Source organism: Serinus canaria, chromosome 1 (assembly GCF_022539315.1).
Source record: "Serinus canaria isolate serCan28SL12 chromosome 1, serCan2020, whole genome shotgun sequence".
NCBI lineage: Eukaryota > Metazoa > Chordata > Aves > Passeriformes > Fringillidae > Serinus > Serinus canaria.
Genome location: NC_066313.1, coordinates 91,531,065 through 91,603,153, shown reverse-complemented (window position 1 = coordinate 91,603,153; position 72,089 = coordinate 91,531,065). Strand labels below are relative to the sequence as shown.

General features: G+C 35.9%; 1 protein-coding gene across 2 annotated transcripts; it reads left to right on the top strand.

The window, feature by feature from the left end:
• The first annotated feature begins 16,372 nt into the window (after positions 1-16,372).
• On the top strand, positions 16,373-69,968 carry PRKX (protein kinase cAMP-dependent X-linked catalytic subunit). 2 transcript variants are annotated; one of them, XM_009085739.4, is made up of 9 exons: positions 16,374-16,777; positions 41,031-41,199; positions 45,250-45,513; positions 52,208-52,327; positions 58,129-58,224; positions 61,722-61,779; positions 63,844-63,921; positions 66,730-66,878; positions 67,274-69,968. In XM_009085739.4, the coding sequence occupies exons 1-8, from the start codon at positions 16,594-16,596 to the stop codon at positions 66,853-66,855; spliced, it is 1,095 nt and encodes a 364-aa protein (XP_009083987.1). In that variant the 5' UTR covers positions 16,374-16,593; the 3' UTR covers positions 66,856-66,878; positions 67,274-69,968. The 2 variants fall into 2 exon arrangements, with proteins under 2 accessions (XP_050825887.1, XP_009083987.1); XM_050969930.1 differs by lacking the exon at positions 67,274-69,968 and having other exon boundaries at positions 16,373-16,777.
• The last annotated feature ends 2,121 nt before the right edge of the window (positions 69,969-72,089 follow it).

Below are 72,089 nucleotides of genomic sequence, written 5' to 3'. Positions count from 1 at the left end.
GGTCACATCCTTAAAAATTTAAGCCCAATGTGAATTTTTTCTGAAAATACAAAAATAAAATGCATGAGATTTTCTAATTTAATCAAATCTAAAACTGGCCTCCAATGTCCACATAGGAACAATATTAATATGATTTTCTAGTGTTATGCAGTATACAGCAACTGTCTTGGGTGAAACTGACAGATACTGAGCATTAATAAAACTCAGACCTTAATTTAGGAGCCCAAAGTGTACTTTCAGTCTTAACTATAGCCGCCTTGAAATCAATCCTCATAAGAAATTACCTTAAAGTACTTTTTTAGTATGATTATTTTAAAACAAGGATAACTAATTTCCTGGAAAAAACAGAAGAGTAGATAATGTCTAGGCATTAGAGGAAAATATTTGTCCAGCAACTGTCACAGCCACTCCATTTATCAATGTCTGCTTCCTACTGCAATCCAAAGCAGGAACAATGATCTTAAAAATCAATTAAGACTCTGTAACAAGTGTGAAAACAGAACAAAAGAGGGAATAGGACACAGTGTTCATTCAGCATAATTTAATCAGAAGAACATAAAAGTTAAATGTTAGTAAAAAAAAAAATCAGGTCTGGGGGAAAGAACACCTAATTAGAAATAATATTAAAAAAGTCTAGAACACTCTAGCAGATGCCTAAACCAGCTTCACTTTTAAGTTCTAGGTATAAATGCTAAACAAGATCAAAAGAATTGTTCTCAAGCAAACAGTTTGACAGAGGATTCATTCTTTTATTAATAAGGACCTGGGAATCTGCTAGACAATGTTAAACTGTTCAGTGCTGCTAAGCCCTACAGAATATGTGTAAGAAATTAATTGTACCTGAATTCTGCTTTTCAATTAGCATTTCTCAAAAACTGTGAAGAGCACTGACAGAACCAGGAAATATATAATTTGATCTGTAAATCTTCCATTACTCCAGGCAAGAATTATTTTTGAAACTCTACAACTTCTTGATTTCTTTTGGGAGTTAACTTGGGAGGAGACCTGGCATGTACATTTCTACCTCTGTGCAGAGCACAATACTGGCTTTGTTGTTCCTCTGACATCATCCAGCCTCTTTAATTTGGTACAAAAATGTCATAGTCAGAGGAATCCCACAGAAAAGAAGAAATAATTATTGAGTAGTCCGTTTTCTAGCACTAGTGATGCAGGGATCAAAAACCAGGCTTGTTCTCAACATAAAAAGAAGATTAGGATGCCTGAAGCTCTTTCTCTAAATTTTTCATATCTTCTGTGCAGGGCTTTTCTTCAGGGTCTTTTGCCAGACAAAGCTTAGTAATGAGGTGACTCCAGTCTTGTGAAGAACACAGTGAGGCCAGAGGGGGAAATGGATACCTTGAGCTGCAACATGCACTTAAAGCAGCTGACTTTATAATAACTTACATAGCTTATAGCATACTATGTCAGCATATTCCTACTCTTCAGCTGAATTTTTAATTAATATAGTTTTAATTAAATAATGATTAAATTCACCTGTTGAAACACAGAAGCAGCATTGCTGCACTATCCATCATTGCACCACACTTTAAAAAGATCTGTCAGTTGGGTATTTGCATGCCTTCATTGTTTCCAAATTCTTGGTTAAGGATAAGTATAGATTCTCTTTCATACTTCACAGTGCAAAAAAAAATTAAAACTTTTTCTATATTTTTTATACTTTCTAGGAAGACTCAGCTGTACTGTATGCTCATTTATCATCAATCATAGCAATAATTAATCAACCCACTAATCATGCAAAGAGAATTTTGCCAAACACATTTTGAAAAAAAATAAGGTTTCAGTTGATAATATACTCATATGTGAAATGGATGAGGACAGAAGAGGACGGGGGCATAGAACTTCTGTTAAATATTTATATTCTTGCAAAATAACTGAAATATTGAATTATCATTATGCCAACACCTTTTAAATACACATATGCATTACAAAAACTGGTACAAATGTGACTACAGAAGGTGAAATAAATCTAAATCAGTAGTAGGAAAAACAGTTGTGAGTGGGAATGAATGAAATATGCCAGAAATTGTAAGGGTTTACAGAACTGAAAAATAGCTGGAATGCAGGGTAAGTAAGTTTTTAGGCTACTAAAAACAAATAGTGACAGGTCTGCAACAAAATATTTATATTACAGAATAATTAAATAGATGAAAGTTAAGGAGAAATATAGAGAAATATAAATGCTAAATATGTCCTGAGGAAGAACATAACCTAACACAGTTAAGTTCAGATACCACAGGCTTTAGGCTTCAAACCAACAATCATAGATAGATTTCATATGTTATGTTATGTTATATTATGTTATTATAAATAGTGACATGCAATTGCAGAAGAAAATAGGATGCTAAATAAAGAAAAAACAGATATTAAATAATGGAAGAAGATTGAAAAATTTCAAAAAACCCACAGGAAGTATAATAGCACCTTGATAATGACTGTTGAGAAATTCATATGGATATCTGTCCAATATTTGTAACAATGTGTTTCAAAGGAAGTTAGTAAAGAACTATAATTAATAAAAAGGAGTCAAGATTAGCAAGATCTTGAGTTAAATTTAAAATACTGCTGTAATTGGACTCCAACAAAATAAATGGATGTGAAAATGTGAGGTTTCTTTTTCAATGGCATGAAGACAGGCTCTTTGCAGATACTTTCAACAATAAGGCTAAAATAATAAGAAAAAAAAATAAAACACCATGTCTATGTTGCAAATGTGAATGTGGATAATGTACCAGAGTAATGCAAAAGAAAATACAATACAGGTGAAATCACTTGGAATGAAATAATGGAGTTTATTGTCAAAGACTACAGTTTACAATTCAACTGTGAATGCAGTCCTAAGAATGCTAGAAATCACTAAAACCAGGTTTCACTACCTTTGTGTCTTTTCTGACTATTCTTATTAATTTTGATGAATTGGTACAACAACCAATTTTGTAACCACTGTCAATAAGCAAACATAAGGTGTTCTGTTTTTAAGAACACTGGATTTTAAAATCAGCTTTGGATTACATCTAGACTTAGAACACAAGTGTTCTGACTCCACTGTATCCCGTAGCGAGGCAACAGCAAGACATATTTTGACAAAAATTGTCTGTTAGGTCATTATCTTATGTGGGTTTCTTCAGCTGCAGCATTGTCACATGTGGTTAACCTACCTCCTCTTTTCCTGATCACCTCTTCCATTTTTCTAGGAGAGTTATTATTGTAAAAGTGTGGTGTCCCAAACCACGGAACTGGTGAGGCTGGAAAAAGCTTTCCCTTTCTATGGCATCACTTCTCAGTCTGATGGCTTTGCCAGGACTCTTCACTCTGTGGTTGCACAGCTGAGGAGAAAAGTGGAAGGGGCTGAAGGGAAAAAAAACAATTAGCTGATGACTGCTTAACTTGGCTTGAATCTCATTTTACCCCAAAGGCTGAGATGGCAAGGGACCTGCATTTCCATCTTGACTTTGTATACTAATAATTCGCCAATCAAATGTAAATTCTTAGCCTTGTCCACACCACATTTGTCCTTACCTTCTCTGACATGTACTCCCTCATAGATGACTACTAGTTCCTTGCTCAGTGCACTGAGGTCTGCAACTCTGCTTTCAGTAAAATGTTAGTGTAGTTAGCAGTGATAACTCTTTCTTCTTTTTATGCCACAGAAATAATCATGTTCTTCAGGGAGAAACAGAGAATTTTACAGAGGAAAACAAGAAAACAGGTAATTCACTTGCACTCACAAAGTTGGGTTTTTTTCAGAAAAATGTTTTCTATATGAAATAAATGTGCCTGTTTTAAAAACCCTGCGAAAAAATTCAATTTTTATGAGATTTCTAAAAGATAAACAAAAATACATCATGGCATTTTAGATCATAATTATATACTTTTTATAAGTGGAAAGCATAACTCAAAGAGACACTCAAGTAACTAATATGTCTTCAGAAGGAAAATTTTATACCCTAATAAGTGTTTGGTTTAAATTTGAAACATTTTGTTTCAAACTGCAACATGACAATATAAATTGTGATTCTAATCTAGTTTTAAAGTTGCCTGGGTTGGGTAAATGAACTACTTAGAAAATGTCTTATTTTCATTAGCTCACACAGAGATAAAACCAGGAAAACTGAATTAGAATAAAATTATTGCTAAACTATTTTATGTTGGTGTTTACATATTACAAAAGTAAAAATCTAAGAATAAAATCATGAGTTAATAATTTGAGTTATTTTTTGGAGGAATGTATACGATTCTCATAAAAGCTATGATATGAACACTTCTTTACTGTAATGATATACAGCTTTGCTAAATAAAGACAAACAGAAATTAGTAGAAATCTTTCTGTGGTATATAGTAAGAGGTTTTGAAAGACTCCAGAGGTCATAGTTTTCCCCATCTTGAAATAATTCTATACTAAGGATTTATGAGGCTTTACCACAGAGTAGATATTCTCATGGTCTTGACGGATTGTCACAGCTTCAGCAGAAACACTGAGAAGTCTCAGAATTAAGGCAGACCTCCATCTCATGCAAAGAATTTTTTTGGGATATTTTTATCACTGCTGTTTTATTCTGAGATGTTCTGATGCATAGTAACTTCTAGCGACAAATTACATTTTATATGTAATAAGAGGGAACCCTGTTCTTTTAGCCTTTATTGATGTGTGAACTAATAGAAAATATTTGGGAGGCCTTAACACAGAGATCTACATGTGCCAGTGACGCATCATTTGCCAGCGTTTTATTTCTGCATTGCACTGTACAGTTCATTTGGCAAGACATTTATTCCTATTTTCAGCAAATCTATAAACCCACAAAAATATGAATTTCTAATATCATATTTGCTTTGCATCAATAGTTTTACAATTTTTTATTGCTTTGTAAAATCAAGATTTAGAAAATAATAAATTTGGGATGTGCAAAGGGAATTTTTTAGTTTGAAGCAATCCTGTGTCATGAAAACACCTTTTCCCTTTCCTTAATCGTTACTTACTGTCAGAAACCATCAGTGTGGCACTTTATTTGTCTGAGATATTCCTTGCTCAATGCTTTTTTCATGCTTTTTGGATTAGCAAAAAACAATTTCACACCCAGTGAAATTAGTGCTACATGTAATTAGAATCTGCAGTTTGAAGCTTCATTCTGCTGAATTGGCCTGATTTGGTACAACAGGTTCCTAGAGAGCCATATCTCTTTTTTTAATGGTTCAGTGAGATCAAAGGTAACCTTTTTTTCGTCTTTCACTCTACTCTCATCACAACTGGAAAAAACATTAGAGGAGTTTTATTGTGGTCTGGTTGACCTGATTGAGGAGCAGGGTTTACCCTGATTCACGGTTGGCAGCTTCATTGCAGTCTGGTGATAATGCTGGATCACCGGCTTGAGCAAGAGGAGTGTTGCCGGGGGTCTGCTGCGGCTACCGGTGAAGTGGAAGGAGGGGGTACTACTGCAGTTGCCCGAAAGGTAATTTATTAAGGAGGATAACCAACCAGAAGCCGAACACAGGAGCCCTAGGAGCTAACACCTTGGGGGGGGCAGCCAACAGAAGACCAATATTACAGGGAACAGAACATTATACAACCTTGGTAACAGATTGAAGAACCTATGAACAACAGCGTGACTATATACAGAAAACCAACTACCAATCATTAACATGTAACCTTACATAGAGACTATGACTTAACTTATATTAATGTTACCCATAATTCTAGGCTTCTACCATAACATATCTAGATGTGTTCTTTCTTAGCATTCTGCTTCTTAAGGCCTTAAGTTGATGCCTTCTGCATGGTCAGCCAGAGCTAATTCACTGCTGACTTCTGCCTGAACCACTCCCACAGAGTTTCAGTTTAGTAAAGCACTTACTGTTAAGTATGTGCTTAACCTTTTGTTAGTTAACAAAGCGCTTTAACTTTTAACTGACTCCAAATCATACAGGAGCTTAAAAAGAAAATGCAAATAATTGATTTCAGAAAACAAGACCAAACTGTGAAACACATTTTAAATGGACTTATCCAAGAAAAGCTGTGATCTGACTCCATTACAATTCATTAAAGATTTTTCCTTCTTAAAGTCCCTGGGTGTGGCTGGGGAAATTTAATTTTCAACCTTTCAACCTGATCTAAAGTTAAAACCTTTCTCTTAAAAAGCTTTGAACAAGTATCAAAGTTTTCATGCTACATTCAGCAAATAACTACTGATTTTAAGAAATAAAGATCCTCTCTGAAATGAGATTAAGATATGCACTATTTGTAATATTGCCAAATAAATGCTATCTGTGCTCTCCATCTAATGAAAACCAATTCTCATCGAATCTTGAAAATAATATCATTGAATATTTTCACATTTCTTCTCAAATGTGCAAGTCATCTTTGGGTTTTTTTTCACAATCAAACACTAAAACCAAAACAATTTTAATAGAACAGCCCACTACACTAGTAAATATCTTGAATGAAAGATAATGAATGAAAAAGGTACCAGCAGTAATGTAACTTTCACTCCATCCCAAATAACAGAGTAGAAGAGTACTGAGTAAACCTGCAGAAACATTTGATGTCTCCATGGTCCAACTTAGCCTTGTTACTCCACTATCTCTAACACTGCCACAATATGATTCTCACATTTTCAGCTTTTAAATTCCCAACTTCTGAAAACCTCATACACGCCCCTTCATTAAATTCCTCACTCTTCCTACGTAAGTAGGAAGTCCCTGGAGGCACAGGTTGGGGCAGTCAAATACTACTAGTGATAGAAAAATGAGGTGATCAGCTGTGCAGACTAAAGAGCATAAGCTCATTCAGAAACACCTCGCCAGTGTTACAGTCATCTGTACCCTAAAACTCGTACCTTGGAATTTTTAGGGAAGCACTTTAATCTCTTCATTATTTCTTTGTGAAATCCCTATATCACCTTACCCACAATTCTTTCTGAATTACAGTAATTTTATTCCTTTCAATATTCCCCAAGTTGCAGCTGTTCAAATGCAGATATTAAAAACAGCTGATGAAGCTATGAAGCTAGCTATATCATTGCTAAAGAACTTTGCATTTTTCCCATTAGATTTAGAAACAGATTTATATAGTCATGCCCTACCACACCTGCATTTATTACCCATATCTCCTAAGGGATTGGAAAAGGACAGAGCTACCCAGGAAAGTCATGGCACAAGCCATGGTATGATCAAATACAGTTTCTGTCTTCAGTGGTTTCTATAGACTGGTTTCTCAGTCCCCAGTGAAAGGTAAATCTGCTGTTCCCCCAACTAGAAGTTCAGAAGGAAGCTGAAAAAGGAAACTCTACAAACTCTCTCCTTCAAAAGGCTTTCCCCAAGGCTCAGAAACCCTCAGCAGACTTACTCCTTAGCCATGACACCTGGAAGTGCTGCCCCAACCCCCACTATCCTTCCTACCCCACATGGCACTCACTTTTCCAACAGAAAACTTTCTTTCTCCTTGGCCTATATGTCTGCTATTACTTATTATTTACATATTTCATTTTTCACATATTTTTTTTTCCTATAATGAATTTTGGAACCATTTGTAATTGAGAATATGAGAAAGGTGAAGACATCTGGCAGAGTTTTCTATTAATTTTTGAGTAGTAACCTTTGCAACTGTACAGGTGTCATTGAGAGATTTGAACTCGTTGAAAGCAATGAGACTGCTTGGCTGCCTGATGAAAACATTTCTAAAAACAGAAACCGACCAGAAACCCACAATATATAAACATGACTCTTATACTCATGAAAGCAGCACTGCTGATAAAATAGTTAAGGGAGTAAAGTATCTGAATAATAACAGTCATAAAAAAGGAGTAACAAAATAAAGGAGTAACAAAACAAAACAAAGGAGTAACAAAACAAAACCCTACCCCCTCTTACAGGACCTACCAAGTAGTCAAATGCAGCCCAAGTCAAAAACTGAGTTATTTTTCTTTTTAATAAAATATATATAGCCAGAGATATTTTAGTAAATAAATTGTATACATCTGACTCTCTTTCATAGAGAGAGAAAGAAAAACTAGAACTGGAGGGAAATACCAAAAAAGATCCTTTTCCTGTAATCTGAAACTGCCCAAAATTATATATTCTTCGACAAAATTAATACATGTTTTTGATATATTAGCCACTAATCTCAGACATCAGTAAGTGCATGATTCCTGTTAATTTCTACTAGGCTGGAATCAGTATCTAAGCAACCATTTTCCCAATACTACAAGTGTGTCACTGTTAACTTATCACAGCAAACAAACAAATGAACAAACCAATCCCAAGTGTATGTAGATTATATCTGATGCAAAGCCTCTGTCATCACAGAAACATTCCTGTGACTATGAGAAGTAGATGAATGGATGACGAAAAATAATCATTGCAAAAACAGAAAAACACATTGAGAAATTTTGCAAGACACTGGGTATAAACTTCAATAAAGTGAATTTATTAATGATGAGACATGATTTCTAGATATACTAAAAACAAAGCTGGAAAAGAATGCTTGCAATTATTTTAAGATTACGTAAAGCATCTTTTCTTCCTAAATCAGTATTTCCTCTGATTCAAGACACTTGGAGGGTACTATACTGACACTGTATCAATTGATGCAATAACCTGTCCCCTGAAATACTATTGGTTTGAATTTGAATTCTTGGATTTTACATTTAATTAAATAGTTCTAATTTCATCTGTATAAAACTTGTAAAATTACTTAAGTCTGAAACCTGAAAAGAAGAATGTCTGTGTGCCAAATCATGGCTTTAGAAAAGTTTTCATCCTTAATAAAACAATGAATGAGTCATCTATTCCAGCTATCTAAAGAAATTATCCATTTCCTCCCAACACACACATAGTTGACTCAAAGGCCAGAGATCAGCTGCTAAGTATAGTAGGAAAGTTATGTAATTAGTTGTTTTGCAAGATCAATGAACAATTGGATTCCTCATATGCTCCTGAACTCAGCTACATTCATATTCTGTATTGCCCAGTATTTATAATTTTTAGTATTTATGTTGACTACTGTGCAGATTTTATACTACATTAAAGTAATACACAACGAAAAAAAATTAAATGTACCATAAAGGAGGAAAAAAAGTGAGACCATTAAATGAATTCACATGTTATTTGATGATAAATTGCCCTCCTTCTTCAGGAGTTATTGTGACCAGCTATGTAGTATATATGCCTGGGCATATTCTGGAGTTTGCACAGATCTATAATGATCCTATATTAAATCAATATTTGACTCTTCCTAAATGCCACAATGCTTTTATTTTTTTTGGCAGAAGTTCATACTTAAATCAGCATGATGCCTAAGAAATTTCATTTTATTCTATTTTCATTTTATATTTGAAATATGATTCCCTCTCAGCTTCAGTGCTTGAGCAGTTTCATGTTTTGGTTTATGCTCCCATTCATAGAGTACATAAGTGTATGCATGACTTTAACCATGCATGTAACTCAACAGCAGTTATTGAATCACGGCACCTTATGACTAATTCTATTGGCTTTAAGAGAATCTAGGCACTTGCATAAAACTAACAGAAATTAAGTAGGTGCTTAAGTACTTTGCTTAATGAGTCTGCAATGACTCTCATGTACTGAACAGTTCATGAACTGAACTGTAAGCAGATGAATGAATCACAGGTAATATCACTTTGTAATTGTTCAGGAAAACATACTTGCTTAGCAGAAAAAGAGTTTGAATACAATCCATAATTTTTTTTTTCATACGTAAGTGTACAAAAATTAATTCTAAGAAATCTAAAATCTATTTCTTCAGCTATGGTAGTAATCAGATTGTAAGAGTATCAGTAGAAATACTTGAAAGGCTTTTCTATCTGCTTTAGCCCATATTTCTGTGAGGATATTAATTGACAATAAAAGTATAAATTAGGCAAGCTTGAAGTGTTAAAGTGGTAAGCATGACCATACAGAATGAATTTATCCTTTATAGTATTTTAATTACATGAAGGGCAGATTAAGAATATATTACTTCACAGCAGAAGATATCAGTTACAAATAATAAACATATAATTCATACTGTTGTATTTAAAAGATAATGATCTTCTTTTTTGTTATTCAATTCTGATTTTAAAGATGCAGCTATCATGCATTCAAGCATTTTCCCTTCAATGAAAAAAATAACAAGAATTGCTTACATTTTACCCATGAATATAAATATTTATAGAACATTTTTGTATACAATTTGTAAAAGTTTGGGGGCTCTGATTTCATCTTTTGTTTTAGAGAGAAACTGCAAAGGTCTGAAAAGATTTGTCTAAGCTGGAAGAAAATAAATTTTGGAAGTAAATAGATTTTGCTTAGCTGATTTTAAGTGCTACAGACGTAAAAGAGAATGACAGTCTCATCTGGAATCCATGTGATTTAAATCTAACTGCTTTTTTTCTGACAGAGCTACTCAAAGAAAGGAATCCAGAATACCACCTACCATCTGACAATCTAAATGAGGTGCCCATCTCTTTCCTCTGATTTTAAGGCCAGTTTCAACACCACTGAGAAGTGATTTTGTCATGCAGAGCATAAAATCGTTTAGGTTACAAAAGATTTATGAACGAAGGTATCTTTAAAAACTATTAATGGGAACCTCAGCTGCAGCCATGTATATCTATGAAGTATTCAGAGCTGATTTTTTTTCCAAGGGTCAGTGTGCGAAACAGTAAAGGCAGAAGCAAAAGAAAGTGTTGTATAAAGCTGAACCAGCTTGATAGAAATGCAGTCTGGCTCAGAATTACCCACAGTTGTAAATGTCCTAAAACCTTGAGCATGGCAAGGATTTGGGGAAGTGATTTGGCTAGAAACCCCAATAACTTTATTTAATAAATGATTACCTGAATGAATTCCTGAACTGGCTCACCAGGAAGCTACCAGAGTGTCAAAAGCAAAAGCAAGGGTGTGGGTGCTGATGCGAGAGAGGGAGGAGAACAACAGAGTTGTGGCAGCCTGGATTTGGATCAGGTTGAAATGAACCACACCTGAAACCCACATAAATTGTGACATGGGGAAAATTTGATGCTAAATCAATGCAGATACGATGCACTCTGAGGCCTGACAACATTCTCACCTTGATGCCCATGACAGGAAGATTTTAGCTGTTTCTTTTTTCTCACCAAATCCTTAGTCTTGTACATGAAGACATCAATATGAAACCAAATAAAATTTAAAAAAAATGTTGAATTAAAAGTTTTATTCTGTTCATGCATTGGATAAACCTGCCTTAAAAAAGCCATATGCAATTTCACTTTAAAAGGCTTTTAATTATGTAAATACAGGGGAAAAATATTTTGTCACAGAAATTTTACATTTATCTAAATGAGAACTCCTTGTTGAGCTAGCTGAATTCCCTGAAGCTGGTAGCAACAGATAGAGTTTATTATTCTGTCTGACTACCCTGAAAACAATAAAATTCACGTTACAAGTCTTGCTAGGGAAAAAAAAAAAAGCTCAAAAGCTCAAACCAATTTACTTGCTTGTAGAATTTATTTTACTAATTTTACTAATTTTTGCAGAAATGTGGTAAAATTTGTAAAAATACACTACAGCTACATACTATAAATTGTATAAATAAATGTGAATGGAATTATATTTGATTTATACAGCTTTTGCAGAATTCCACACAGCAATGTAGCAAACACATCCTTTCACTGACACAGTAAATATGGAGTATTTGTGAAATAGCAATGCACAGTATGGGAGAATACCTCCAACAATTGCATTCAGTAGCTTAAAGAAGGGAGGCTAGAATGAGAGCTCTTCTCACACAATTAAGATCAACAATACTGTATATCCCATTTTCTGGGTGACTGCTTTTAGCAGCATACTATCCTGAATATTCAAAAAGAGATATGCCAATGTCAATGGACATAACTAAAAAAGAATGAACAAAAAGATGTCCTAGTGCATTGGTACTTTATTCTATCTTTGAACTGAAGCAAATATCACCACTTGACTTCAAAGAGCATGTCCAGCATGCTGGCTCTTCAGGATCTTCTATCAGCTAAGACAATGTTCTTATAACATTTTATTTTTGTATAAAAATTGGCCACATCTTACTTTTGTGAGGGTAGCAGTTTTGCATGTATGTGAGATATACCTTCAGAATGTTTAACAGAACAAGTTCCTCAGCAAACTTAGGCAAAGCAACATCTTGTTTCCAGATCTCAATCTAGTTTTGGCAGAAGCTAGACACAAACTTGCTCAGACTGGGCAGAAAGTCTAGACAACCTAGTAACAGCATTTCCATGTTTGAACTGGCTACATCAATGCATTTTTGAAGCAAGGAATAAACTCAAGATTATCAGAAACACGGTTCTGGATGTAGGCAACGATGTTAAATTCTTTGTGCTTAAATTCTCATTTGGATACTGCCACTACACTCATCATAATTTAAATGCTTTAAAAAAATGTTAAACATAATCATATTCAAATAAAAGTGTGATAGTTGCTTTATGAAGGTGTAGATACATTCACATGCTGCGTGATTGCTCATTATACAGATAGGCTTATTTCCATACTATGAAGGAACTGCTTCAGATGGGTGGAATAATTTCCCCCTTCCTTTGTCACAGGCCGGGATTTTTTTGCACGAAAGGGTGCTGGTTTACATCATAGGACTTGCCTGATCATGAACTTCTTTAGCAAAACAAAACAAATGAAAAACACATACCAGTACTAATTATCCTTATTAGTTATTCTTCCTCCTCAGAGCAGTCCCACGTTTTTAGGCATCGTATGTAATGTGACTAAAGGAGATGATACGGAGCTATTTATTAGTAATAACCACCACTGAAGGACTTCTCCATTTCCTCCCTACAGGTTTGAACAGGTTCTCCTGCAAACTTGTTGTAGTAGTTTTACTGTGATGGTGATGGTAAATATATGCCTTAACAAGATTTGTAAGGAAAATTATATATTTGCAGGGAAGAAAGAAGCAGGCTTTCAGGAAGACAAACGCAAACCTCCTCAGACTACAGGAAAGACACTTTTGTCTGCAGCCATGGAGACATTTAAATGACTGATTCCTTTCCCAGAGAGTTAGATGCTTAAATCATACTCCATTTGCACAGAATGTGTACCACAATGTCCCCCAAAAATGACAGAAAAATGATCTGCTATATCAACTCATTGATAGGAAGAAGGTTTTGGTATCCTTTACATTGGTTTAATATTGTTAACCAAAGGTTTCCTGGGGAAAAATAAAAAAGCCTACAAACAAAAAGGAAGGAATGGGAGGAAAGTTAGTAATTTAGGACCCAAATAAACATTTAACTACCAGTGTGGCTTTATGTGCTGAAGTTTGGCAAATGCACATTTATGAAAGGCCACAGGGATCAACCAAATTGACACCTAAAACCCTTCTAGTCTCTGAAAATTCTGAGCTTTTAAAGGAATATAAGTACAGAGAAAACTTTTTGCAACTGAAATAGAAGAATAAGACCTCACGAAAATAATGAACTGAGAAAACCATTTATACTACTGTTCTCAGGTTTTTGGGGGGCTTTCTGTACATAAAATCTCTTTTAAAAAGGTCTTAACTCTCTTTGGAAAGATTCATCTCTAACATCTGGTACTTTTAAGAGACAACTATCTCTTGTGTAAGCACCTGTAAGGTAAAGGACTAGAAACAGAAAGGGGGTAAATTGTTTTAAGGTAAAGGAACCTGCCTGTAGGCACCTAATGCCTGTGTGGGGAAAGTGAAAAACTGAGAACTATGAATTATCAAGAGCAAGGGAAAAGCCAAGATTATTCAAAAAGTAGCTGTGACAAAAAGGTAACATTTCAAGTTAAAATAAAGGCAAAGAGGAAAGAAAATAGGAATATAGGGCTGCAGGCATGCCTATGAATTGTGCCCAAATTGGGCAAGAAACCATGTTTCATATCCATTATTGCAATCTAGTGGCCAGCTCTACTTCCAATTGCAGTTTATGAATTCAGAAGCTTTAATTCTCAACCTCATTGTATGTAGAAAGAATGAAATTTTCTTTCCCTGAAGTATTGTGGATAATAATCAGCATCTGCAAGATAAATTCCGAGATGGTTATAGAGAGGTGGCAAAACACACTAATAATATGTTGACATTCTAAATATAAACATTGCAATTATGTTGTTACAACTACAACTAGGAAATGCCTTGCATGCAAAGGAAGGAAGCAAACTTAAATCTTAAGAACAGACACTACATTAAATGGAAGTAACCCTGTGTTTAGCAGCCTTGCTGAATCACAGCTCTTTTGAATGGGTGCTGACATACAGGCCACCAACTGTTGAAGCATGGCAGTAGAAGGCTCTTTAAAATAAAGTTTTATGGTCCTGAATGAAAGTCATTTAAACATTAGGTCAAATTTGCAGCATAAATGGAAATATCAGTTGAAAATAATCAATACCTTAAGCAAAATACTTTATGCCCTTTTTAACACCTGAGAAGTGAATGATTCCTTAGTTTTAATCAAAAAGAAAAGGTTTCAGGAAGAATTTTCTTGGCTAGACTGAAGTTAAGGTACTCTCTTGAAAATAATTAGCACAATCAGCTTATATCTTTTTACTCAATTTGCAATTATTTGGCTAGAAAAACAAAATTAGATTTTTAGACACACTAAGATTTTTTAAGATGTTTTGATGTGTATTTTTCAAATTGCTACCTTAAAAAAAATTTCAGTTATTGTTAAAAGAGCTTTGTTGGCTTGCTTACCTTTTGACCAAACAAATTAAATCTACAGCTTGCCAGAACATTCACAATTTGCAGTTTAAGGAATCTTCAAAATGTATCATTCAAGGCTTAAACCATGGTAAATCTGGTATAGAATGTACAGAACATAGTCACAGACTGGGTAAGGTGGGAAAGGACCACAGTGGGTCACCTGGTTCAACTTCCCTGCTCAAGCAGAGTAATCCCAGAGCACATGGCACAGCATTGCATCCAGATGGTTTCTGAACATCTCCAGGGAGGGGAGATTCCACAACCTCTCTGGTTGACCTGTTCTAGTGCTCAGTCAACCTCGCAGTAAAGAAGCAGGAAGGAAAGTAAAGAAGTAAAGTAGTAAAGCAAAATAGAAGGCCAAAACTTGCATTCCAAAGAGTTAACATATGAAATCTGAAATTTTGGAGCAAAAGTGATGTCATCCTCCTTGACTGGTGACTTTTCAAAGGCTGACAGGAAGCAGACATGACCTAATGATTTTTTGAGTTAGTCATAGCCCTTCATGTAAACAAACTACAAGATAAAAATACATTTTACATCCTATGATATTATGACTAAAAACTGGACTCTAAGGATACCTTAAAATTCAGGATAAATGTACATATCTTTGTAATTCTTATTAATAATTTATATATTTGTACTCATTTTTCTAAATGTACACAATTATTTCTCAATATTATTGAACCTACTGCACACAGAAACTAATAAGCCTTAAATTCTCATTATATCCCTTTTAATAAAAAGGAGATGCCAAATGCCACCCCTGTGACTTCATTTACACATCAGTTTTGCAGATACCCTGATCACAGGAGCATAGGGTAGTAACTGGGAATAGGGTAAAACTGGGCCAGAACAAGGCATGGAAAACATTAGGATTTCCTTCCCAGTTTTGATGTGTACGCTTTACAGTGACTTGATCCACACACCAATTTGCCTTGTCTTTCAGCATAATCATCAACAGCTTCTTGGCTGCTCGGGAAGGAGCTATGTTGGGTACTCCCCTGCTGCTGCTGCATGAGGTGGGTGTCCGCTCGCCTCGGCCGAGCGCAGCCCAGCACTACCCCCAGCCATCCCCAGCCACACGAACACTCTGCAGGCTGCAGCAGGGGACGCAGACGGGCTGTGACCGGTGCGGAATTCACACCTGCTTGGAAACGGGGAGAAAAATAAGGCGTGACAAATCCTTTGGGACGTGCGGGGGGAGCTACTCGAACGCGCTCCCACACGTAGGGAAACACCAGCTCCTCCCAGGCTGTTACGGTGCAGCCGAGGGGGCCCCACCGCTCATTTTTAACTTTCTGCGGGGAGCGCACGGGACCGGCCCAAGTGTCCCTGCAACACTGAAGGAGCGCGGGGCAGGCGCGGCAGCCGCCGGCAATCCCCTCCACCCCGTTCCCCGCCGCCGAGCCGCGCAGCCCCTCGGGCGGGACGCAGGGTGGGGAAGGACAAGCAGAGAGCACCGGGGCTGTCACACGGATCCGGGCCGTGCCCGCGGCGAGGAGCGAGGGCCGCGCTCGGGCTGTGCGGCGGGGCCGTGCTTCCCCCGGCCCCTCCCCGCCCCGCCAGCCCTCAGCGGGACGGTGCCGCAGCGGCAGCGGCAAACCCCGCCCTCCGCCCCGCGTGTGCCGCGGCTGGGCGCACCCTCGCCATTGTCTGCTCGGCGGTCCTTGCCTGCTGCGGGCACCGGCGGGCGGCGCGGCGCTTGTGGCCGCGATGCTGAAGGGCTGCGCGCCCCCTCACACGCGGCAGCAGGCTCCAGCCCTGGGGAGCAGCCACCCCGCCTGCTGAAGACTGAAACTTTGCGTAGTCGCCGCTCCCTCTCCTCCCTCTTCCTCTCGCCCTTCTCCATGCTCTGAGCGGCTGTGGGGCGCCCGCTCGGCCCCATGGACGCCTTCAGCTCTGCCAAGGCCAAGATGGGGGCGAAGAGCGGCGGCGAGGCGGTGGCGGCGGGAGTGGCCGCGCCTCAGCCCGCCGTGCCGGCCCCCAGCCCCGCCAGTCCCGGTTCGCCCGCCGCGCTAGAGCCCGCTGCCTACAAGCTGGAGGACCTGGAGACCCTGGCCACCGTGGGTGAGTGCGGGAAGGAGGGGAACAAAGGAGCTGCCGAGGTGCCTGTCTGCGACCGTGCCCGGCGAGAGGAGGTGCCCGAACAGCTGGCTGCTCCCTTCCCCAGCGCCGTCTTTTTTGTGTTTTTTTTTCTCTCCGCCTCCCCCTCCGCGCTCCTCTCCCCCACCCCGCTCCGCTCCCTTTTCTCCCGCCGCGCCACCGCTGGCCGGTGTGAGGGCAGCTGGGCTGCCTGCGGTGGCTGTAGGTGCCTGTGGGCGGCTGACGGGGACGCGCCGCAGCCTCCGCGCAGTTGGGGAGCCGGGCTGCTGGAGGCTGTGGGCATTGTACGGCCCCGCTGCTGCCGTGTCACCGGCTCCGGCTGCGGGATCTGCAGTAGAGCGAGCCTGCACCCGGACCTGGGTTTGGCTTGTATCTGGGATGAGTACTGCTACTGTGCTGAAGCTGAAAGACCTTTTAGTATAAAACCTGGTTTATCTGGTTTAACTTCATTTACCTGCATCATGATAAAAAATTCATCATTTAAATTAGCTGTCGGGCCAGGGAAGAGATCAAACAGGTTTACCGAATGCAGCTGAGTGTATGTCAAACCCCCGACACGCTGTTGCCCTGAATATTGATGCAAAGATGCTTTGCGTGTGTAGAATTTTGGTAGAAGGTAAGGTGTCATTTCACAAGTACCAACCACGCTTACTAAAACTGCCTGTAATCGGTGACATTGCAGAGTAAATGTATGTGCCTAATAAATAGGCATTTCAGACATTCGTGATGTTCATGGTGTCCATGTGTGCTGTATCTCTGCGTTGTATTTGAACATACATACTGACAGATGCATATGGTTTTGCACCTGTTTTGAAAGCTTGTATGTTAAACTACATGGAAGTTTTATTCACTTTCTTATTATAGGGCTGTGAAATTATTTTGGATAGATTTGTTCCAGTAAGTAATGTGATGTAAATCCTAATTTCCCCTAAGCTCTCTTCAGCCAAAAAGGTGTGATATAAACCCTTTCTTAGTGAAGTTAATGACTTTAAACATGGAATTGGAAAGTCCCAGGAGTGTTGTTGTCAGTGAAGAATGCGTTATCTTCTCTTGAATTGCGTTGTGTTTTGAGATAATGTTCCAGTTTGAAATGTGGGCAGACATTTTACTGATAAATTATTTGAGATTATTAAGAGACTTCTTGAAAGGTTTGTAATGTTTTTTTTCCCTCCAGAAATGGTTGCTTTTCTTCATTACATCATGACCATGTGGATACAGTAGTCATCACTGAGGATTAATACTTCAAGTGAAACACAGATTGCAGAAAAATAGTACTTTTTAAAGAAGGCAGGATAGTCATGGACATATTCTTGCGGCCAATGAAGAAATATGGAAATAATCCAGCCTTAAGCAGTATATCTTGATTAGCGTGTTCTTGAAGATGCTCTTTAGAGGCTAAGGAAAGGGAAAATTGTGATTCCACAGGATTTAAAGAGTGACTTAAAAAAAGTGAGACACTGCCTGTTATGAATAAACAGCGAAAGGAATAAAAGGTAAAAGGAGCAGATATCTGCCTGTCAAGACACTGCCGGAATATATAGTCTCCATTCTCTGTCTTCCCCAGCTTGATTTTTTCTTGTTTTTTTCTCAAATAGCTCCATCTCAAAAGATGACCATTCTTTACATCTCTTTTGAACTGTGTCATTGGTCATTTAACAGGGAAAATAAAGATGAAAAAAGATGAAACTGGAAAGGTATAAAACTGTGCACAGATAAATATATAAGGCCTTACCTTGTTGAAAAAACTGAGCTGGCTTATTTTAAGTTGGTTAAAAAATGAATTTATGACATGTCTGTGTGTCTTGCTCCTGACTAGGAAGCAATGTTGCAGCCTCAAAGTGATACTGAAACTGAACACGTGAATACCTGCTCTGAGTGGCCAAGTTTATAAAAGATGCAGTGCCCCACTAATGCTTCTGTCGTGTCGGAGATCTGAGTCAGATCTAAGTCTGCCTGAGGTTGGGCAGCTCTGTGTGCACCTGCTAACGTGAAGCATTGGAGACCTGATTTAAATGGGCTGCAAGTTAAATTAGTTCAAAATACTGCAGGGTAGTACAGTAGATTTGTATTTTAGCTTGAGAAACTTTTTTGCTTGGCTTAGACCTTTTTTAATTCAGTTAGTTAAGTACACTGTAGGTTTATATCACATGTGCTGGAAGACTATAGCTACAGTTCTTTTTAGCAGTGGTTTAAGTCAGTATTACCTTATCATCCATTTTTATCTCCCTGCACAAATAGATGGCATTAATGTCATCAGTTTCACTACAGCAATTTAGAGTAGTCTGCAGTTTCACTGCTCTGGTAAGGATAACCATTTTCTTTCTGCTGATGTTCTTGAAAGCTGTATGCTCTGAAATAATTGGAGATGTTTGGGGATGGGAGGGGAAATATCCAAAAATTACATAACAGGAAGTTCTGGTATTTCCTTAGTACTAGTATCTTTGCTTATAGATATACCCAGGCTTAGAAATAGTTATGGCCTTGGAAACTATCAACTTGAGAAAGCTGAAAGTCAAAATAGGGAGGTGAGTTCCAAGCTGTTGCAGCTATTTGTGATTAATATTTAAGGTAAGAGAATTGTGTTGGTATCTGTGAGATTGTGGTCATCCATGACTTTATGCAACTTCTCTTTGAGGATGGAATAAAACCCACTTAAAAAAAAAAAAAAAGTTGAATGCAATACCTGCTTTAAATATAGCAACTACTGTTTTAAGTATCCTTCATAGTCTCGGAGGATTAAAATCTCTCTGTTAACCTGACCGCCATAATGCAGGCTGGATTTTCTCTGACATGTGTATTTTGTGATTTCTGTTAGGATGCTGTGCTTGGTTTAGCAAAGAACTTCATGTAAAGGTGGGAAGAGCAAAAGGAAAGTACAGTTTAGTGTAATGATTCAGAGGACATTTATCTCCCCCAAACCTCCCAGGACTCAACTTTGTTGGGGGTTTGTGGGCTCTTTGTTAAAAGGCAATTGGAGCAGAGTCTGGAATACAAGTTTGCTTTGGAGGGAAGTGCTTTAATATTTAGTTGATAAAGTGAAGTTACGGCTTTGGGGAGGCCACTGGATTGGGGCACATACTGGTTTCTGGCACTAAGAGAAGTTAAACAGGAAAAATATTTCTTTGAAGGTACTTCCTGAGGGGTTGAACATGTGACTTTGAACCTTTGAAGTGTATGGGTTTTTTAACTAGTCTCCTTGTATGAAAGTTGAACATTCTTGCTCTGGAGCTGTTGAAGGTGCCTGGTTGTCCTCGTCTTGTTTTGAATTAATTTTCCTTTCGAAGGAGGTTGACATACAAATGTTTGCTCATCACACTCAGAAGCTGCTGTTCAGGCCAGGCTGAAATACTCTGTGAATCTCAGTGAATTTATGTACTTAACTGTGCCAAGATTGAGTTAGTTCTGTGCTGTACAGAAACAAAAAATGTATATGCCATGACCACCATGTGTTCGTGGCCTGTGCTTATCTGAACCTATTTCAAACTTCTTGTAAGTCAGTGAAAAGGAGAGACTGAACACTAATGGCATGGTTTCTGAATCATCTTTTGTTGTGATGGGCATTTAATATGGGCAGACTTCCTGTTCCAGAAGCCTGAGTGCCTGCAGTTGGACACCTGACACGTATGTTGAGATAGAGATACTAAATTTTTAATTATACCATAATGGAAAAATAATTCAGGTAAACTAGAATAAGTAATACAGGAAAACCAGAAGGTACTTCTTCATTTTTGAGTACATAAAGGTGGGAAAAGTGTTACATTCCCAGTTGAAATACATAGTGATGGAAAAAGAAGAAGGAAGAGAACACCAGGAGGAGAAAGATAACAATTTTTTTCTTAACCTCTCTCCATTGAGATCTGTTTCTTGTCCATTTTTCAGAGTGCAGTGAATTCCATAGCAGACTATGTAAATGTAAATTTGGACTTGTGAATCTGTACAATTGATTGAAATATTTTAATTAGAGTATTTTCATGCAAAAAGATTCTTTTAAACTACTTTTTCCTTGAAGTGCTTTACACTAAACAAATGCAGAATAAAAAATTTGGCATGCCAGTATTTTCATTTTTATGCACATGGGAAAATTAAAAAAAGTTCATGGGAAAAATGAGGTGCTACATATTTTCAAATACTTACTTTCTCTATGTTCACACACAAAATATGCTAGCCAAATATATTTCAAGTGGCATCGTATCAGCATGACAGTAGGTATACAGCTGTAGTCTAATGCCAGGGAATTGGCTAAGTAAGAAATTGTGCCCCAGAGTAGCTAAGTTCTTTACATTAAAAGAATGCTGGTGTCTTTTTTCCTCTTCTTGAAGGCTTAAATTAGTTCACTTTTTTACCAAGTGTTATTTTTGGTTTCACTACCAAGGTTGTCACCTATTTTAAATTTTCTTAGGGATGTATGAGCATTTTTTCCCTGTTTTGTAACATTTTCTTGATACTGAGATGATAAATAATAATCCATGATTTTACTTGGCAATGTTCTTGAATACCACAAGTTTTGAAAGAAAACATGGTCTGAATGTTGTGACTGTAATGGTGACCTGAATTAACCATTACATTTGTACATCTTTGAGGCTTTAGTCATAAAGCTAAATGACCTGGATTTTGTTTTCACTCTCTGTATTTCTTACTTCATTTTTCCCTCCCACAAAATGACACTTGTCCCAAAATAAATCATGATTATTATAGCTGCTGTTGTAGAAAGAAATGACCAGGTGTGTGACTCAGCTTTCTTCCCTTGCTTTTCCTGTTATCCACTGCTGAGGTGAATTTCAATACCATAATGTTTATTGTAGATTAGGCAGCAACAGGTTCTTTCCCATGTTTCTCATTCTCTTAAGGATGCAAAAAAAATGGATTGAAACAAGTATTCTCTTTTATCTTTCAGAGAGGTCAGAAAAGTGAGAGTGTATGGAAAAAGTCTGAACATGTGAAAATTGAAACTTTGCTTTTCTGCTTTTCTGTCTTCAGTGTTTAAAATCAGTCTTGAGGTAAACTGTTAGTATTTGCCTGTCACCTGTTTCTTTTGTCTGAATCTAGTTAAGATATTTAATTGATTGCAGAAAGAAATTCTGTATTTTTTTTCTGATGTTGTGAATTTGACAGTGTGTTCTAGAATAGGCTTCGACACTCAGATATGCTTCTTAAAGATAAGTAATTTGTAAAGTCCTATAAATAGCCCAGAGGTGCCCACAAGTGTGTTTTGTAATGCAAATAATCAAATAATCTGGAACCCAACTAGTATTATTATTTCAAAAATAAGGAGCATGCAAAACTTACCCACAAAATCAAAAGCACCTAACCCCATACCTTTCCCCTGCCAAGTTTACACTTATAAAACCCCTGATGTACCAGGTGAAAATACTTTTTTAGAATTCCTCTTTTAAGTGTTGTCTTAGCCCAAACCAAAGATAAGAAACCTGCAGAGAAATGGAGATTTTAACTGTTTTTTTTCTTTTTCCTTTTTCAGTGGAAGAAACAGGAACTTGAAAGTGCTAGGGGTTGAAAGCATGTAGGCTCTTAGGTCTTGATTCAGTTTTTTTCTATGTTTAGCTTCTTGAGCATGCATGTCTGGACTGCTTGTAGAGGACAGAGAGAGCAGCCTTTTGGAGATGACTGCATTGATATTTTGGCTTTCATGTAATGAAAACTTAGAAACAAATCCCTTCCCAAAGTGTGTTTCATCCTGGTTTGATCCACTTTTAAGGGGGGTAGTCAGTGTAACTAGAAAAAAAACAAAAAACAAGTGTGGTGAAATTTATATACCATTTTGTTTATTATGAGAGACATAGGGGTGTCTCATAAATGAAGAGTGATTTTTTTTAAAGTAAAGTTAGGAACCTGTGTTTACCTTTCAAGGTCTTGTCTGGGCATAAGCTATTTTTAACCAAATTGTTTAGCTCAGCATAATTCCCCTCCTGTTGACACTTAACAATGTAAAACATTTTCAGTATTAGCTAGTACTACTCAGGAGTAATTTAGCTTGTTATATTTACTTGGGAAAGCATCCTTTCATCTCTGCAATATTTTAGAAGGTTTTTTAGTAGCTTCGAACTGATATGTAAAATTTTGCTGAGTACCGTGTGTAAGTGTGCACCTGGGATACTAGGGGTAGAACAGTTCTCAAAATTAGACGATTTCTGCTTTCCCATAGAAAGACTCTTTCAAATGACTCAACAAATGTTGATTTCTTTTTTTAAAAAATAAAGAAGGGAGAGATATAATACAATATTCTTTGCTAATAATATTCAGTTTGTGAACTGCACTGTTTGCACTTCACATTAGAGCACTGGTTCAGTTTCTTTTATAGAAATATGGATTTTTTTAATCCTTATTTTTAATACTGGAGTGTATCAAAGATGGTGATCTGTAGAATTTTTTTTTTGTCATGAAAACTTTCCACTTGGCTGCCCTGTTTCTTCTGGCCAGTTTCTTCACTCACATCTCAGCTTGGAGCAGTTGCTAACTGGTGTGTTAATTGATTGACCGTAACTTTTGTGTAAATGTGTTGTCCTTTTTCTTCAGGGAATCAATTGCTCTGCTTCAATACATTTCAAATTAGACAAATCATGTGTGTGTGTTATTTATTTATTGATAGCTGAGGCACATTAAATATAAATAAAAGAAGCATCCTTTTCATTCCACTGAACTGTATGGACTACCTATTTCTGTATGCTACTGATGGTGATGGAATGTGAGACTTGTCTTTTGGGTTGACCTGGTCAGTGGAGCCATTCCCAAAGTATCTGATTTTCCAGTCTTGTGATTCTTTATTTGTTAGGGAGAGTATTTCATAGCCCCTATGCCAGCCAGCTATCTTGTCTGTATATCAAGAAACGAATTTTTATGTGAAATCTTTGCTCTTGTTTCTTTCTTGGATATTTGGTTTGAGTATCACTTACAGCTTTCTATATTGGATATATACATATATACATTATATATGCAAATATGTATATATATTTTAAGTTTACATGAACTCATAAATTCTAAATTTTACTATTCTGCAGCTTGATAGAGAAAGAAGGAGAAAATGTAATTCTTCTGTTCATTTTGTGTCAGCATATTTGGGCTTCTTAATGGCTATCACATCAGATCTTTGTTACTAGAAACTATTCATACAGTACCTACAGTATGTAGGAGTGGGTTTTTTATTTCATTTTTAAGCTGGTATATTTTTTACTTCATTAAAGGATTGGTTCTGAGTTAATTTTGCATAAAAGTTCATGTACCTGTTATTTGTTAATTTGATTATAATATGCAATTTGTATATTCAGATGTATTTATTTATATTTTGTATTTATTGGAGTGCTGGAGAAAATGAACTCAAAGCAGAAGAGCTGGATCTTATAAACAATTATCAGCAGTTGTGACCTCCTTTTTGTATGTAGTCTTGATGTTGTCTCTGGCATATTTTTAAAAGCATTAAATCTAACAATACAGTAAATTATTTTGCCTGGAAAATGCAATTATAGAACCTCTGACATTATCCTATACAAGAGGAAATCAGGTGAAGGTGCCAGGTGTGAGATTTTTTTGTTTTGTTTTGTTTTCTGTTTGGTTGATTTCTTCTTTATTTCTTCATTACATGATTCTTTCCAGGGAGGTAAGGGCTGATTACCAAAATCCTGTAAAATGTCAGTTTGAGTTGTCCATTATGCTGTGTTTTTTATGAGTTTTGGAATTGTTCTTTGCTAAAATATAGATTCTTATAGAGCGTTCTTGATATTTGTAGAAGTGTTGTTATGTTTGTTTAAGGGAATATGGTGACTCAGAGCAATTTGAAATATTAATAGAAATGACTCTACCATTATTGTTGAAGGTGCAGGGTGCTCTCTGGATGGAAACAAAATGTCTAGTTAGTACTGCTTTTTATGCCTCTCAGATTACTCCAGTCAGTAAATTAAATGCTCTGAAATGCTTTGGGTAGATGTTAAGGGAGCTATCCCTCTGCAGACTCTTCCAAAAACAGGCTAAACTGGATATAAGATTTTTACTTTGCTGATCTGCTAATGAGGATGCACTGTAACAGCTGTATGTATGGCAAATAGAAGAATGGAAGGGCTGGTGGCTGTGTTCATATTCAACTTCTGGATGCTATAATAGCAGACTCCTTGTGCCACCTGCCCCAAAACTGATGACAGACTTCCACCCTCAGAGCTCTTTCCTCCCAGCTTAGAGTGGCTTCCTACAGCTCTTGGGTGCAGGAGATGATAGCCTGTAAGTTGTAATTTGCATGTCCTGCCAAAAGTATCTTCAAAGTATGCATTGTAAAATTTTTGTTTGTTTTCAGGAAAATTAGTGGGCAACTTGTCTGTCCCTGGAGAACAAACAGTGAGGACAGTGGTGGTCAGTCTGATTCTAAACTGGGATTCTTGTCCCCTTTCATGAAAATTTTTCAGGTTGCATGTCACTATGTTGAGTTTGTGTTCTGAGGCCATTAAATTCTCCCTGACTTCTGTGACTTTCAAAGGCCTTTAAAAACTTTGGCAGTATGTCTTTATTTAAGCCAGCCACTTGTCACGCTCAGAAGTGGTGAATTTAGAATTTATGGTGAAGCAGCAACATTTTTCTTCCTCTGTTTTTTGTAACCAACACAGTTCAATTCCCATATTTGTAGAAACTGTTCATTCTTTCATATATTTGGAAATGGTGGAATTTGGGTTATAATAAATTTTAAAAACATTTCTAAAATTTTCCCAGTATTGCGCCTTAATTCAGATTATTTTGTTTGAAAGCTTTTCTACATCTCTTCTAGTATTTTTACAGTGAGTAGCTGTGGTTCCTTGGATTTGTTTATGGAAAGTTTTTCTTGATTAAATTTGGGTTTGTTTTGTTTTGGTTTTTTTTTCTGCTACAAATGCCAGCTGGGAAGAAGCTGTGAGAAAGAGTGTGTCCTACAAGGCAGAGCCATTAGAAGGAAAAACAAAAGTAACTGGGAAGAGAATTGGAAGTAATCTGAAAAAACCCCCTAACAGTTGGTGCAAAATATTTTCAAAAACATGAAGATGTATTTCTTATTGTGGTGGGGGGGAAGAGTCTTTTAATTTCAGTTTTACTCATTCCTTCAGGTTTTTTACATTCATCAGTTGAAAAGTAGATACAAAATGGGGCACATCCAATCCTGATTCTTTAAAGGCTATGACATCTATCCATTTTAAGTATTTTAGCAAAATAAATTATATTCTTTTTTCTAATTAGTGAATCTAGAGTTTCTAGATTTATCTTAACTCTTTATATCTGCAACACTTGACTTGAAAGATTTAGGTAAAAGATTTATTTTGTTGTCAGTGGTGATAATTTTTTTTGCTACCTTGGTTCATAGGCAGACCTTTGAGAAGCCATACTGTGTCACTTTGCTTTAGAGAGCCTTCCACAGCATAGTTTGTAAGTTTTATAAATAGTGGAAACTATTGAATAATTTGCTATAAAGTACAGTCATCTCTAAGGAGTTTTGCATGTTGTACACAGACCTCATTTTAAAGACTGAAAGTAAACTTGACTTAAAAGGGCACTGTAGTGAAAGCAGGTGTTTAGGGGCTCTTTAAGCATTGATTATACTTAACTAGTGTACTGGCATGTTCTACAAAGGATAATGTTTAGTTTTTTTGTCAAGAAGTATGAGATTTTATTAGTCATTGTCAGAGCTTTCTTCTGGTACCTTGTGAGGAAGTGTATTTTATATAGTGCAGTGCAAATTTCTTCTTCCCTTAGTGTTGTATGAGGACCCCATAAATATGACACAGTAATTTCATCAGTCTCTGTTTTGTCTCCTGTGACTTGTTCCTAGGAAATCTGCAAGCATCTGAAACAAGCTTTCGTAAGAGTAAATACTTAATATGCCTGATAATGTTTCTTGTTTGCTATCTCTTCTGTCTTCAGGGAAGAAATATGCCTTTTAGCTTTGCTATTGAAAACTTAACATGCTTCACCTTTTGTAAAAAGTGTTAAGGGATAATAATATAATAACCAGATTACTAGTAGCTTTCAGTTACAATTGATTTAAATATGAGCTGATGAGCAGGTTTTGTGTTTATTTCTGATAGATTGGTTTTTGTGTTTATTTCTGATCTTATATCTGTCCCTGCCTTCTAAGTTTAGCAGCTTTGAGCTTGTGTTCTGTTTCCTTAAATGTAGATACTGAATTATAAATGATATTGAACTGTTTGTTCTTTAAATTGAAAACAGATATATTTCTGTTGAGCTGTGTGCTGTGTCAGCTATAGTTGTGAGTGACCCTCAGCAATGATGTTTCAATTTTGGAGAAACACAGTCTACAAAGGGCACATCGAGTACTCTTGGCATGTGAACTATAGCTCTTTAATTCAATTAGCTGTAATTGAATCTATCCTATCTAAGGGGTGTTGGATTTGCTATTAACTTACTTCCTTTACTACTGACTGTGGTCTTGTTTTTAAGTATCAGATGAGGTGCAGGTTATTCTGAGGTTGTATGGGGTGAGAGAATTGTAGAAAGTAGAAGTAAGAAGCAACTATGGCAGTAAACAACAGAATAAATTAACCTGAGTTTTGGTAAATGGGTGCATATGTCTGTTACATGAGAAATTCAGTGTATGATGAAGACATACATAGGATGAAGAGTAAAATAATAGAGTGAAATAACAGCAAATCTGAAAGGAAATGTTGATTCTTAGGGAAAAAGTGGACTTGATTTTATTTTCAAGATTCGAGCAGTCATAACATCAGAGAATGCTTTGAAATGATTGAAAGGGAACTTAAAGACCATCTAGTTCCAACCTATCTGCTCTGGGCAGGTTTCTTCACTAGGTTGCTGAAAGCCCCATCCAAGCTGTCCTCAAACACTTCTAGGGATGAGGTGTCCAGAACTTCTCTGGGCAGCCTGAGTAATCTAACCTAACATCTGGCCTAAATCTACCCTCTTTCAGTTTGAAGCCATTCCCCCTTGTCCTGTCACTATCTGCCCATGTAAAAATTAGCACTTTATTTTGTTTTTTTAAATTCTCTTTTAACTGCCAAAAAGCCTCAATAAGGTCTCCCTTGATCCTTGCTTTCTCCAGGCTGAGCAACCCAGCTCCCTCAGCCTGTCTTCACAGGAGAGGTGGTCCAGCCCTCTCATGACCTTTGTGTCCTTCCTTTGGACCTTCTCTAACAGGTCTGTGTCTCTCTTGTGCTGAGAACCCCCGACCTGGGTACTCAAGTGTGCTCTTACCAGCACAGACTAGAGGAGCAGAATCCTCTCCCTTGACCTACTCACCCACACTGCTTGTGATGCGGCCCAGGATGTGGTTGATGTTCTGGGTTGCAAGCATGCATTTCTTGTTAATAATTTCAAATCTGATAAATTCTTTATTAATCACATATATTTACTCTTTAAATATATTTGCTCAGGGCAGGTAGTAATTTCAAATGAACTTTATTCTATAATCTTGTATGTCAATCTTCCTTTTGCACGGAAAAAAATGTATTGTGTAGGGAGTTCACTGTCCTCACCTGTTTCTGACATATTACATCTTTCCACCTGTCTCTTCAGATGTATGAAATTTGCAAACTTTTTTTAAAAATTTTGCAAACAAATTTTTAAAAAATAAATATTGCACCTCAGATGATGTTATGCTTAAAGAAAAACAAAAGGAGAGATTGTACAGAAACATTGTCCAGCACAGATATTCCATCAGGTTATCAGCCAAAATATCTTTCCTTACTGTTGCAAAATTAATGATACTGTTACAATATATGCCATAGCCTCTGAAACTTGCCCTCATATTGACTTGATTTCCTTTTTCTTGTAGAGTTACTTTCTTAAGAGTAGTTTGGAAAATCAGGGTTGTTTTGTGAAAGGAATTTACTTGTAGCTTGTTTTGGTGTACTTTTTCATAAATTCTCGAATGTTCTTGTCTTGATCCATTTAAATAATGTCAGTTATGTACAGTGTTCTATTTAAAGTCTTATTTGTTGATTTGGATGGGTTCCTTGGGCATGATGTTGAGAGGTATAATATCAGAGAGAGATTGGATCCCAGTTTTGGATACAGGAAGGAATGGAAAGTGTGCGCATAAAACTCAGGAGAAGGTGAAACTGTGGGAGATTGCCAGAGTGGCTTTTCTTTCCTGTTAAGGAACTGCATAGTAAAAATACATCCATTCTATGTTTCACTCACATAGTTGTCTGATGTGAAGTTAGAATTTAAGTTTAGCCTTACTTTTCTACATTCTAAAGAAAGAACAGTGACTGGTCCATACAACCCTGAATAGCATGAAAAATTTAGACTATGGTCCTTTGCTGATAGGGTATTTGAATGTTAAATTGGCATTGGCACGTCTTCAGTAAGACTAGGTATTAATACAAGTGATATTTTCAGTCTTTCATTCCATTAGTAATGTAATTCTTGGGCACTATCAAGATATTTTTCCAATACATTAAATTGATATTTGAGAATGCAATTTGGAGACTGGGATTTTGAAACTTAATATTTGTGTTAGGGCTTTTGTTCCAGTTCCATATCAAATACAACTTTATTTGGATATTCTAGACTTACTTCCTCTTTCTTGGATAATAGCTCTTTATGTGGAGAATATGGTGATATTCTAGTGCCAAACAATGGTGATTCATCACCTTATCTTGTACAGAGTTACACTAATTTTTGTAAGGTATACTATGTGAGAATTTGGAAAGGTACTGGAACACATGAAGTAAATTCTAGATACCTCAGGCATTGTTCTTCTGTACTCTCTCAGGAATATCACTTGATACTGCCTTCTGAATATAAACAAAGCCTTCTCTTTGAGGAATATTTTGTTCCACTCATGAGTTCTCAGTGTATTGACCTTTAACCAAATAAAAATATATTTGCAGTTCTTCTTCCAGATTGACATAGTGTTTTAGGAGAAAATTCTTGTGGGCTTGCAGTTAGTTTTTTTGGGGTATTTTTTGTAAAATTTCATTTACAGAAGATAGAATGCAGGGTTGTAGTTGCACTGCAGTTGCTCGTAAATTGTAGATGCAAAGGAATTATTTGAGTCTTTTGGAAAGGCTTTCATTTCACTGTGGTTACAATGCTGAGTCATTTGTGCATATTATAATAAAATCTCTAGTACTCACTACAATCCATTCAAAACAAAGATCTAACGAAACAGATTTTTTAGAAATGGTCATAGAGAAAAATTTCTGATATAACTGTCAGTATAATAGCTCAAGTGTGAGAGTAATATTTTAAATACCTTCTATACTTTCTAAGACTATTGTGCTATATAAACTTGAATAACATATGTAAAATTACAGACTATAAAAATAAATTCAAGCTTGCAAATTAGATGTAGTTTGAACCATGATTATTTGTATACACGATATCCTTTCCTGTGTGCAATGTTAAACTGTATCAATATTTTGAAAAAAAAAATGCCAGATGAATGAACTGACATTGTGAATGCTACATTTGTGACACTGGGTCGGTAAGTGAGGTAACAGTACTGAAGATTATAAAAAAGTATAGGTATCATTTTGTAGGCACACAGTTTGTGGTAATTGGGAGTGGGGCTGCAGGTGAGCCTCATCCCCAGTGGGGCTGCAGCTGTGAAAAGCAGGTAGACAGCATTGAAAGCAATGAGCCATGGGAACATTGAAAGCAATGAGACATGGAGGGCCCAGGTGCACTGATCAGTCACAGAAAGGAACAGAGTGCACACAGGTGCAATGCATGAACACAAGGGGTATAAGAGATTTGCTAAAGGACAAGAAGGGCATATACTTGAAGCCTTCTTAAGTGGTATGGTGTTACTCTGTATGGGTTGGAGCCTTCTGCATTTCCATGATAATACTCTGTGTATTGTGGCTGTCTCAGCTGTGACATATGCTGTGGTGTATGCTGCAACCTCATTTGGCATAGATTTCATGACACTGAGCCTGAAGAATTCAGTGAGTTGCCAACAATTATTTTTCAAGCCTCATAAATTTATATATTTCCTTACACAGATTAGTGTATTCTGTTTCAGTAGTTTCTGTGCTAAGTGTCATGCACTTATCAGGCCATATAACTTTGAGGTAGTCTTTTCTGTCTGAATGTAGACCTATGCACTGTGAATACCTATCAAACCTAGGTGTGTAGAGTCAACAGAGGGAAATAGGTACTCTGTGTCATAAATTGGATGTGTAAAACCACTCTATTGAATACAGATGTGCCTTTTTTCTCCTCTGTTAAATTGCAGGGAATTCCACTTGGCTGGTCCAAAGTTAAGGTGTATAATAAGTGAAGACATTCCAGGTCTGGGTGTCTGTGAAGCCTGTTGATTCTTTCCCTAAAAGATGGGAGAAATTGTGTCTCTCACCTTGTGTTTGGGGTGCAATAACAGCTTGCATACTCTTAGCCTGCAACTTTGCTACTTTAATTTTTGTGTATTGTACAAAGAGTTTTTATAAGTTTCTACCATAAATTGGAACAGCCCAGGAATAATATTTCTTTCAAAGCATGCACTTACTGGGTCTTTTAATGTGCAACCATGAAGAATATGGTATGACCTATGTGGTGCTTTGTGGTAATCTATCTTTGAAAGTGGAAGTTTTTACTCCAGTTTTCATAAATACCAGTCCTAAGGTTTTAAGATATAATGTGAAGACTGAACTTTTTGATGAATTGAGGTCTTTAACTACTACAATATGGTCAGGCTTTGTCTTCTGTGGGAATGTCCAGAGGTTTTGTTTGTTTTGTTTTTCCATATCCTGAGTTAGCTCTAGGTCAGTTAAATTTTAAAAATGAAAGTGAAAAGTTTGATTGGAAAAAAATATTGGAAAATAGCTGTTGACCACTGCTGAACTTTGATTTCATTTTGCTTTCTTAATATTAGTGTATAAGGTTTTCAACCTGGCCTTTCCAGCTTTCTCAATTGTGCTGGTATGTGTGTGCTAAGTGTGTTTCTGGACTAGGGCCTTCTGTGTGGTAATACAGAAAATAGCAGGGGTTAGGTGATCCTGGAACACTTTTCTATTAGTTTCCTATTTACTCATTTCCTGAAACACATGAGAGAAATAAAATGTCCTGAGTGCAGGACTTTAAATTAAGTCTTAAATGTAAGCCTTACAAGTCTTCAGGCAGATCTTCAACATAATTTCAGTTTTATACTTTGTAATCATTGTAGTACATACTAAGTAATAAATAGAAAATTTGTTTGAAAAGTGTTTAAAAATAGTTTTTATGCACTGTGTGGAATACCTGTTCTTGTTTTGTGTCTGATTTAGCACTGCTTTCAAAGAAGATGGAAGTGAAATGTAATTGAAAGGAATGTACTATAAGAGGAACTAGTCCCTCAAAGGCTTCTGTCCAGCACTGGTGAAGGAGGAAATTGGTCAAGTACAAACAATGTGGCTTTTATTACCTTGGGTCAGCAATAATAAACCTTTGTACTTCACAAGACTTTATTGTTTGCTTTTTAAAAGGACACTATCAAGGGTATTAAGCTCATTCTTTCTTTGCATTAACATGGAACTGACCTGCAGCAAGTAACTGTTTAGGAAAAGCCGAGTTTCATGACAAACCAAAAGATGATGATTGTGTAAAATCATGCAGGTAGGTAGATACAAATATTTCTGGTTTGAAAAGAAAGGTTGCTAATCAGATACCAAATACCCCTATTTAGACTTACCAAGTTCAGAGGGGCTACTACTAAAGTTTCTATCTGTGCTGTTGCATGGATTTGATTTTTTTATTAGACTCTATATGGCATGAACTTCTTTGGAACTAAGTGCTTCTAAATCCTTATGGATTATTACATTAGTTAATATTGGTTAACATTACATTGTTTCATTTTCTTCTTAGTCATCAAAATTTCTTTTTTTTTTTTCTGGGATGAAAACGTGAGTTTTGAGCCGTGTTTTGTAGTTGTTTGGCTGGCCAGTTTTTATTACAAGGTTTTCTTTGTTTTTGGATTTATTTATAAGCTTACAGTGATGATGTGTATAATTGTTTGATGGTGATATATGCACCCTCATAAGTTCAGCTGTGGCAACTGAAAGGCTAAAAGATGTTGGAACAGTATTTCAAGTACCTGAACAGTCATGTATCTCCTATGGAGAGGTTCTGTTTTAAACTTAAAAGACCTTAATGGCTGTTTCTTATAGTTGAAGTTACCTGAAAAGGATTTAAGTCTGCTAAAATTTGTTATTGCTGTGACATGGAAATTTGTTTAGCTTTGATTGTTTTATTTTATTTTGGTGACTTGGGGTTTTTTGTTGTTGCTTGTTTGGGGTTTTCTTCGTGCTGAATTTGAGTAAAGCAACCAGCCAAACCAGTTCTGTAAATACTTCCTGTCACCAGGGAAATTGAAGATGAAGATAGAACTGATGGTAAATTATGGGTAAAAAATTGATTATGAGAATAAAACTTAGAAATAGAGCTTTTTCTTCCCCCCCCCCCCAATATGAGATGTCCCTGCTTAGGTTGGTTGTTTTTTTTTTCCTACTTAACCTTTTGTAAGGGGGAAAAATTAATGAGAAACATTTTTCATTAACTGGACAGAATACATGGAAAATGGTGTGTTAATGATTTGCTTGAATTGATTCTTTATGTACTACCAGAGGTAAACTGCAAGTTATTCATCCTTGCAGAAAATTAGAAGCCTTTTGGCTTGGACTGGTTCTGGGACATCCAGTTCAAAATACTGAGTGTACTACTAATCCCGGCTCAAGAAGTAAGAGCTGTATATTCCCAACTCACATCTATTCACAGACAAAAAAATCACAGTATCTGAAGAAAGATCAGGATTCATTACTTTGAATTGTATTGGAAAATGTTTCTGTCATAACATTTTTTATTACTTGTTTTAAACAATCAAGACAAGTCTTGTAGACTAAAATTTGAGGTTTTGTGACACTGGGCGTAGTACTTCACTCATCTTGTTGGTTTTCCTTCTTTTTGGAATCTGGGTTATTTTGTATCTCATTTTGTTTGTGGTACCTCCAAGTGTAACACACTTGAATGAAATATAGTAACTTTTGTGCTAAATGTCTGTTTGAGTTAGTTTTCATTTTAAGGAAACTGTTTCATAGTGAAGATTTAAGGATACTTAACACCAGTACAAAAGAGTCACTTTGAGCACATTCATTTAGGAAGAGTCCTGAATACTCAAAACTTGATGGGAATTTTAAACATCAGTTAATGTACAGGAGGCTAGGTGTGGGATTTGCATGCTTTTGTTGTTTGAGAAATCATTTGGAAAGAAACCAATAGGTTATAAATTCTTCCCTTTAATATTTGCATACTGTGAGGTAGTTCATATGCTTACTTTAACCTCTCCCTACCTGAAAGAATCAATTCTGTGAGTAGGATTTGAATGTTACAGCTTTTTAAATTCCAGAAAAGGTCTGTCTGTCTTGTATAATTTCTAATTTACAGATTCTTCTCCAGCTATTAAAATGTGACACTTTTGGATAATGCTTTAATTACCTGAAATTCTCATTGGATGGAAGAGAGAATTTAATGCTTTCCAGTGTTTACCTTGGCAAGTGTTACTAGCTAGACAGGTACGTGATTCTTAGCTTAAATATATTTGTCTTTTAAAACATGGTAAGCCAAGTTTTTAAAACATTATGTTAATACAGATTGATAAGCTTCATTTCTAGCAAGTGTTTGGTATCACTTAAAATAAGCCATTTGAATAGGCCTCCTTAATTTAGTTGAGTAAGTAGTATAAAACTTAGTTTCTAGGTGAAAAAGGAGTTCATCATTAAAGGTTTCTATTTCAGCAGTTTTTATTAAAAAACCCAATTTGGAAGTTGTGATCTATCTGTACTTCAAGTGTAATATTTAAATAGGTAAAAGTAGGAGAAATAATGATTTTGCAACATCCTGGTTTCACTACGGAAAAAAAGTTTTATCATCCACTCATCTGTTCATCTTCTTTTTATCAATGTTGTTTTTTTTGGTCAATTTAACAAATTGCAGGTTGTGGAAGACTTTATAGAAAGAGCTGCAAAAATACCATTGAAGAACCAAGTAGGGAAATACTAATTTGGAGATTTGTTCTGAAGATTGTGGATATTAAAAGTTTTGAGAAGGGAGATGCATTTAGAATCAGTATTCTGATAGCTGTTTAGAAACTGAGAGGATTTATGGCTATCATAACCAGCAATCTGGTTACTTTCTGGTTTCATTTATTTATTGGTCCCTAGTATTTCAAAATAAATTTAAAAAGAATGAAGAGACAAGAAAATTTCAAGAATTCTGCATGTTTTGCTTAAGGGCCTCTGATATTTACAATATTTTTGTGGAGAGACAATTTGTGAGCAAAAAAAAATCAAAACCCTGAAATTACAGAGGAACTTTCATCATTGATGTTCAGGTGATTGGCACTTTCTAGAAATCAGTACTGTGTCTCTGAACTATGTGGAAAAACAGGAAACTTTATTGATGGGTGTTAATTAGCCTGGTGATTCCTATGTCCTTAGTTCTTAAGGATTGTAGTTCAGTAAGATTTAAATGAGTGGGTCAACAAGAAGAGTTGTTGACACAACTTCTTGGTATTCTCTGGCATACTGAATCTTGTGTGAAATTGAAAAGAGACTAAACTGAATTCCAGGTGGTTAAATGTAGTTTAAGCAGTGTGTTGTTACAGGCTCCTTGTATGCCAAGTAAGAAGGAACCTAAAAATTGCCAGGTCTTTGGGATCTTTGGAAATTTTTTGCAGCATCCCCACTGAGTCAGAAGATAGGCTGTACTTTGAACATGCATTGCTATTTTCTTTTTAAGTTCAACTGAGCTGGGATAAAGAATTCATGATACTGAGCTTTCAATTAGTTTGACGAGGGGTGTGGCTATCATCCAAAACAGAAGAGAAAACCAGTGGTATGCCAGTGACAATAAAATTTGTGGAACAAGTAATCCAATGATCCTGCCTGGAAGGTGATGGGCATAGTTCTTGCTGTGTACTCTCTCATGTTATTGCTAAATAGAAAGTAATTTTCTCTCTTCAAGGGGTGCTTGGTGGAAATGGAATCACAGCACAACGGATGAGTAAGAAGCATAGAAGCGAGCTCATCTGGCAGGGCTGCCCATGGTGATCACTACGCATGCATCTCTGTTTTCTATGCTGTTAAGGTCTTAATCAGACTGTCTCTGATTTCAGTGTGTATCATTGAAGAATACGAAAAAAGCTTTACAAAAATTGTAATCAGACATTTCTTTTGTTGATTCAGCAGTATGAGATGCACAGTTCTAGACAAAAAAAAGGCATCCTATAAAACCTCCTCTAACTTGTTACTTCTCTGGTATGTTTTTCAGTGGTAAATCTGAACCCTCTAGAGTAATGAAGATCTATAAAAGCAGTGATCTAAGATTTACAGTGAACAGTCCACAACTGGCTTGCAGAACAGTGAAGACACTGAAATTGGAATTTTCAGTGGCATTGGTTTACGGGTTGACACATTAATGAAAACCTAAACTTCGCTACTGTGATGTCCAAAATCATCATCATCCTCATTCTGAGTTGCCCTATTCATGTGCCAACCACATATTTTATTGTAGAAGCCCACAGTTGCTTGTGCGTTGTGGTTTCCCTAAATCGTTCTCCCAAGTGTTAATCTTCTGATTACCAGTCTGTTTGTGCAGGCTGTTTTCCTTTGCTGTGCCACTTTTCCTCTTCTCTGTCAAGAATAACTGACTGTCCCTGTTTCCTACTCTAGACTGTTGAAGTTCAATCCCAAAATAAGACAGTGATTAAATGGCAGTCAAAATTTGACATTCAGTAGTTAGTTTGCAGTCTGATACATATCACTTAGTTAATCTCTGATATTTAACAGAATAAAGTCTGTTGTGCTTGTGGCTATTAGTAAAGACTAATATGTCATAGTAGGGAAATGTTTCTTCTAACTGTAAATAAAAGTGAATGCATCTGATGATTTTTGTAGGCATCTGTTGAAGTCAGGGCCAGCCCTTCTGGGACTCAGAAAGCAGCCCCCAGGGTCACAGAGCTCACATGACCTAGTTTATTCTTCATTAAAACAGATGGTATCTATCTGAGCAAGGCAAACTTAGTTTTAAGAAAGAGCTGGGGATTAAAAGGATGGGAAGCTGAAACAGCTGGGTCTGATTAATGGGAGCAAATAAAGAGGCAATCTAAGCACTAAATTAGTCATCTATATCAATAGCAAAATAGTCACTTCAGGACTAGTCACTAAATTGTTTTAGCTGATCAAAAGTTGCAGGGTTGTTTTGCCTAGCATCAAAAGTATCTGAAATTGCATCAGAAACGTTCCCACATTCTTTATTCTTTTCTGCTAGGCTTCAAAGAGAACAAAATGGAAACTGGCTATGGTGTTTTTTGAATGGCATTAGGGAATCCAGCTTGTTTTGTAGGACTGAAAATACCCTACTTGTGTTTGATACATAGGCAAAGTTGGTCTTTTGCAGATTTTGGCCTCATCTCTTTGTGTTTAAGATGACAAAGTTATCTAATGGAGAAGATTGCAGGCATTCCTTCAAGCTCTGCAACAACATAAAATTTGCAGTGGGATCCAAGGATTTTATTGTTTCTGTTGTAAACAGATTATACTGGATTAGTGGTTGGCATTTTGCATATTTTATGCAAAATTTGCCCATTTAGTCCTGAGAATCCTGAATTGTGTTGCAAACAGCACAGGTGCTCTTGCTGTTGTTACTGGGGGCCAGAGACCTTCACTTACCATATTCCTTAGCAGGGAGAAGGGGCCTGTGCAAATAAACTACAACTCTGCCTTCAGACTTGGTAAGAATAGCTGTTTTCTTGAGGTATGATCTTATCATGTAGGTGCTTTATTTTGCTCTGAAACTCTGGTGACATGTACTAAATTCAACAGACAGATAGGGATATATATGTAGGGAGTGTATGAAGCCATTGCTCCTCCTTCCACAGGATAGTACTTGGTAGATCCCAGGGCTAATCCAGAATGGTATGATGTCCCTTGAGTTCTCTTGGTTTGAACCAAATATGAAATAAACATGAGTAGAATAAAGTGCAAACCTGTGAACACTATTTACCTTAATTCTTACAGACAAGTATAGAATATTTCCATTTTAAGGTAATCATAAGGAATGTTTACTTATCTGTCACAAAAGGTCAGCTTCATTTGGTTCACACAGCTGAACTCTGAAGTGATCAGGGGAAAAAGTTGAACAGTTCTTTCATAGGGATTAACAGATTGTTCCATGAGTTAGGTGTCTCCTCACCTGGAGTGGTGCTTTGATGGAAGACTAATAACACTGCCTTTTTTTCTGCCAAAAATATTTCCTCAAATTCATGGAGCTGGGCCTTCATCTTGCTCAGTGCCACTTACTGCTTCAGGTTTTTAGGATTTTTTTTATTAATCTGAGGGGCAGAATTTCCATCTAGTCACAACACAGCAATCTATTCTTAATTAAACAGATTTATATGGCTATGCTAAACAACCACAATAACATGTTGTTGCAGCCTCCTACCTTGACTGATATCCTGTTTCTCCCTCTTCCCTATCAATTGCAAGGAAGAACACTTAAAGAATGTAAGCAGAAATGGCTAAAAGTATGAACAGGTTTGAAGTGAGATTCTTAACTGCAGTAATTTATGCAAATTTTATCTGTTTCTTTGAAGACTGGCTAAGCATAAAACAATATAAGAAAAAGGCATAGCAATTAGTGCCATGGAAGAGTGGTGGGTGTGTGTGGGTACTGCCAGCTAATGCAGGCTTAATGGATTTTCTGAGAAGACTTGATGGGGAGAAAATGCATATTTTGAGAGGAGATGTCTGAAAACAAGTGTTAGATGGCTTCTTGGTGTGTATGGTCTCGATTTTCATAGATGCTTGCAAGTGTGCTAAAGATGTTTGAAAATAGACTGCCTGGGATCAGTTCAGCAATAAAACTGGTTAGGGAGGTTCTCTGTTCTTGCCTGTCTGTGTGGTCGTCTGGTTTTCCCAGAGGCTTTGTAGATTAGGGCCTTGCCACTATTCTGGAATAGCCTGCCAGGCTTTGCTGTTCCTGGCAGAGATGTTTTTACAGAGTGTTTCCAAAGTTAGAGCTATTGCTAAATAAGTCCCTGACAGGTTCTTCTTTGAAATTAGGTGGAACTTTTGATTTCTATTATTATTATTGTTGCTATTTCTGACCAGTGGTTTGAAAAGATAAGCTAACAGCATAAGGAAAAGTAAAGCATTCTAGTATAAAAATTTCTTTAACAAGTAGAACAAGTCCTGAGGCATATAATCCCTAGAGATTTAGGAACAATTAGATGTGTTCACTTTTGACTTTCTTGTTGGATATGTCTGTGGAAGCACTTCGTTTTTACAAGTATAAAATACATGTAAAACTACATTTGCTTGTGGGGTTAGTATTGTTAATTTCCCTGAGCTCACATTTGGAAGTCTCAAAAATGAAAGATGGTTTCTAGTTTTAATGTGCCATATGACTGTCACGATTCTTCACAGTGTTTTTACTCAGAATTTAAATTTCAGCTCCTAATTCAGAAATAAGAGGTTTTTTTTGTTTTGGTTTTTTTTTTTTGTTTGTTTGGGGTTTTTTTGGGGTTTTTTTTTTTTTTTTTTTTTTTTTTTTGTCAGTGCATGCAGTGTAAATGTAAGTAATCACTATTTAAAGTAGCTTGAACAGATGTCTCTGTTTGGAATCTTTTGGCCCTTTTTTTGGTGTTTGTTTGTTTGTTTGTTGGGTTTATGTTGTTTGTTAGGGTTTTTTTACTTCAGAAGCCTATCCCTGAGCAAATAAAGTTGTTTGGAGATATAGTCGTGTAATGTGACTACATTGTTAAAGGATTTCATTGAATGATAAATTTCCAGGGTAACCTGATGGTTTACTTTGCTATAACAGGCTAACCATCTCAGGCTTTTTCTGAGACCTGTATGTAGTTTTCATGGTTAAAGAACTGTAACTCAGGACAGGTGGGAATGTAAAACTTCTTTTATAGAATCTTTTTGCTTGGACAATGGTAATCCTTGATGTGTTTGTGTAGTGAGAACTTTTATCTTGAAAACTGGCTTTGAAATCTGTATTGGTAGTGGAGCTGCAAATTCCATTAAACTGGATTGCTGGATTTAGTAGTTTTTAGTGTTTTTTAGTAAATGTGATGTCTTAAACAAAATTTTAAGTGTTTGGAAAGAAAAACTGTTAAATAACATAAAAATCTTTAGCTGAGAATCCCCATACAGAAAACAAGTACTTCAAACATAAATTGAAGCTAGCAGAGGCAAAAATTCCGTTGTTTTTTCCCGTCTCCCTAATAATGCAACTTTAGAAGCTCATTTGTTGGTTTCTTGCTCCTATCTATCTCTCAAAAATGTCTTTCCTTTCACATACGTGCTCCTTTCCCTGTATCTGTTGCACATCTTAGGAAATTGTCTTTACTATAAATTGGTCATAACTGATCAACACAATCTGAAATCAAGAACAAACCAGTTAATAATACTGTAACAGGTCTGTGTTCTACCTTTCCTAGGGTATGTGCAAATAAGAGGTTGATAGTGAGCAAAGTAAAAGCTTTTGACTTTTCTGGAGAGAGGGACCTTTCACAAGTTAGGTGCTTGGTTTGAATGCCAGGTGTCCTTTACAGTGGTACATATTTCTGTCTGAGAATGGGATTAAAAATATCAGGTGCACTGTTGTAATGGAACCTACATGTCATTGTTTAATGAGCACAAAAACAATAAGTAATCACCCAATGAGCTGAAACTTGTGTTGGTTTTCAAATGTGTAAAACTCTGCTGCACAACAAATAGCAGTCTGGCTTAGTGCCAGTTTTAACTTGGATTTCAAACTAAAAGAGATACTCAGTTCAGTTATATATGATTGTCTTGAGTGCAATGCACTTAAAAGGAACTTTAATGACTATTGAATAGAGAAATGCCTAATGCTTTATTTAAAAGTCACTACATTTTTATTTTCCTTCTTTATTTTTTAGAGTGAGTTCAAAAAGGAGTACATTAACTGTAAAAAAAAAAAAAAATGGGGTGCCAGACAGCTCTTGTTTCAAAGTGATCAAACACTGAGCACTCTAAGCGGATTTTAAAAAATGTATTAATTTTTAGAAGGATCAGCGAATATTATGTCTTTTTTTCTATCACTTTCTTATCCTACTGAATGACTTCACATCTTTGTGTACATTTAAGTTTATAATCTTATAATCTCCTCACCTGAATAATTGGGGTTCCTGTAGGTTTTAATTTAGCAAATTATTTTTACTCTTTTTCCCTTTTTATGCTAAGTTGATGTTTCTTCTCCAACTTTTCAGGCACAGGTACCTTTGGACGTGTTCATCTGGTGAAGGAAAAAATGGCCAAGCGTTACTTTGCACTGAAAGTAATGAGCATTCCTGATGTCATTCGACTGAAGCAAGAGCAACACGTGCACAATGAAAAGTCTGTCTTGAAAGAAGTCAACCACCCTTTTTTGATCAGATTGTAAGTTGTTTTAGTTTTTAAATTCATTTCACTCACACAGAAAGTGCAGTTAAATTACTCCAGAGTCTCATTGCAAGTTTTTATGTACATAACCAACACTGAGCATTTAATTTCTCATATGTAATTTAGATTAAAATAGACTTTGGAATGAAGTACATATTTTAGAAGAATCAAGAATTTAAAATAAAGAGGCATTATTTAAACATTCAAACAATAATTTATTATAAAGTGCTTTCTCTCTTATCTTCATACTGCAGAAGAGACATTTTCTGAAGTGACAGAAAAATGCTTATGAAGAATTGTTAGCATTGGCTCATCAAAATGACTTCTAGAATGATTCTTAATGTTAGAATTGTGATGAAAGATATTCCTAGACTTAAGTTTTTAAGAACTTAAGGGAACTTTTACAAACTTTATTTTTAAAGAGTTTAAATAACCACAGCACTTCTTGGACTTTTTATTCCTGTATTTGAGGTTGTTAAGTGATGGAACCTATTTAGAATCATTATTTAAACACAGTTCATAAATAATATTTCTTTTTTTCATGGAATTGAGGTAACTCTAATGATCCCAACGGTCCCATTGTTAAAGAGAGAAGGTAGCATACTTTCCTGTTCACAGCATCACAGTGCTTCTTGTGTATCTGAGTCTGTATCTATTAATGGCATAACTAAACCTCTGGTAATTGCAAGTTAATTTCCATTTATGTTTTCTCATGCATGTATACATGGCTGGCTATTAACTAAGATTTGTTTCCATTTACCTGCCTTAATCAGTTTTACATGGAATTAGACAAAATTTGCATTAGTTAATCTAACTGCAGGGAGTGCAGCTTCCTGCCAGGGTTAGGCAAGTATTAGAGGGAAAAGAACAGTGTGGTAGTCATTCAAAAGATGGAATGATCCCTGCAGGAGGAGGCTTTTTCCCTGGTGTGGTGTTGGCTTTTTCCAGCATCATTATGCTATTAGTTTCCAGCTAGCGTTCAGAAATCCTGTGTGTGGCATAGTATCAGTAAGACAAGTTCTAGAATATGTAGAGATTGAGATTCATGGAAGAAAGCAAGATGGAGAAGCTAAGTACATCTGGTTAAACTGATTGATTGAAGTATGGATGGAATGGGCGGAACAGGATTTTGTGTATGTATCTATGTACTTCTGGAAATTCTTGAAAAGAAAACCCTAGCAAAGACAAAAGCAAACTCCCAGACAAACCCCATCTCAGTAGGTCTGTGTGTCAGGAACAGTGGGAGTAGAGAAATTTGGGTGAGGTGTCAGAGACAGGGAGGATTCATGTTCATACAGAAGTGATCAAAAATCCAAACCAGGGGAGTTTTCCTGGATTTCATTCACACCTTATTTACAAAATGTCAGATTTTTCAGGTTGCCAAAGGACACAATTCAAATAGTTCTCTTTGTATGCAAAGCAAACATTTTTCATGTCTTCTAGAGCTCTGCTTTTTCTGTTGAAATGTCCAATGGTATGTTGTATCAGCCATGCTCATGTAATTGTCCATGTGATGCCTTTTTCCCTTGTCAGAGGAGACTCCAAGCAACATTGCGGAAGTGAGGTAGTTAAAATTTAGGTCACAAAGATATTTATGTGCTTTAGGTTAAACAAGTCTTTGTGGATGATTATCACTAGATTGTATGACAAATAACACTTTCTGCAGTTTTTTGTGTGACTAAAAGGTTTTTTCAGCCACCTTCTGCCCAATATATGTTTGGGTTTTTTATCTGTTAATTGTTTTACTGTAAGTGTTTAACAAAAACGGGGAAAAATTATATAGTTCAGCTTTAATGCCTTTAAAGTGTGTTATCTACATGGTCTGGTTTTTATGTTTTCAGTTAGCTTCACCATCTTTAACACAGATAGCATTCTCCTTTGGTGTCAGTACAGCAAAGTATTTCAGGATTTTATGATGGAAAATTATAAAGTAATGCTGCACATAATTGTTTTCTGGTGTTTGGAAATTCCATACGTCTTCCTATATGTGAAGAATGGGATTTTTTTTTTCCTTTTCCTGTTACTTTTTAGAAATATCTGTTCTAAATATAGGGAGGTACAGTTTTGCTGTAGCCAGTGGAGTTATTCATCTATGTACTTTTTTTAAACTATTTTTTTCTAAGCACATCTTAGGTGCTTTTGCAGCAACTAATCACTGGAGGTTCCTAGGTGATCTTTACTGACAATTGAGTAATGTGTAATACTCACTGTGGTGCAGCTCTTCATAGTGAGATGTAATGTTGACATGTTTTTGAAGAGAGGAAGAATTAATATAAATCAACTATATCTTGTAGCTGAAACAGATTGTTTGTCTGTAGGAGTTCACAATGCCATCTCAAGTTTATGTAGCAAGCTGAATTGTAGAGTTAATGGCACCACACATCTTATTCTCATCACAGCTTCTGTGATTTTTTTTTCTCTTCTTTTTGTATTACATTACCATTTAAATCAGTCTGAATTGCAAATACAGAAATTCTTCATTTTGCTCTTTTTCATGTATACTAATTAATGTATCCATTTTTCTGTGGATAGGCAAACCTTTAAGACACATTTTTTAAAGAAATTTATTCTGGTAACATTGCTGTGCTTAATGGTGTAGAAGTTCCAGTTTTTTCCCCTCTGTATTGTCAGATTTTGCTCTTCCTCTGCTATATGTATGTGGTTTGCTTTGTTTCACCCATTTCTGTTCTTCTTTCATTGTTGTTTGAAGGTATAGCCTTGCCTAATTATGTAAAATACATTTTCAGAGTGTTTTTGTGTAGTCTGTAAAGATACTGTGATTGTCAGTAGCCAGTTAATGATGTTGATTGATGACTGTGATAGGGAAGAAGTTCCATAAAAGCAGAAGACAAGCCTGGGCTCTGCTTTCTCCATCACTGAGGGAATCAAAGAGCTGTAGCTGATGTCTGTTAGTCTGTCTTGTTTCCTTGGTTTCTTCAGTGCTACTGTCAAAAATAAAATCTTCTGGAGTAAAAGTCATTCATGTGTTGTGGAGCTCAGTTTCTGCTTATCTTTCCTGAGGCTCTATGCCCTGATTAAGCATGAGGTATTTGTGATACTGCAGAAGCACTGACTAGAAGCTGAGGTAGTTTCTGTTGTTGTATCACTGTATCAATGAGGTTGGTAAGGATATAGTGTTCTCTATCTTTTATTATGGAATTAGGGATAGTTCTTTGTTTTTAATGGCAGTGTTCTTCAAGATGTTGAAGAACACCTATTTCTTTTCTTCTTAACTGTTGAGCTACATTTAGGGGTGTGGTGGCTTCTTTAATGTAGATAAAATGAAATACAAGATAATTTAGGGGAATGTGGAAGAGAAGATTCCTATGTTTTGTAATGAGGCATTTTAAAGCCACATCTAACTATTTTCTTTCCTCTTTACCTGTTGTTTATGTTTCTCTGGCTACCACAGAAATAGCTCTTAAATTCAAGGTGGTAGTCTGAGGAATGGAAGGTACCTATCCTTGGATTAATTCTGAGGTACAGAAATGAATCTTGTTCTGCTGTCATTTTTTGCTTTTGTGAAAGATTTCATAGAAGATCAAGTGTTGTCATCTGTTGCTTTAGTTGGGATAGCGTGTCTCCAGGGAGGAAGGCATGGGACAGGAGGACAACTCTTTGATGTCTGGTTTTATGAAAGTCTTTACAAAAGCAGATCCTGCTCACCCCCATCACTTTGGTAATGCTTGATAATATAAAATGCAAGGTGTGTAAAAAAAATATCTGGTCTTTATATCGGGTCATTTTTTTTGTCCTTAAAAGAGACCTGTTTTGCATGATGAAACAGAATATATCAATTAGGTATTTTTCTTGTCCTGTGCTGTACTTACCCTCAACTATCTGGTTTTGTATTATAGGTTAAGGTAGTTACTCGAATGTCTTACATAATCCTGCTGGATTCTTGGGGGTTTTAATGTTTGAAGACAAGGAATCAGAAATTAGTTATGCATGTGGTTGAAGTGGCAGGGGCCTTTTTACAGACATTTACTTGTAAAGCAAATCGATGACATAATTTCTTTATTTAGTAAAACAATACTTTTGTTACAGATTTTGGACCAACCACGATGAACGTTTTTTATATATGCTAATGGAATATGTGCCAGGAGGGGAACTTTTTAGTTACCTGCGCAACATGGGGCGTTTCAACAACAGCACAGGACTGTTTTACTCAACGGAAATCATTTGTGCAATAGAATACCTGCACTCCAAAGAAATAGTTTACAGAGACTTAAAACCTGAAAATATATTACTAGACAAAGAAGGACATATCAAGCTTACTGACTTTGGATTTGCAAAAAAACTGGTGGACAGGTAAGTCAGGTTTTGTTCTGGTAATTACATATTGCATGCTAAACTGTTGGAAAAAATGTTTGATTTCAGGTGCTCAGCATTTGATTTAACACTCCATGTGGTTCACACATATCAAATCCTTTAATGGGAAGGAAATTATAATCTTTAAATGGCTGTATGGAAAGCAGTATTACCCCTTAGGTATAACCAGGAGCAATATCACACGTAAGCAATGACAGAAAAATATTTTGATATGACTGGTTTTGTATACTTAAGTTTTCAGCAGTCATTTGTAGAAAGCGAGTTCGGGAAAATAATATGAACAAATACTAAGATACATAGATTAATCCTCCATGCGTAATTAATATGTTTTATAACTCATGTTTCCTTCTAGTGTCCTTTTAGAGATTTCTGAACAGTGATTTTAAAACTGGATACAGAGTTTTCACTAGGCTGTGGCGAAAATGAAACTGCGAAAATCTAGGCAGAAACCATAACGCCAGCTTCAGCAGAACTGATTTATTTAAATCTAGCTTCTATATTACTGCCAGCTTTAGTTACATATGTAAGTTTTGATAATGCAGAGGCTGGCCCCGCCAGTGATTTCTCTGTTTGGACTCCTCTTCCAAGACCATAATACATGTTTTCAAGAGTAAGCAAGAGCATTGGGATTCAAGAAAAGGGAGGTAAAAACCACCCTGTTTTATCAGAAGAGTGATGTGACAAGGCTTGATGTTATGCCTTTGAGTCATCTCTTGGAGGAGACTGTATTTGATTGTTCTGATTGAGGCAGCACAGTGCTGAGTTAGGTGTTACATAGGTCCTCATCCTCTTTAGTCATCCACCTGTTTGATGCTGCTTTAGCAACAAATGGGTCTGTATGAGGAGAGTTCTACAAAGTCAGTTTGAAAGGGGAGTGTGTGGGTGAGGGTCCATAGCGACGCAGAGTCCCCAGGCAGGTGCAAAGGAGAGCTGCTTTATTGCAAAAACCAGGCCTTTTTGAGCAGTTAGCCCATTATCAGCTACGTACTTTTAAATCATAACAAACATAATTCAATCACCATACACCATGATGTGAACATGCCATGGTTACATAACTTGTTTTTCTACCCCTAATTCAGCTGAGTCTCTTTCCCACAATCCTTTTCTAGTTAACCAACGTAACAGGCCTGAACCATGATTTTACAAGGCCTTCCTTTTGTAAGGTTTTACTTATTGGTAACATGAGTGGATCTGAGGAAGCTGCTTAATGCATCCCTTATGAAGTAAAAGTCAGATGAGACCAATGAAATTACAAAGTAGAATCAAAAGTTCTATTCACCTTTAAGGTCTGAAAATCTATTTTAAAACAATAAATTTTAAAATAATAAAATTTATTATGAGTATATGAACTCAGTTTTCACTGGGCAAGCAAAAAGGCCTGTAACTGCTGGGCTTTCATTTTATTACTTTGTTTTTAAAGCAAAAAAACTTTTTGCAAGAAGAGCTAACATACTTCCATGTAAGAAAGTAGTACAATCTCTTTGTAAGACATTTTCAGACAAGTACTTATGACTTGCTCTTTGTATGTAAATACTGCCACGTAGTGGTAGTTCTTGTTTTGTGTTTCTGTGGGTTTAAAGCACAAGAGAAGTAACCCTTCATTAAATAAGGTGATAGTTCATATCAGAGTATATTTTTCAACGTGGTAGATGAATCTCTAAGAGTAAATTTGTTCAAATATATTTTAGGGTATCGAACTTACTTATCACTACTGGTTTTAATAGGGTTTGTATTTTCCATATTGCTTGGGGGGCGGTGGAGTTGATCAGTTTGTGTTGAATCATACAAGATTATAGTAGTTTTATATTTATAGTTGATTTTCCTTCAAATGTACAACAGGTAACATAAATGCAGAACATAAAATTGAAATAACCAAAACAATTATCAATTAGAGCACAGCTGGCAAAGATTGCATAGGTTGCCCCTATGCAAATCTGGTTTTGTCTTTTGTGTTACTGGGGTTGGTTTTTTTTGAAACTACATACTGTTCTCCCCACTAGCTGAAGTCATCTTCACAATGTTGGTTTTTGTCACTGTAAAAATATACAGTTATCAGCCCTTTATTCACTAGTGCACTCCAGTAGGTATTTTTGTTTATGGCATAGCCTATTTGATCAAAATTATAGGAAATATTGTCATTTTTATGCATGGCAAATGGCTGTACACATGCATCTTAAGTGTATGGGTGTCAGTGAGTGTATAGATGTGAGTATATGCACAGCACACAAGAAAAAAGAAGACATGAAGTATTTATGCTCTTCAAACCTTGTGAGGTAACCTGCTCTCAGGATTAGCAGAGACATCCCTAGAAAGAAGACATAATACATAAATGAAAACATGGTCTGCAGAAGACTTTGGATATAATTCCATATTCCAGATACATAATACTTCACTGAATGATTCTGTAGCTGCCTCGTTGAGGATTTTCTGTAGACATTTTCCTTTCTTCCCACTACCATGTGTGAGGGGATGCAATATTTACCATGTCCCTCTCCAGTTAAGCTGCTCTTCAGAAAGAGTGTCTGGCTCAAAGCTTATGTTCCCATGTGGAAAGCAGCCTGCACCTGTACCTTCTTGTTAGTACAATTTCTGAAGGGCTAGATTCTTAAAGTTTTCTTTTTAGAGACAGAAGAAAGAGAGAAGGTTTTCTTTGCTCCTTCTGTTCCTTGTTGGTATATCCTTCTGTTTATCCTTGTTCCTCCCTTTTCACTCATAGTGTTCGTTTAAAAATTCTAAATTTTTCTCCAAAACAGTGTGTCTTTGCCTCAGCTGCTGTTTATTTCTTCTCTTTTCCACCTTGATGTTGCTTAACTGAAGACTTAATAACCTTTTCAGTTTCTTGTAAGTACATTCATATAAAATAGATGTGCCACTACTTCTAAAAAAGGGCAATGTCAAGAAGAAAGTTGGGGAGGGGGTTTTTATAAATTACTGTTACCTGAAGGCTGTAAAAAGGACTTCCTTTGAACTTTACAACTGTTGCATTGGCAGACCTTTCTCTTTCTGAAATGCATATACCACTTTTTGTGTATAGTATTTTTATAGAAATTTTTTTTCTGTTCTGATTTCCTTTTTTTTGTGTGGTTTTTGGTTGGTTGATTTTTTTTTGGGTGTTTGGGGTTTTTGGGATTTTTTGGGGAGTTGGCATTTAATTCCCATGTTCTTTCAGAGAAGCACAAAGCTAATCTGCATGGAATTTTGTGGGGTTTTTTTATGGACAGATTTCACTCAGAAAGCTATAAATGTTATAGGTGAAATTAAGACTTGAGTGATCTTTTATTTTTTTTTCTGGAATGTTATTCACTGTTAATTTTAGTTTATTCAGTTTGCATTCCTAAGAAAAAAAATTTACCTGTGAGTCTTTCTAGAAACTTGAAGTGATTAATCTTAAACATATTGGGGCTAGTTCTGCATTGTTGCAGAACATAGGCTGGATGTGCCTCATGACTGTTCTGCACAGTGGAATGAAGAGAGACTGTGTAAGACACAGTAAGTCTAGTTTGTAAAGTGTACCTTTTGTCACTGTAGAAGCAGGCAAGAATGTCTTGCAGAACAAATTTTTGTTGGCTACATGCAAAACAATCTTTGTTAAATATAATTATGGAGAAACTGCCAGAATACCTAAATAAATCTGGCTCATATGCAGAAAGCTTGTCAAGTACACAGAGATAGATGCTGAATGGTGTAGAATGTGGAAACACATTAACCATCGAGACTGAACTTCTTCACACAGTACTCTTCAATAGTTTCACAAAATTATTTTGTAGCTTACCTTGTTAACCAGAGTAGATTCTGTATTTCATGTTTGAAAATTGCATATTCAAGCTTATCAATTAGCACTTTCTTGTATTTCATTTTTTATCTTGAAAATTCAGAAGAGTGAATATTTTGTAGCAGTTTGAAGAGAACGGTCTATTCTTACCTTTTTTCATTGTAATTTATCTTCAAATAAGTTATCTGGAATTTCAGATAAATATGGAGTAGCCATAAAATAGTAATGATAAAAAAATAATTTAAAATATTATCTTTTTGTAGCACCTTCTTGATGTGTTTTCCAAAATACTAAGTAGTCTGTTTCATGGCCCACAAAAGAGGAAACACAAGTTGTGATCCTACAGCACAAATGCATATCTTAAAAAACATGAGTTCCAAGTTTTTGTGTAGTTAGTAAACATACATTTCTTGATTGAAATTAAGGAATTAGTTAATGTGGTGGTAATAAGTTTTATTTCCTAGTGCAGCTAGGAAACTTCAAATTGCATGGGCAAGTTACATTCAGTTTTCCTCTTGCTTGAATAAAAACACAGTAAAACTGTCAGCTGCTTCATTCGTACAGCTGCCTAAATCAGTGTGATTAAGTCACATGATAAATACAGCTTTTTAAATTTGGGAGAGGGAAAAGTACTTTGTTTTAAAAGATGACAGAGCTTTGCTGTTAGTCTTATTTCCATAGTCCTGATCTAGGTAGCTGCTAGATGGCAGTAGTGTAAAGCAGCACTGTATGTAAAAATTCAGTATGTTTGACTTGGAAAATGAGAGTTTATATTTTTTAGATAAATTCATGATAAAAATAAAAATGTATTCTTTACACTTACAAATGTAGTTTCAGGAACCTTGAAGCACACTGGATGCAAAACGTGCCTAATGCTTCTGACAGTTTAGCTGGAGTAATTTGGCTTTTGCCATAGTAAACTGAAGCTTTAAGAAATTCAAGTAGTAATTCTTCGTCTAAAGCTTTAACTAACTGTACAGCTTCCCTTCCTTTATCTTATTTTTATGAATCAAATGTTCAAGGCTCAAAAAAAAACCAACCAAAAAAAAAAAAAAAAAAAAACCAAAAAAACCAACCAAAAGCTCCCTTTAAACTGTTGCAAGGAGTCATAGAATATGCTGGGTTGGAAGGGACTTATCAGAATCCTCAAATCCAACTCCTGGCCTGGCCCGGCCCAGCCTAGGACATCCCCAGGAGTCACACCATGTGCCTGAGAGCATTTTCCAATCACTTTTTGGACTTTCTTAGGCTTGGTGCTGTGATCACTTCCCTGGAGAGCCTGTTCCAGTGCTCAGCCACCCTCTGGGTGAAGAACCTTTTCCTGGTATCCAACTTAAACCTCCCCTGACTTGCCTTCATTATGTTTTTTGAGTCCTCTCACTGGTCACAAGAGTGAAGAGATCAGTGCCTGCTGCTCTGCTTCTATTTGTGGATGTTGAAGACCACAATGAGGTCTCCCTTCCTTCTTTTCTAGTCTGAACAGACCAAGTGCCCTCAGCCCCTCCTCCTCCAGACCCTTCACCATCTTCACTGCCCTCCTTAGGACACTCTCTAGTAGCTTAATGTCGTTTTTACATTGTCAAAACTGCGCACAAGGCTCAAGGTGAGGCTGCATCAGCACAGAGTAGGGCGGAACAATCATCTTCCCTGCATTCTCAGAAAAAAAGAGGCTGAATTAGTATTACTTCTGAAGGTGATTGCTCTTCTTCTTAATGCGTTTGTTCAGGAGTGGGTTACCAGTTTGATTGGAGAAAATTCTTCCTCTCACAAACACTCAGGGTTTTTTGGTGCAAGTTAGATATCATGTGCAGTGACCATTTGTGATTATATTCTTTGTCATATTTTTACTAGAGCTCCTTTTAAAATGTGATACAGTTTTCTTTCTTATTCTTTGCTGGGTTTTCAATTTCTCTTGAATTGGTGAGCACATTTTCAAAATTTCATCTGACTTGCTGCTGGGGAAGGGTAGTTTATTCAAAATGAGAGTACATTTTTTTCGTAAGTGTATATTTAAACCTAAGCCAAGGGTGTGAAGCCAGGCAAATTCTACATGGGCATTTTTACAAAGAAAAGTTCACATTTCTCAAAGAAATTATTTCAGAATATTCTTTTCAAATGTAATTTGGTCTTTTTAAACATAACTGCTTAGCCTAGGTTTGTTTCTTGTCTTTATAGAACTTGAGCTTCAATTGGTTAGCAGTATAACAGTTTTATTCTGACCTTACCATAGAAAGCTATGACTAAAAATTACTTTAAAATAGATCACAAAAAGTATTGCCTGCTTAACTACACTGTTTAAATATTTTAAATAACTAAAAATGCAAAATGTTTCCCTTTTAATGAATATTGTGGAAGTGATGACATGTTAGATTTCAATACTATTTGAAAAACTTTAGATTGTAAAACAAATCTTTATGTATGTGGTATTATTTACTGATTTAAACTACTACTGCTTTAAAAATTCCCTCCTTCTCTTTTTTTTTTTTTTCATAAATGAAGCTTTGTTTTGATGGAAAAGGCCATTAAGCTTGTCTTCTGCTGGGCTTGTCAGAAGTAGTCCATGAAAAACACTGTTAATAATTCAAAACAATGTATAGTCGAAAGGGTAGAGTATCCCAGCACCTGCTGGGAAACTCAGTGCATGTGTATTTTCTGTGAGAGGAAGTTTCTTAACTTGCATATATCTCTGTTCCAAGAGAATTGGAGAACATCATCAAAGCAGTCTGTTTAGATCTTGTAGAGGGCTTTCTTATTTCTGTTTCTTTGTACAGTAAATACATAGGTATATGTTGGGTAGCTCTTATGTGTGTGTTTGGTTTTTGCTATTACTGTTATTTCAGTTCCACTTTGATCTGCTTTTGTTGTTTGTTTTGTGGTTTTTTTTCCTTCTTTTACAACCAGAACGTGGACTCTCTGTGGCACTCCTGAGTACCTTGCACCAGAAGTTATACAAAGTAAAGGCCATGGAAGAGCCGTGGATTGGTGGGCCCTAGGAATTCTTATATTTGAGATGTTGTCAGGGTAAGTGTTAATTACTGTATCACAGCAATATTATGTAATACAGAATTAGTTCTGTTTGCAATATTTGGATTATGAATTGGGGCTAAATTTCTTATTGATTTACTGGTTTAATTTCTGCCTTTGAAGAAAGGAATTGGGACGCTTTACAAAACAACATATATCACTTCTGGGAATGTTTTAGGGTTTTGAGTTTGTTGATTTTGGTTTTTTTGGTTTGGGTTTGTGTTTTCTGTGTGGTTTGGGTTTTTTTGGTTTTTTTTTTTGGTTTTTTTTTTTTTTACTTAAGACTTTAACAGCTTCTCTTTTCCTTGTGTGTTTTGGGAATTCAGGTTTTGCTGAAGTTGAGATTTTTATTCACAAGGCCCTTTACTTTTAAAGGGTAAAGAACAGGACTACTTCTGTAATTAATTTCCACCATAGGGAAATCCTAGTTACAGTGGGAGCTTTAGTCTATAAAAATGCACAGTGGCAAATAGGAAGACTTTTGTTAATACAATTTGTATTACAACTGAGCACTGGTTTTCTTTAAACCAGAGGGTAAAGAACAGTGAAAAGCTTTATAGGTCTTTTTGAAATCAGTTTGCTTAAATGCTGCTTTTGCTGTTTTGGATTTTTTCTGATAAAGCAATATTTTCAGAATTTACAAATTCAAACTGAAGAAATGGTTTCTGGCATTAATATAATTAACTGTTCATTACTTGTTAGTATTAGTTAGATAAAAGTAGTTGTCTCAATTTGCTCTGATTTAAAAAAAAATTCATAAAATAAATGACTGATTTAGGTAGAATGTGAAGTTGTGCTTGTGTGCTACACAAGGCATCTGTGTGTTTTTCCTTTTACTTTTTTTGTCTTGGCTCTGTTGTTTGAGGGTACTTGAAAAAAGGTTTGGATTTTTGAAAGCAATTGGCTTTTCTGTGGTGGGTGCTATCGGACAAATGCAGATGAAAGCAAGGCTTTCATAGCTTCTGAAGAAATGTAGTGTATTTCATCAGTTTGATTTCATAGTTCTACCTTTTTCATAGTTTCATACCTTATGCCTGGTACCTGGCTCAATGCACTCTACACCTTCTTGGTTCCTGGGTGCATCAGGTGTCCTCTGTGGCCTTTCCTTATAAATCTGCAGCCTCGTAGAATGATCATAACAGTGTCCTTGCTTGGATTTAGTCATCCTTTTCTCTGTGCATTTCTGTCATTTCAAAGTGACTTTGCTGACTCTTCCGGTGTTTGGACAAGCTTGTAAGTTTGCCTGAGCAAGTAGCTCCCCTGATGAATGGGTGGTCACTTCAGAGCTCTGATCCATTGCGGGTACTGCTGTGAAGTTCACTAAAAAGCAGCACAACTTTACCTAGCGCAGCATTGTTACCCACTGCTTGCTTTCTTAGTGTCCTGAAGGCTTGCATATACATTGACTTTGAATCTCAAGGCAATTTGTAGACAGAAAAGCAATAAAAATAGTTGCTGGCTGACCCAAGCAGGCTTGGCTGACTGATCTAATATGAAGTTGTTATTTATGTAGGCTGATTTGTACAGAGACCAGACTTCACCTTTTTTCCATTTTTTCCAGTAAGGTGAGCAGCCCAAGTTGGTCCAAAGAGTCCTTCTTAGAGAGAAAAAAGAGATTCCCAGCAAGCTTGTTGCCACTAATCTTAGTCTTAGACAGCAGGAAGACTAGATAAAAGTGTCTGAGCTGTAATATGAGCACTGGTGCTGCAGTCACCCAGCTGTGATTTACCTTTTTGCCATGGGTTTCAGTGGGACCACTCTCTGTTAGTTCTGTGTGGTCTCAGTGTGAGTGGATATTGGATCTTATTAATTTGGATGCCTTACAGAGATGTTGGGAGGATTCTCTCCACTAGACCACTAATAGAAATGTGGCTTACAAAATTCACATACTGACTACAAGTGTCAATCAAGCAAGATATTTGGAGTCATTGAGACCTCAAGACTGCAGGGTGCTGAAGTATGAGTTCTGTATATTCTGTTGAAACATGACATGGTATATATTGTTCATTAAAAAGGGAGCAGGTGCTGTTGTTTCTATGTAGGATCTTCTGCATCATGACACTGTCTGGCTCAAAGGATGAGACCTGGATTTCAGAGTGGGCGGATGGGAGGATGTTGGCTTAATATGAACACTTTGGCTTTTAGGGGCTTTTAACCAATAGAGATAGCTTACACTGTCCTGAAAGTCAAGTGAGGTTTTATATAGGCTGATTGACAGAGCAGCTGTCTGCTGTGTGTGATTTGCTAAGGTTTTTTTTACTGCAGTACTTGTATAGACATGCTCTTCATAATGATTGAATGCTGCTTTAGATAGGGACTGTATCCAACATTAAAAAATTAAACACAGCAGCATTCAGTCATTTTCCAAAGCTGGAATAGGGACTCCATACAAGCTTGTTTGTTTGGGATATTTGTGTTTTGAGGCTTGTTTTTTAGGGGAGTTTTTGTTTGATTTGGGCTTTTTTAAGATGAGAGTATACTACTTAGGATTTTTATTTTTTAGGGGATTAAAGGAGGGCAGGGGTTATGGCTTGTAGGTGTTTCCTTTAGATGGGAAGGTTGTCACAATGAATGTATGCTTTTAGCATTTTATCAACGTTTTGCTGTTCTTGGCAATAGTGTTTTGAAGAACTTTTCCTCACCAGCTCAAGATCTGGCTAGATATTTACTATCAAGGCTTTTATTACCGCAGCAGTCCTAGTTAACTTTATCATTCAAAATTCAAAGAAGATGTAAGAAATCTGAAAATATTTTGAAGGTGAACAAAACCTGACTTCAAGTTATTGTCTGCAAGTAAATAAATGTAAGACATTTGATAGTTATTTCCTGAAGTTACTCTCTGAAGCCCAAAAGCAATTGAAAAGAATTGTTAGGTGTGTGTGTGCAAGAAAATAGCCTCTCTAAAAACAAACAAACCCACACCTTCCTGTTCCACAGTGTCTTATTTCCCTAACTTAATCTCCAGAGACTCATTGAATTCTTCTTCTGCACGAACTAGGTTTAAGGCAAGGTCCTGTTCAGGTTTAACATAGCAAGATATAGAAAGGGGAAGGAACAGGGAGAAGCAAGGGTGAGAAGAAAATTTAACAGATGGATAATACCAATCATTGAGTTAATCTAAACAAGCTAAACAAACTGTCAATGCAAAAACATCTATTTATTTTGAGTAAATGAGTTCTGTTACAATTTTATGCAAAGAAAAATACACTTGTTATTTAACATTTGGATAATTTGGATACATTAATAATCTGTAACATACTGTTATCAGATATGCAGCTAATATGAATTTTGTGTATTAATATGGGATTCATGTTTTTTATTTTTGCTTTGTTTGTCATATGTTATGTGCGGGTCTGGCATTTTAGGTAGGTTAATAGTTCCTGTCTGCAGTTTCATATTCTCAGACCTGTGTGTTTTCCCTTGAGGTTTTACAACTTCTGTTCTTCAGACTGTCTTGGAAACTTATGTCCATGCCATTGTTATGCTTCAGTTAGCAAATGGAATGGTTTGCAGCTGTTCTCCCATTTACAGAGATGATATTTTTTGTAGCTTCTTCTCAGTTGGTGAAAAGGCAGCTGTTTGTATTTGTGTTGTGGTGTGAAGAAGGTCTGAAACTCAAGGGGATTTTTGTTGATTTATTAGGTAGCTTCCAGCACAATACTTGTGTTGTTTTGTCTAAAATCTGTGCAGTGTTGAAGATTGACATTTACAAAAAGCGTTCAAATCAAGTTACTTGGTTTGTCCTTGAGAAAACTCTGCAATCTTTTAAAGCTGTTGTCATTTTGCATAGAGTTCAAATGCACTTTATTGCTATCAAATTACTATACAGCCAACAGTGATTTTAAATTTTTCACAAGAACTCTAGACATAGTAATTTTGGATTGTCAGTGTGGGAAAGCAAATTAAAATAATGCAATGTAAATATGAAAAAAATTTATATGTACTTCTATTCTTCTTGATTTCACATCTCAGTAATGTACAGTAATCTGTTTACTGCAGCTGGTAGCTTTGTAATACATAGTTTAAAATATCATTTTAATTGCTTTATACATTTATGGATTCTAATAGGTAATAAGTAGAAAATTTGTCAACTTGCTGTGGAGAATGTGAATGACATTTATGTCGCTTGACTAAAAGAAAAAACCCAGTATATGATAGTCTTTGTGTGGGAAAAACTTGTGCATATTAAATAACAATCATGTTTACCTTGTCCTTTAGTGTGAAAGCAGGAATTTTTAATAGCACGAGTATTATTCCTGAGATGCTTCCACTTTCCAGTTGGCTGGAAAATAGTTTTTCATAAAGAAAGTACTCTAACTTTCTGAACACCAACAAAAAATGTCCTTTAGTCTTTCCCTAACCAAATGGTTTAGTCATGCTTTTCAGTGCTTTGAATTATTATGGGTTTTTTACCATAAACCTTTAACTATTCTGATAGAATTTGATTATTACTGTGGCCAAAATTTACAGTATTTCAAAGGGAATGCTAATCCACTTGACCATCAGCTCAATAATAAAGAAATCAATACTTCTGAAAACATAATAGAAATAATCTACTTGTTGAAGAAAAAGCTAGTTTGACTACTATAAAATTTAAAAAATAGCCTGAAGTGAAGAAATTTTGTTTTCATCCTTGTTTTTGTGCTATCAGTGATTTGCAAAGCCACAAGCACTGTATTTTTGTATGTATGCACACAGTTAAGTCCTCTGAGAAAGTAATTACATTGGGGAGATATGAAAATACGTTAATTAAACTGTAATAGTGGTTGGATGTTTTCAATAAGGTCAACACTCAAAATCTGCAGTTTTTTTTAATTCTGTGGGGATTTTGAGGTGGAAGCATAGTAAGAGGGTTGTTTTGGTCATGTTACGGAGGGCAGAACAGGACTGAGATTACAGAATGAGTTACTCCATTCCCTTAGAAGGTTTCCTGTGGTAACTTTTAAGAGCATGAGTGACACTCAGAAAGCTGTCAGCTCTTGGGCTCTGCTGCCTGTACTGTCTGTACTGATGCCCCTCTTGCAGCCATCAGGGATGTAGTGTGCTAGTAAAGGATGCACAGCAGAAAACTTTCAGTTCTTACTGTAGCTGTACAACAAGAAGTAGTCTCTCTGTTAGCTCATAACTTCATGAAGAACTTCATAGAAGACATAAATGTAGAATTTTAATTACACATTAATTTACTATTCATCATGGGGAAGATTATGAAATGAAAACTTTATCTGTCCCACACAGAAAGGCAGCTGCACTTGGAGAGTTGTGAGCAGTCTGACTGTTTCAAAAACCTTATCTAGCAAAACATATACTTGAATTCAAGATGTACAACAAATAACTGAATTGGATAATGTATTCATGTGAAGGTCCTTTAACACTTTAGAAAGAAACTGGTAAATAAGGGTGTGCCGGCAGTTACAGGACAAGATCAAAAATGGTAATGCTCTTTTGGAGAGTATATCCCTGGGTTTTAGAGATAAAAGCAAAGCATTTTTTACTTTTAACATTGAAATTTTTTTCATAAATTATATTTTTACTGCAATTGTGTAGCAATTTTATATTTTTCTATTCTGTTCTTACATTTAAATTTTAATTCTGCATTCACTGTGTTGCATACAAAAATGTTTTCTGTTTTACAATGGCAGTCTTAATTATTCTTCAAGATAGTACTTGATTGGTAGTGTCCTACCAAAAAGAACAACATAATCAATTATTTCTGAGGGGAATTGCTATAACATAATATTGCTTATAAAATTTTTAGAACTTATTTTTCTAACATCTGAAAATTTTCTGTATTAAAATAGGTTTCCTCCATTTTTTGATGACAATCCATTTGGTATATATCAGAAGATTCTTGCTGGCAAAATAGATTTCCCGAGGCATTTGGATTTATATGTAAAGTAAGTCCATGACTCCCAACACTGTCTTTTCTATTCTAAAGACCTCCTGAGCACTGTTTCTAAAACATATTTTTAGAAGACCTGATTTCAGGATCTGATTTTCTGAAACATAATGTTGGAAAATATTTTATATTACATTTACACTTTCAGTCCAAATAAACCTATATCTTTGGTAGACTTCAAGGTGGCGATACAGTTGTAAGATAATATCTGACTGTATTTTCTATGTATTATGGGTTATTAAATGCTTTTCCACCTTGTGGAAACCCCATTGGCATGTCCTGTAAGAAGGTCAAGAGGAGAAATATGAGGAGATAATCTGAGCAATATTAGGAGAGCAGGAAGAGAGCACTAAACTGTTTCTGTCTATAGATACATACCACTTAAATTACTCTCAGCATAATTACTTGAGCGAACTCTGATACTTCAGAAGTTCTAGTGTAAAGTCAACTTAAATTTGTGACTGGGGGCCCAATTCGATATGGAGTATTACATACACATGTAAAGTGGGTTTAATTCTCAGTATTTAGCAATTGTTAAAAGTGTATTACATATGAAATAATTTTTTTCCTATTCAAAAATTCCATAACTGAAATAATTTTTACTTGCTTACTGTTACTACTGGGTAAACAGATACAAGCAAAACTAATCATTTCAGAAAGTTTTTTTGTTGTTTTTTTTTTTTTTTAAATTTTTTTAAACCTCCACTGAATCACTGGATGCACTGAATGAAGTATGTCTCCTTCCCCTTAGGCTGACTAGTGTCTCATATATTTGTGTCTTTGTAGCAGTTTCCTCTTACTAGCTCCACACAGTTTAGTGTAGTCTCATTATCTGGTCTTCCTAATCCAATTGGTCTTGGACAGAAAACTGATTATCTCTTGTAGTATTCTGTGCACTGGACTATAATATTGTGATCAGAAGGGGGAACACCTCAAATTAGATTATCATCACTGACAACTCATCCAATATAGTGCGAGCAGTTACAGAGACTAATAAGGTCACCCCTCAGCCTCCTTTTATCCAGGCTAAACAATCCCAGCTCCCTGAGCCACTCCTTGTAGGACTTACCCTCCAGATCCTTCACCTGCTCCATTGCCCTTCTCTGGACTCACTCCAGCATCTCAATGTCTTTCTTGAAGTGAGTGGCCCAGAACTGGACACAGGAACATGAGGTGTGGTCAGCACTTACAAGTAGAGGGGGCCAATCACTGTTCTGCCCTGCTGGCCACACCACTTCTGTGGCTTCACTTGCTTTCTGCAGTGAGTTGTGAACACAATGTCTTGGATGTCAGCCCCTCTTCCTTCTTTTAAACCACAACATGCAGAACTGGATAGTCCTTGAACATCTCTGCACCATTAGCTTTTAAAACAAGTTCCAAGATTATTTTGTCCAATGAAGGCAGTCTACTTCTTACCTTCTAACCCATCTGTTTTCTTTCTCTTCTTCCAATAAGTCAGTGTTTCAGCCAGAAAGAAGGCTGTCTTGGGTCCTATCAGATCCAGACTGTGTCTGAGGTATTAGCACTATACAGTGTTTTAACTCTCTGTTCTGAGGCAGAAAAACTGTTTCTCTTTCTGAACTCTGAGAATGCTTCTCTCCCTAGGGATATGTACTGCCTGAGCTTACAGGCATTTACATTTTTTTACTCACCTATCCCCTATCACCCTCCTGTACTCTTTACTTTCTGAATTTGTACCACTTCTGCTTTCCCTCCTGATGCATGAATGTCACTCTTCCTTACTGCTTTTTTAAACTTTTCTTTGCAAAGCCAGTTTTGGAAACCTACGAAAGAAATGTCACTGTTAAAGCATTTTACTGATTATTGCTCTGCAGAGACCTTCATGTAGAATTTGATTCTCAAAAACATACACCAGCATATCTATTGAATTAATTTAAACATAATTTTAAAATATTTTTTAGAACCAATATAACGAAGAACTACTAAACTATCTATTATTTGTTTCAATTCAACGGATATTTCACTGGTCCAATGCAGCAAGTATCATATTTAGTAACAACACTATATCAGCAAGTAAGCTCATCCTTTAACTGTTTTACGATGAATTTTTGAAGCAAGCCAAGAATCACCCATGAAATGTTTTCTGGTTTTATAGGAATAGAGAAGTGTCTTTGGCCATAAACTCTGTGAATCTCTCCTTGGGTTTCTGGATTCCTTTTCAGTCCTATTTCTGTTTTAAATGTGCTTATAGTCCTCCTTGTAGCCTCTTCCATAATGAATCATCTTTTTTTGTAGAAAGGGATATTTCTGCAAAGGTGACTGTGAAAGGAGTTGGTCACATGATTTAATCTAATTTAAATATTTATTGTCTGAAATAATCATGAGAGTTTTCAAAACTGCTTTCTACTTGGATTTTTTATTCATATATCTGGTAATTTAATTTTTTTCCAGTTGAATTTTAGAATTGTATTCCTGCCAAATGCAACAGCTTTTTAAACAGTCTAGCATATTCAGTTCATATATTATTTCTGCACACACTTATGTGATTTCAAGAATAGGTGACACAATGCTATTTTTGGGAAGCATAGTAGACATTACAGGTAGGGAGGGAGAGAGGCAGGTGTCATTGTTATGTTTGTGTTCTTTTCTGTAAATAGTTGACTTTTTTTAACCTTTGATATTGTTAAAAATTTGAACTAGCCATACTCTTTAATCTCCATCATTTCATGCTTTATGTCATCTCTCAGGAATACTTGAGATTATAGAAATAGGGACGGTTGAACTTTTTTTCTTTCTTGTCATTGGTACTTCATGCAATTAGTCCAGAATGCCAATTTTCTAAAATCAAATAGCAAAATAATCTTTGAGATAAAATGTAACTACTTATAGAAATATGAAGCAATATTTTTCTTTCATCTCATAAGTAATCAAGCTAATTCCATAAATTATGATACTTTTGTTTTAGTTGTTTGGGGCTTAATATTTGAAATACTTTGCTATTAATATGACAGAGTTTTCTGTCTCTAAACTTCTTTTAATCTTTTAAAATGTTGATTTATTTTTATGTGGAACTGTTCAATGAGCCAGTGAGGCTTTTAGTTTTCAGTTAAATTTTAGTTGTTACTAGTTTTAAGAAGATGACTAGCTCTTTCATGGTTTCCCTGCATATTTAGCATGAAGATGAGGGTGCATCTTTATCTGCTTTTTTAATGTATATTAGTGTTGAGTTCTGACAAACAGATTGGAGACCCCGTTTGAGATTTGGAATGCCAAGCAAAATGCAAAAATACAAAGAACAAAATGGTGCTACTTGACAAGGGGCAGGGGAGGAGAGTTTTTTTTCATTTATTTCTTGGAAGAGTTTAAAAGAAATCTGCAAGAATTCTGTTAGATTCTTTTTTATTGCTTACTCTTAAATGTCCTAAAATATGAGGAAATGAATGGTCAAAGGGAAGCATGTCTATATTCTGTAATACTTGACAGTCAAATATAAATTACTTCTGTTTAACAGAGAACATGTTTTCTCTACTTCAGAGACCTTATTAAGAAGCTGCTTGTGGTTGACAGAACAAGACGACTAGGAAATATGAAGGTCAGTGTAAAATCTTTAGTGTAACACAGCACAAGGTTGAAAGAATTCTGTAGGAAAGACCCAGACCAGCTCTTCATAGAGCTTTTGGTTTTATAAGCATGAAACACATACATTTCCCCATACATTACTTAGGTTATGCAATCCTAAATGCGAAGTTTAATCTGTGTATTTCTGAAAATCATTCCCCTATTTGGATTAATACTACTCTTCATGGTGGTTTTCCTCTCTCCTCACCACCATCCTGTTCATTAATGTGGAAACTTAGATTGGACCAGAAACATGGTATTAAGTCCTGCAGTGCAGTATGCCAGCTCATTTGGTTCTTTTTCTGTGGCAGTGTTAATCCCAGAAGGACCACTAATCAAACTTGAAGTTTAGAAATTATTTTAAAAGTATAAGGATTGTTGTAATACTGTGATGCCTGGTCATGGTCTTGGTGGGAGTGATTAAGCACAGTCAAATACTCTTCCACCAGGAAGAATTATTTACCTGATCCGAACAGATTTATGAAGACAATAGATACTGAAATTAGCTTGTATAATCTTTCTCTTTGGAGGCATCTAAAATTTTTATTTCTCTGAGGAAGGGATGTTAGAGGTTTGCTTTTTTGGCCCAAAGCACATTGAATGGTAAACATAGGTGAAGATGGTAAAAAGTGCACAATTATTATCCAGGGTTTTCTTAACATATTAATGTAAATAAAAATGCTTTAACCAGCTGTCCAGTGTATTCTTTTGGAGCCTTTTTATGGCACAAAGTTAGACTGGTAAGAAAAAGCAGGAAATAACGTTTTTTCTTATCCTTCAGAATCCTTTGTAGTCTTTTTCATGAGGATTTCTTAAGCTGAAAATTTTTAAATTCATTTACCAGTGAAAACTTTTATATCTTTGGACAGTTTTAAGGAAAACAAGAACAAAGGCAAATTTTGACTTGTTCAAACATGGGCTTTGGTATATGTGTTTGTCTGGGTTTTTTGTTGTTTCTGGGGATGTTTTTAGTCCATAGTTGCTTAGGTTTGTTTTAGAGTTTTCCCTAAAATTGACTAAAATTCTTAAATCAAAACCAGTTCTAATTAAAAGCAGATTTTGGGATGGGAGCACTAGGTCAGACTTGTGTCTGATCCTTTTCCATGGTCATAATTGTTTTAAAAGTATGTAAATCCCACAAAACATTTTCTGGTGAAACATTCAGTCAAATCTGCTTTTGGGGGAGCTACGTGATACTGCTTTCCTTGATGCTTCATTGGCTATGAGCATGGATAGTTTCACTCCACATAAATCTGAAAAAAACCAAATGTGTGATAATGCTTGGTTTTGTGGAGCTGTACATATTATAGTCTTGAGTGCTGTGCTTTGATCAGGCCTGAGGCAGAGAACCAGCTGTTTTTCCCCAGTGGTTAATGCCTAGAGAACAAGTCTGTGCTTGAAACAAGCTTAATCATGAAAAAGAGAGACATTTCTGTTTCTTATGTACATAAATAAAACAGGCACCCCAGAGAGAATAATCATTACAAGGCAAATACACCTTTAGCTGTATATCTAAAATGAAAACAAATGTTTTAATATAATTACTTTTGTAACAGTACTGAGAACCTCTTGCTGTCAGCATTAAATGTCTGTAATATTTTAAAAAACTATGTGCTTCCCAGACATTATTTTTATTTAAAGCACCATCAACCCAGTTATTTTTTTATAGTGTAAGAATTAGAAAGTATATCTGAATAAAAGGCATTCTCTAAAATGTTGGTGAAAGCAAAAGTAAATAGGACTGTAATGAATGGTTTTGTGGGTACCTTAAAGCCTGTGTTTGATCTTCATTGTGTCAGAAGAATGCTAAAAAAAGCCCAAAGAAACCCCAGATCAAAATTATTTGGGTTTTATTGCTGGAACTCAGGATCTATTGGGGAATTAACACTATGAATTTATTCTTTAGAATCTTTTAATGATTATCACCTGAAAGAAAGCGAAAAAAGGATAGACCTGATATCCCAGTCCTTATAATGAAATACATGGTTTGGCATACTTGTAGGTTAAAAAATAGTTATTTTGATTTCTTTCCCTAAAGAATGGAGCAGATGATGTGAAGAGACATCGATGGTTCAGGTCTATAGACTGGGATGCTGTACCTCAAAGGAGACTAAAGGTACATTCTGCAAATACTGTATAGGACATCACAAGGAGAAATCATTGTTCATTTAAGCTGATCTGTTGAAGGTTTGTTGGCTGTTGCATCTGTGTGTTTGTGTGTGTATAACTACATGTCTATATGCACACTTAGTAATTAAATGCATATTTGCCTTTTTGCAATGTGGAGTTAATTGTATGAATGTCTGTTTGCATTTTTGTCTATATACGAACTGTCTAAAAAATCCTTGCTTTAGATTGCTGAAGATGATGATTTGTTAATACAGAATTTAGTTTTCAGGTTTAGGGTTTTGTAAGTGATTACTTGTTGTAAGTGGTTTTTTTTTATTTGGGGACATGGAGGGGATTGCTAATTTGTTGGTTTGTTTTGGGGGTTTTTTCCCTTGTCCTTATGTATATGGAAGTATTTTACTCTGGGCTTTAAATTTTTGTGCCGAGTTCAATTCAGGTAAATGTTTTAATAAAATGTAAAGCACATGGGAGTAGGAGGACTAGGGAAGGTGAAAGAGAAGGATTTAGGAATGTAATTCCAACAGACTTTTTTATAGCGCTGAATTCTAGTACTGTATGATGGCAGATGTTTGCAAAAGCTATCAACACTACAAAATGTTTTTTAAAGTCCTTTGGAAGTAAAACTGCCTTCTTTCTTTCCTTCCTCAGAGTTCTAACTTGTACAATTCCTTACAGCAGTGGTTTTCTGTAGCAGAGGTCGAGTTATCACATGCAGTCAATCAAGTACCAATTAAACATTTGATTTTCTTTTCTTTGCATTAGTTTCTTGCACTTAAATTACAGGTAGATACCTTGAGCTCTCGCAGGCAAAAAAAAAAAAAAAACAATATTAAAAGTTCTTGATGTATTCTTGCAAACAATATCTAATACAAAGCTGTAGATAACTTTTTTCTCTTTAAGAAAAATATGTTTACAGTGTTTTAAATGTGTAAGTTTTATTTTTAATCATTTACTGCAACCAGTTGATATTTTAATGTATATTCATTGTAATGAAGTCACTATTTTCTAGGTATTATATTTACTGAAACTTGCAAGGAACACAAACTAGATGATGACCTGTTTAATAATATATAAACTCTGAAGTTCATGATGAGCAAAGCAATAAAAAAACAAATATAATTAAAAATTATTGTTAGATGTACAATCAAATATCTCGGGTCCAAACATCCTTTGTGTGGCATTTTTATTTTAAAAATTAATCAAAAAAGAGTCACTGTAGCATTCAGATTATTATGAATGCAAAACTTGTTTCTTAATCTTTATGATGGTAGAAGATGAGGTGGTACTTAATTAAACTTTAGAGCAGGGATGTGAAGAATTTTACTTGGTTATTTATAGAGGCAGCTATATTCTTCAGAATTTTTTTTCATTATTTCATACTGATGAAGAGATTGGAAATATGAAATAATGCACTCAATGCTCCATTTTCCTGGTAAAAAGTGTGAATTTGTCTATTGTATAAATAATGCATTGATTCATGATCTGAATAAGGTCTTAAATATCAATATCATATAAACAATAGCAATGGCTGAAAGGGAGAAAATTGTTTCATTAATCATCCTTTCTCTCTTGTTTTTTATTTTGTGTGTTCCACTTCACAAAACTTTTTTTCTGCCAAAATGCTTATAGGGAGGAGAGGTACCAGGTGCTGCCCACAGTGGGGCAGACACTTCTCAGGGGCAGAGCAGATTCTGCACTTTTTCCTCAGCATCTGGGCAGTATTACTGCGACTTACAGACACAAAATTAGGGCTCTTGCTTTTGGCTGGAGGTTTAGAAGTACTATCATACAGGGACCTGTCTTTCCCATTGAAAACTTACTGATGATGACATCATTTTGAAAAGCCCAAAAGATTAGCTAAGATCTCATGAGCTAGTGGAAGCCAGACTTCTCTTTTTGAGGACATGCAGAATAGCATTTTGCTCTACTTTATAGTTCTGTCTGTGTTATAACTTTGAGCCAGTTTAGTGATCATCCATAAGGTTTTCTCATTCTAAAGTGTTCTGTTGGATTCAGCATGATCGTTAAGCTCTCAGTTGCTGAGAAGAGGACAGAGAGATTAATGTCCCTTAAGAGACAAAAAGGGGTTTCCCCTTCATTAATACCTGCAATTAATTAAATGTTCCTGAAGGGATCTCAATCTCATAGTCTGTGGCCAGAAGCACAGAGCATTCTCAATGTTAGATTTCAGACAAAACTACAGGTACTGGGAAGCTGATGAGCAATACTAGAAACTGAAAGGGTCCTCTGTGAAAGCAAACAAAAACTGATACTTCTCTTGACACCTTCAAGTTTCATCAAAACAGTTGTTTGAATGAAGATGCTTTTATAACCATCCTTGTGAAATGAGTTATGGTGAAGCAATTTCTTTACCTGCTTGAATTTATTGTTAGGTTAGTAAAAAACACAGTTGGTAGACAGAAGTTAGTAATTTCAATCTATTTGAGAGCAGTGAAGAGGAGGCTTTTTTTCCCTTCAATATGGTAGCAGTTTCCCATGCTGCTATGAAGATTCTTAGCTGACAAGAAGCTAGTGCTCAATAAAACAGGTATCTATATAAAGAGTTTAATTATCTAAGTGTGTTTAACCACATTATTTAAGTGTAAAATTGACAAAAAGTTGGAATGTGTATGTGTTGCTGCAAGCTTCTCTCTCTCATGCCATCCCTTATTAGGGAAAAGGTGAACTGTAAATCTGTACTCCATTTGTTTAATAGATCTTTTACAGAATAGTATGATAGAGAGGCGCTAATTGAGGAAACTACTAACATTTTTGTTGTGCTTCTTCTGACTAGCCTCCCATAGTGCCCAAAGTATCCAATGATGGGGATACTTCCAATTTTGAAGCTTATCCTGAAGATGACTGGAACAAGACACCTCCGGTACCTCCTAAAGATCTAGAAATATTCAAGAACTTCTGAGTGTAACATCTACACTCAACAAGGTATGTCTAAATGTCAAGAGTGCCCTTGAAAGCATTGCAGATCTGTGAGTGAGAACCATATGCAGAAATTACATTTTCTGACTTATAATGGATTGAAGTGACAAAAATCACCTCACAGAATTTGGTTTCCTACATTCATGAAGGTTTATTTGCATACAAATATTTAAGTCCTTCTGTCCTTAATTTTTTTTTAAATAATATGTAAAGAGAAATACCTAGATTGATTTGACAGATACAGAAATGTGATAGTTCTTAACTGAAGGGTTTTAGAATGCAGACTCTAGAGGAATAAGATTGTCAGCTTAATTCTGTACCCTGGATAGTCTCTCTAAATGTGGTAGGTTAATACTTTTACTGAGTTCAAATAGTCCACCTTTCTTTTTTTTTTGTCTTAGAAACTGGAAGGAAATTGAAGTGCTAAGAGCAAGTCTGAAGAATGATGGAGTTCAAATATAAAGGAAGATTTTCTTTGTGGCTAAGAATGATACTGCATTCAGATGTGTGTATTAGTAAATGTCTAAAAAGATGGAGGCAGGCAGGAATAATTTTTTGCTGTAAACATTTGACTTTAGTTTATTAAACTGTAATAATGATAGTCTGCTCTGAAGTAGACTAACTAAAATGATATTTTTAGGATTATTTTTTTTAACTTATGGTTGAATTAAGTTTCCTGCTATTCCCAGATCCTTTTTGCATAGTTAACTCATAGACTTAATTTTATAAGTTTATACTAAAGTTGTGTAATTAAAAGCACAAATTAGTATATATGTATATAATGGATACAGTACAACTAAAGCACAGGAATTGTGCAAAGATGTAAATTTTTGTACTTTGCAGAGTCTATGATTTTTATTTTTCAAATAATGTTTTTCAAGAAGTTCTTTAGGAATAAAGTCTTAAAAAAGGATAAATGAGTTTTTCATCATCTTATATACATTTTATAATTCTTTGTAAAAAACAGAAATAATTACGTTTTAAAAAGATTTGTACCTAAAATTTCCAATGCCTCACACTTACAACCATAGTACTTGAAAGCAGAAAGACCAGGGCATGTTTTATTGTTGTTCAAGATGTATCTTAATGGCTAATTTATGAAGTTCTGTTACAATTATGTCTTTTTGAAAACCAAGTTTTGTGTGATTATATACTGTCTGAAATGAGATTCCTCACATTAAAACTCACTGCAAACATGCAAGTCAGTCTATCCTGATAAAAGGGCTTTAACTGGCTCTGACAGGAGTTTTTCCCTCACAAGCTTGTCTTCTTCAAATGCAAAGCATGAGCCATAACAGATCTTTTTCATTAGTGAAATTGTTGTTGAATGCTGAATTCTGAATGCTTCAGAATATCAGAGGGAAGACTGAATATATAGTGCAGCCTTATTTTTCTGCTCCTCCTTTTTTGAAAATGTCCTAGTCCCTGCTGCCAGCAATTTCATATGTACAGAGTTCAAACCTTAGATGCACAGTCTTTTTTTTTCATCCTGTGTTAACATCTTTCTAGCAGCTTGAGCACACTTTTTTGGAAGTATTTGCAATATTGCTTAATTTTAAGTAGCACTAAATATCAGTACGTGCATAAATATATATCTTTATATATGAATGCACAGAAAATTGAATACTAGGCAGAATCTCTTTTGGTAGGGGCTTTTTTCATGTTACATATTGTGATACTTGTCTTAATATAAAGGAGGTGAGTTTGAAGTGCTTCAATTACAAAAGAACACAATGACATTTTTTAGGATGTTGTTGGTTTAGATAACTTCTAGTGAAATTACCATATTTAGACCCTTTTTTTTCCCCTCAGAACATATCAGCTCGCTGGAGTTCTGCTACTATAACTTATAGCTCTACATAATACTGTTTAATTAGATCATACAGACAGTTTTTCCCAAAAAATTACTCTCCACATTTTTGATCTGAAAGTGATAAGAAATGTAGGCCAAGGACTTGTTTTTCTAAACTAAATCCTGTAATTGCTACTGAAATTACCATATTTATGATTTTGTGGCAGATCTCTTACTGTAGTCTCCTTGTGGAAAAGCGATCTCAATTTTTTTTGTTTAAATAGTACAGAAGTGCTATCGAGAACCTGTAACTTCTTGGATATTAGATTATTTCTTCATAAAGCAAGTCTTACTAAAAGAGATTGTGCATTTTTGACAAGAGTTATACAATGGGTAATAAAATCAGGATATTTCAAAATGATAATTATGGAATATCACAAGGCTGTCTTGATGTTATGCAAGTTGATGGCCCCAGCTGCCACTCACTGAATATTGTGTAGGAACGTATAATGAAAGACAGAACAATCCATAGGAAATAACAGTTTTAACCTAGTGTAAGTTCCTTATTCTCTTGGAAAAATGAACCTGGCCAACTATATTTGTATCTGTGGAATTAATTATTCTAAATCAATTGGAAAAACTGAAACACATAAAACACAGCTTACTTTGTGTAAGGGGGAGCAAGCAGTTGGTGAGTTTTCTTAATGTGTAAGTGTTTGGTATTTTATGGACTCTGAATACTACATACATCAATTTCTTATTTGAAAATTTACATACTGCAAGAAAGTGTGCTAAACATAGGATTTTTCTTCAAATTTCCAAGCTGCTCTGTGTTTGAATCTTCAGATCTGAGGTAATGAAGTCGAAATTAAGTAATTTGCCGCAGTGGCAGTGAGAAGTTTTGAATGCTTGAACAACAGGAGATAGTGAATCTTCTTTTTATGACTCTTATCCATTGCTGGCAGTGGATGCACTGACACTCATTATGATGGAGACTAAGGAAGTGAATACAATGTTATTAATAATGATAATCCATTGACTTTACATTGTTTCCGAGCCATGTGTACATACAGCTAACTACTGACCTTGTCAGCATGCTTTCTAGTACAAAACTGCTTTCAATTTTTTTAAATTAAAATACTGAAGTAAAAAATAAAGCCAAAACATTTTGAAGCATTATTTTAAGAGATCAGTTATTTTCTCTACAGTCCTGGACTTAATGAGGTGTTATTACCTGGCTGTTTTATTTATTTGCACAAATGAGTCTGCTTTAAGTCTTTACTGGGACTTCATGGCCCGCTAATGTAGTTCTGTCTGAGTGCTCATACAGGTAAACACTTTACTAGGAATTCTAGATTTATGGATTTTTTAAAGAAGACTAAAGATTTTTTCAGTTCCTATTCAAGTAGGGTATTCTCTGAAGTTCATTTTATTTTGATTCTTTCTGTTAATGTGTTCTTTTGCATTTAGACTGTTGCATAAACGACTGTTGTCTTGCAAGAGAGCCCATAGGCCTTTGATAGTCTACATCAGTGAACAAGAATGTTAAACATTAAAAAAAACAACCTTTATTTTTGAGTTATATATATATATATTTTTAATTGCCCAATCTGAGGTCTTAAGTGATAAACATGAATTGTAAACTCAATTGCCTTGTAACCAAATGATATAAATGCTTCATGATTTCAATGAAGAACATGCTGTAGATTTTCCTGTAAATGAGCTTGATCAATGAATATGTGTGCTACTGAGCTTTAACTAATGTGATCTTCCACTGTAGAAAGTCATTGTTATGGATCAAATATAGGTACTAAACTATGTTTAAATGGATAAACAGGGATTTTACAGTTTTGAAAGCAATGAAGTTATGGCTGTTCCTCAGCCCATCTGCTTGCCATTCAGAAGAGTTGTGATGCAGTGCTTCCTATGCTATAGAATTATTTTTCAGCTTTCAATGACTGTAGCATGATTCCTTTTTGTACTGTACTGTGTACAGACTTCCCATGTTTTGCACTTTTCTATGGCAAACTTTGACTGCTTTATAAATACTCTGTTGTGTAGTAAGTAGTGATAGTGTTAGCAGGCATCTGTGTGCTGCATAATCAGTTTGGACTGCTCGACTTGCGAGGTTCACTTGGGCTAATGTTGTGTGTTGCTGGTTGCTTGTTGTAGCTCACGTGTAAGTACTGTTCAAGTTACAAAGTCAGCCCTCATTGCACAATGAAAAATCACTGTGATCTGTACATAAACCCTAGTAAAACTTTATTGCTGTTTTAATTTAATGTAATATCTGTCAAATCTGGATTCATTTAATAAACCTTTATATCTTTTCAAATGTTTAAACCTAGTTTGCTTCCATTTATGCTGGAAGGAGATTGGGGTTCTTCATCCAAGAAAATGGTGAAGGGGAGACGAGAGGAGCAGAAAAACAACTGTTCCTTCTTTTCACCTTTTAAGCCTTTCCAGAACAAGGTGCAAGTATTGGAACAGATTTCAGATGGTGTTGAAGAAGCACCAAAAAGTACATTTTCAAAACCATTTCAGGTAGTGCACCAGTAATTAAAAGTGCTAATTTGAACTTCTCATTAAACTTTGATTATATGTACCTAATTGCTTTGGCATTTTCACAACTCAATGACCTGAACACCGTCCAGAACACTCAGTTCAATCAGTTTCTTTAAGCATTGAAAAATATTCTTACAATGTCTACCTGACTTAGCCTTTATTTCATCTTCTATCAAAACTTGAAAATATCATTTTTAACAAAATTTGTTTAGCTGTTCAAATTCCTTATCTTGGGCCAAATATATTTTATTTCTTACCACTTAGGTATCATAATATGGTGATAATTACATAGTCATAGAACCTACTGGATGCAGTTTGGGCTAGTTAAGGGTTCACTTTTTAAAGGTGGATTTTTTTTTCTGGCTGGCTTCATTCTAAATTCTGTGCATTGATGTTTTTCTCTTGTAAACTACTATGTCATGTGCTTCAAGAGACTGCCAGTGGAAAGTGAAGCAACGCTGCAATGAGCCCTGGCAAGCTTTTAGTCATGTCTTTGTCATGAATCAAAACAACTCTTCAGTTAAAACACAGGAAATTTCTGAATGACAACAAGATACCAAACAAAATTCTATCTTGTTCATACCCCAGCCATGTGGCTGAGTTTTTGTTCATTTGTCCTGAGTGCTGCATCTTTGTGGAGTGCACATTTAACTTTTATCTTTTCTGTAGAAGCCATTTAAAATAGACTTTTTCACTCATTCAGGGCAGGTAGTTTTGGTTCACTACCCCCAAATCTCTCACTTCATGCTTCATTAGGCCTTTTTAGGGCAAAACACTCTTAAAATGGCATTTGACAGTGGCCCACTGTTCTGTGACCCACTGCTGACCACTAAAGGTATGATACTATAAGGAATGGTAGA

What these genes read in the sequence shown, in the direction of transcription:
- PRKX (XM_009085739.4), top strand. Translation starts at nt 16,594, where the DNA reads ATGGACGCCTTCAGCTCTGCCAAGGCCAAGATGGGGGCGAAGAGCGGC. An exon ending in GCAAAAAAACTGGTGGACAG is followed by an intron (nt 45,514 to 52,207) that starts GTAAGTCAGGTT and finishes TTTTACAACCAG; the next exon opens with AACGTGGACTCTCTGTGGCA. An exon ending in TACCTCAAAGGAGACTAAAG is followed by an intron (nt 63,922 to 66,729) that starts GTACATTCTGCA and finishes TCTTCTGACTAG; the next exon opens with CCTCCCATAGTGCCCAAAGT.